At 40.7% G+C, this 72,089-nt stretch overlaps 2 protein-coding genes across 3 annotated transcripts; one reads left to right on the forward strand and one right to left on the reverse strand.

Moving 5' to 3' along the window:
* The first annotated feature begins 11,464 nt into the window (after window positions 1-11,464).
* Window positions 11,465-24,409, forward strand: LOC143888464 (calmodulin). Its single transcript, XM_077392917.1, has 2 exons — window positions 11,465-11,684; window positions 23,672-24,409. The coding sequence occupies exons 1-2, from the start codon at window positions 11,609-11,611 to the stop codon at window positions 24,043-24,045; spliced, it is 450 nt and encodes a 149-aa protein (XP_077249032.1). The 5' UTR covers window positions 11,465-11,608; the 3' UTR covers window positions 24,046-24,409.
* A 3,989-nt stretch (window positions 24,410-28,398) lies between these two features.
* LOC143888463 (ubiquitin-conjugating enzyme E2 22-like) lies at window positions 28,399-53,147 on the reverse strand. Of its 2 annotated transcripts, none has more exons than XM_077392915.1 (7): window positions 52,987-53,147; window positions 38,192-38,373; window positions 37,152-37,296; window positions 36,977-37,054; window positions 36,743-36,855; window positions 29,890-29,993; window positions 28,399-28,899 (listed from the first exon to the last, which is right to left on the reverse strand). In XM_077392915.1, the coding sequence occupies exons 2-7, from the start codon at window positions 38,192-38,194 to the stop codon at window positions 28,566-28,568; spliced, it is 777 nt and encodes a 258-aa protein (XP_077249030.1). In that variant the 5' UTR covers window positions 38,195-38,373; window positions 52,987-53,147; the 3' UTR covers window positions 28,399-28,565. The 2 variants fall into 2 exon arrangements, with proteins under 2 accessions (XP_077249030.1, XP_077249031.1); XM_077392916.1 differs by lacking the exon at window positions 52,987-53,147 and adding an exon at window positions 52,849-52,962.
* Window positions 53,148-72,089: the final 18,942 nt, after the last annotated feature.

Genomic DNA, 72,089 nt, shown 5'->3' on the forward strand with positions numbered 1-72,089 from the left:
AACTAAGACGAATGGATAAACGCTATAGCTAAGCAATCAAAGCAGTAAAGTAAAAACACTAGCATGCGAGCCTATGCAAGAGATGAGACTAAGAAAATGGCAATCGATCGCATGCTAGAAGAACAAACAAACTAGAATGCATGAGAAATCTAAGATAAGCACACAGCAAGCTAAAAGGTGTAAAAAAGAAAGAAATCGAAAAATCAACGGCATGTGAGAACCAAAAATGCCAGAGGAAAGAAGATGGAACATACGATAGGCTCAGAGGGCGATTCAAAAGGAATCAAGCCCAGCGATCCTAATCTACTGAAGATCGGACAAGTCTCGCGATCGTCATGACCTATTGTTGGGCTCAGCGAGGACAATCCCTGTAAAGGGGCCACGCTACGTCATCGCCCATCCCAAAACCCGATAAAACGTCAGAAACCGATGGAAACCGAAAAATCACAATGAAAATCGGAAATGGAATGAAAAGAGGGCTCTGAGTGACCTGGCAATCACCATCCTTGCCCATTTTTGCTTTTGTTTTGAAATGTTTGAAAACATTTATTAAAAAGGTTTGACTGAATTTGGGTGGACCCAAGCTACCTACGTACCCTGCGGAGAGAGATCAAGCCAACGTAGTTCAGACGAAAAGGTGAGAAATATTTGTAAAATGGTGTAAAAAAAAGGGTGATGACTGGACTCAGGATGCCAGCTGCACGCCTGAGCTGCCTACGTACCCCTTATCTAGGGATCAAGCCATCTGTAGTTCGGACCAAATTTCCTAACTACACTCCTAATGACTTAAGATTTTTGAGATTTTTTATTTTTCAGATGTTTTTTATGTTTTTGACTCAACAGGACAGAATCCTACCATCATAAGGGTAGGACAGGCTCCTGATATCCCGCAAAGGTTGGACAGCATCCTATACTTTGCGGGGGGAAATGAACAGAATCACGACTCTGCAAGGGTTGGACAGCACCCTATATCTTGCAGGCGCGGATAAAAATCACATGACTTGATGAGAGGATGGACAGAATCCTAACCCCTATGATGATAGGACAGACTCCTGAAAGACTGAAGGACTGACTCCTATGCTGAAGACTGACTCCGAAAGATGGAAGGATAGAATCCTAAACTCTATAAGGGTAGGACAGACTCCCAAACCCTAGGATGGTAGGACAGACTCCTAAACTCTCTATGACTGACTCTAAAGAGGAAGAAATCCCTTAACCTACGAAAACTCTAAGGCAGGAAGGGAAGGGGTTGGCTCAAGAAGCATTCCGTCATAGCCTAAACCCGAGAAAAATGACGAGGTGTTCCCAGAATCGATAGGGTCTTGAAATGAAATGAATATCCCAAGGAACGTGAAGAGAGTAGTCCCAAGAAGAAGACAAGGTGGAACCCCTGAATCCCATAAGAAATGGCGACCTCAGAAAGAAGGGAAAACTCCTATACCCTGTAAGAATCCCATGAAGGGAAAGAGGATGTGAAGGGCAAAGGGTTGGCTCAAGAATCATTCCGTCATCGCCTGGGTGTTACCCCAAATATTTTAGGCTAATCTTCACAAAAACAGTGAAACCATTCCAACTCAAATTACCAACTAGCCATTGGAATCATTTGAGGAAAAAAGTTGAGTGCTGCCTAAACCATGATTATCTGCTATGTATGACTTGTACCCTTTAATCTTAGACAAAGCAATCACAAATGTAAATGGAAAACTAAACACAAGGCCACGACTATATACTTTATGCTTTGATACATGAAACCCATAGCAAAGTGTACAGGAAATCAGGGGAGAATGGGACTTTTCTCTGGTTCCTTGTTGATCCTAAGGAACAACTAAGTGATGTAACCAATCTGACTATTCTTTTAAATAAATCTCTGTGATCCAAATACCAAGAAGAAGAAGAAAAGTAGAATAAAATGGGAATGGAATTCCGACCATTTCAAAGTAGTGAAGAAGAAAGTATACCCCAAAGCCACACAGATTACCTGATGGAAATTATTGCCGGAGCTAACGATGAAGATCGGGGCTTTGAGAGTGGTAACCGGAGATGCAATCGCAACCACTGGATTTAAGGATAAATGATCAGGTTTAGGAATCCCGGCCGAACCCTTCACTTCTTCCCTTCTTTTTATAATTTCTTCTTCAAACCTCAACTCACGTTTCTTCTTTCCTTTTTTTCTTAAAATTGTGAGATATATATATATATATATATATATATATATATATAGATCAGACCCTCTTCTTCATCTGGATTGAGTGGAGTTGCCGAGGTGTTGGTGACCGGATTCCGGCAGGATTGCCGGAATCAATGGCTGTAGAGGTGAATGCTAGAAATGGGTTTGCAGAAAAATGGGGTTTAAGAGGAGAGGAACATGGGTTTCAAGGGGATGGCTGAGAGAAGTGAAGAGGGTTTGAAGATAAAAATCAAAGTGGGTTTTGATGAAATGGGTGGAGGAAGAGGCCGGACGGTGGTGGGGTTTGGCTGGCAAAATGAAGAGGGTGGTTCGGATATGGGCTTCAACGGGGTATGGTGGCTGGTTTTTTTTTGGGTTTTTTTGAAATGGGTTTGATTTCGAAAATGGGTTTTGGGGGGTGGTAGAGGATGGTGGATGAAAGGAGAAGAAATGGGGTTGGGGATGATGGCTCGGTGGAGGAGTGGCCGGAGTTGCAGAGGTTGGGGTCGGAGAGGATGGTCGGCAGAATCCGCCGGAGAAGAAGGTGGAGGAGATGGGTTTGGTTCTTCGAAAATGGGTTTTTTGAGAGAGGGTTTAATGGTTGGTGGTGTAAAATAGAGGGGAGGAAGATGAAGTGGGAGATGGACAGAGGAAGTGGTGGTGGCTCGGATTCTGGTGGGTTGCCGGAAAAGGTGGGTTTGGTGGATTGGGTTTGCAGGATTCCGGCAAAATCTGCCGGAGGAGATGGAGATGGGTTTCAGATTTAATGGAGGTAGGTGGTTGGGGCAAAAATGAAGGGGGAGGTGGAGGTGGCCGGCCGGAGATGCTTGGGCTGGCCGGTGGGAAGGTGGTGGCCGGCGGCTGGGCTCCCTCAGCTTCTCCCTTGCTCTCTATTTTCTCCCTCTCTCTCTTGCAAAAAATGAAAAACCTCCTCCTCAGAAACCCTCGTTCGATGCACATATAAAGAAAAATCAAAATTTTTCTTCCCCCCATCTTCCATGGACAGCCACCCTCATAGTGTATTTGTGAAAAAAATTTAACCTAAGGGGGAGGGGCCAAGTAGAAAAACAGGGTGAAGATTCTCCTTTCTCTAAATGATCCTCACCCTTTGATTTGATCCAAAGGTCCCCAAGGATTGCTTACACCCTAAGTAATACCAGATTTCCAGAATCACCCCTCTAAGGATGGCAAATCACCATTTTGCCAAACAAAAATATCTTGCCTTTTTTGGTAAAAGGAGGGTGATATCCATATACAACCATGCTTTGATAACTCACCCTATCACAACCCAACTTTGATTATTGCACACACTTCGCCCGCCTTATTCTACATTTCTCGCCCGATTGCCATGAAATTTTGCAGGGGTATCCCTGAGAATACTAACAACCTCCTGGGGAATTTGTACCGAGGAATACACACAATAAGATGCTCAAAGACTCAAGCCTTCCTCTCATTTTGGACCCAGTCTTTCAGGAATTTTTGAGATTAATTTCGGGATATTTTGGAACTCGGAATTTGGGAATTTTATTGGATTTCGGCTCTTATTCGATTTTGGGGACTTTAGGGCCCAGTCAAAATGGGGTGTCTACAGGCGGCCAGAAAACTGAGGCTGTATTTTCAAGCCCATACAATAAAAGTCTTTATCGATCAACCACTCAGACAGGTTCTCCACAGGCCGAACACCTCGAGGCGACTTGTGAAGTGGGCCGTGGAACTGAGTGAGTTTGATATCCAATACTTGCCCAGGCCGGCGATAAAGGCCCAAGTGCTGGCAGACTTCGTAGCCGAATGCACTATCCCCCGGCAAAGCATCGCATCCAAAACTGTCCAAACTCCGGTTGTAGAAGAGATAACTACACTGGGGGACAAGCAGAAGTTGGGGAGACTGAACCTGTAAGAACAAAAAGCATCTCTATACCAGCAGATCGGAATCCGTCGTCTGATGAGCCGCTCTGGGAAGTATATGTGGACGGATCTTCAAACAAGACTGGTTACGGGGCCAGCCTGATCCTCACCGGACCTGAAAACTCTGTTCTAGACTACGCACTAAGGTTCGGATTCCGCACGTCCAAAATGAGGCAAAATATGAGGCTCTCATCGCTGGAATGAACTTGACAGTCCAGACCCGCGCCGAAAGGCTGAAGGCGTATTGCGACTCCCAACTGGTCGCAAACCAGATCCAAGGAGTCTACGAGGCCCGCGACGAGCGCATGATTAAATATCTTTCCAAGGTCCGCCAGCTAGCCAGCAAGTTCAAAAGTTTCGAGGTCATGAGAATCCCTAGAACAGAAAATGCAAAAGCAGATGTGCTATCCAAACTGGCAGCATCCGGTTACACCGCTCTTGGGAGTATATGTATGGAGTTTCTGACGAAGTCCAGCATCGAGAACGAGGCAGTGGGAGTAATGCAGGTCGAGCATGAGCCATGCTGGTTGGACGAAATCATCGATTACCTGCATAATGGGAAGCTTCCTGAAGGGAAGAAGGAGGCCCGCAAAGTGATACAACGAGCAGCAAGGTTTTCCCTAGATGGTGAGAGCCTGTACAAGAGGTCGTACACCCTTCCATACCTGAAATGCCTCCGGCCGAGCGACGCCGCATACAATCTACAGGAAACACACGAAGGAATTTACGGAGAACACTTGGGGGGCAAGGCCCTGGCCATCAAAGTACTGTTGAGAGGCCTATGCTGGCCAACTTTGAGGCGAGACGCCCTCGACCTAGTCAAAAAGTGCGAGGGATGCCAAAAATTCTCTCCCACCATTCATCAACCGGCTGTACTAATGGCCCCAATCATCAGTCCACTCCCTTTTGCCGTATGGGGGATGGACATTCTGGGCCCTTTCCCACCCGCATCGGGGAGATGTGAGTTCGTCGTAGTCGCTATAGACTACTTTACCAAGTGGGTGGAGGCTGAACCTCTAGCCCAAATCACGGAGCAAAATGTGCAGACCTTCTTTTGGAAGTCCGTTGTTTGCAGATTTGGGATACCCCGTGTCTTGATAACGGACAACGGCAAGCCATTTGATTGCCAGAACTTTCAAAAATTCTGCTCAGACTTGAAAATCGAACAAAGGTTCACCTCCGTGGCACACCCTCAAACGAATGGGCAGACCGAAGTTACGAACAGAATCCTGCTCCAAGGGATCAAGAAAAGGCTGGACGAGAAAGCAGGGCGATGGGCTGATGAACTCTATCACGTCCTATGGGCGTATCGTACCACCCCACGCACCACAACGGGGGAGTCGCCTTCAACCTGCCCTTTGGGACTGAGGCAGTAATCCCCGTTAATGTTGGTGTCCCATCTCCCAGAGTCACCAACTTTAATGAACCGCTCAACGGGGACAGACTCCACGCAAACCTCGACTTGCTGGAAGAAGTCCGGGAAGAATCCCGAATCAGGGTCGCAGCCTACAAGCAGAAAGTGTCCAACTATCACTACATGAGGATACGCGAAAGAGAATTCTAAGCGGGTGATTTAGTTTTAAGGAAGGCTGCCATCTCTCAACCAAAGAAGGTAGGCAAACTCTCCCTGACCTGGGAGGGGCCGTATCGAGTGAAAGAAGTCATTCGCCCGGGGAGTTACAAACTGGAGACACTTGGCGAGCACCTACTACCCCATGCCTGGAACTCGAAGAATATCATAAAATATTACCAATAGCCTGCCACTTGGTGCAAAAGCGGATGTCGTTGTAATTACGCCTGAATGTGGATAATAAAATAGGCCACTGTTTCTTTGCAAGCTCTGAGTTCTTCGTCTCAAATCATACTGATGCTTGGTTCACCCTGGTTCGTCTCCACAAAGACCGGAAGCTCACTTCTGGTCAGGAACGGGCCCGGGCAGAAAACCAAACCCTTGCAAAAACCCAAGTTCAATAAAACTTGGGTATCCGTCGCTCGGTTCACCCCGGTTCGTCGCCAAAAAAGACCGGAAGCTCACTTCTGGTCAGGAACGGACCCGGACAGAAAACCAAACCCTTGAAAAAACCCAAGTTCAATAAAACTTGGGTATCCGCCGCTCGGTTGACCCCGGTTCGTCTCCAAAAAAGACCGGAAGCGCACTTCTGGTCAGGAACGGACCCGGGCAGAAAACCAAACCCTTGCAAAAATCCAAGTTCAATAAAACTTGGGTATCCGCCGTTCGGTTCACCCCGGTTCGTCTCCACAAAGACCGAAAGTGCACTTCTGGTCAGGAACGAACCCGGGCAGAAAACCGAACCCTTACAAAAGCCCAAGTTCAATAAAACTTGGGTATCCGCTGCTCGGTTCACCTCGTTTCATGCCCAAAAAGTCCGGATGTGCACTTCTGGTCGGGGACTGACCAGGGCAGAAAGCCAAAACTTCGTAAAAACCCAAGTTCCACAAACTTGGGTACATGCTGCTTGGTTCACCCCGGTTCATCCCCAAAAGTCCGGAAGTGCACTTCCGGACGGGAACAAACCAAGGCAGAAAACCCACCATGAAAATCAAAATCCCATAACTTGGCAGCCTAAAGTGCTAAGTTAACCAGTCTTTAGTAAAAACAAAGAGGAGCGCAAGCAAAAGCGATAGAGGACAAAATATGACTTCTATTCATAAAAACCCATATGGGCAGATGTACAAAAAATGGGCCTTCAGGGGCCATTACAAAAAGAATTCAGGAGTCATGCCAAGTAGGAAAGGATGGGGAGTTCAAGACTCCTCGTGACCCAGCGCCTGCCGAGTGTCTGCCTCATGAGAATCAGCTGCTGGGAAGGCGCCCTGCTCGTCTGCATCCCCGGCCACCGGCTCAGGCAAGACAAGGCCTTCTAGAAAGACGTTTGGGTTGGACCCCTTGACTTGCTCTAGGCAATCCATGAATCCCAACTTGTAGGACTCGGTGGACAAACTAACGAGCTCGTCTTCCTTCTTCTGCACGGCCTCTCTCTGCCGCTCCCGAGCTCTCTCCCTCTGCTGGTTGAGGGCATTAATGGCCTTCTCCTTTCGGGCGGCCACCTCGCTCCTGAGCTTAATGATCTCCTGGTCCCTCTCCTGAAGGGCCCTATTGAGCTCGAGGGCATCCTTCTTCAGCTTGCCATTTTCGTCTTTCGATTTGGGGATTCCAGCGGAGAAGCCCAACTTTTCTGGCGGAGGTCATTATAGTAGCATCTGATCTGTGGGTTAAGCAAAAAAAAAAAAAAACCTGATAGATTGAGGAGAACATGGCATCATTGGCCGTATCCGGAGGCTCGTTAAGAACCTTGAGCTTGTCCTGCTTCAACAGGCCCTTAGTAACTATCTCCCTGGCCACCCGGCTGTCACCCAGGCCGGTGTCATTCCTTTGAACGACCCAGTTGGGCAGAAAAACATTGTCCACAGGCCTTGCGAGCGGGGGAGGGGGATTGGATGCCAAGGACCACGTCCGCAGGCTGCGAAGATCTGGCTCCCTGGCCGAAGGCGCCAACGATCTTTACTGATGGCCTGCACCCCTGGGCGGCACGTCCTGCACTGGTGCAGGACTAAAAGTCTCGCGGGCCTTCCTTTTCTGGCCCTGGCCCCTCCCAAAGGTACTCTGCCTTACCTTCTCTAGTGCGGACTGCTTCTGCATCTCTGAAATTCGACAAGACAAACCGGTCAGTAAGAACAAAAGAAGACTCAAGATCAAAACTAGCCTAAAACCACATACGTGCCCGGGTCGCAGTACTATTGCTGAGCTCGACCAGGATCTCTTCCTTGGAGAACTCCACACAGTAAATCAGGCCCTCTCGTTGTAGCTCCTCACAAACCTGAGAGAATGTAAGCTTATCCTCGCCCTCCAGGACCGACTTGCGACTTAGCGCAAGCGTGTCTGGGGTGTCCCATTTTAAAGGAACCTGCCAGGGCTCAGCAGTTCCACTGTCCTCGACGTAGAAGAACCTGTTCTTCCATGAATGTATGGAGGATGGAATGCCGGTGATCATCTTCACCTCAGGACGTTGGCTTATATAGATCCAACCTCTGTCCTTATGCCTTTTCAAGTGCGCGCACTTACAGAACAGCGGAATAGACAAGTTTCTTTGGAGCCGGCCCTGGACCAGGTACATAAATCCGACTAGCGTTCTCCATGAGTTCGGCGCAACTTGAGCTGGGGCTAGGCCGTAGTATCGGAGAACCTCCACGAAAAAGGGGTGCAGAGGAAACCTAAGCCCGCCTCTTAGGGATTCCTCATAGATACATACATCAGTGCTATCGTTACAAGCCCTATCTCCCTCTATTGCCGCCCTCAACCTGAACCGCTCGGGAATGCAGTACCTATTCTGAACTTCCCCTAGTTTGGACTCCTCAAGGTGATTCTCCTCGTAAAGAGCCTGAACGTTGTAGTGAGGATTAGCGTCCATCCGAGCCTCAGCTATGACCTCCGCGGCCCGGCCCGAGATGAATTTGGTGGATGCCTCGGCAGCATCACTACCTCCACTCGCCTCTGCACAGTGGAAGCTGCCCGTTTGGACCGGGGTGGTGTTTAAGTCTAAAATCACCTCGTCCCCGCTACCTACGGGCTCATCAAGGGCAACTACATCAATCCTAGGACTTGCCATATACGGGCCAGGAACCCTGGTCGGATTAGTTTGGGTCATCTCCGACGAACTAGACCCTGAACTACTAGAAGATGCGGACTCCCCTGAAGACGACCTAGAACCGGACTCAGAACTGGAAGTACTACCGGACATAAAAGACACAGAAAAAGAATCAAATAAAGACGTGCTAAAGAAAATTACCAGTCAGAAGAGAAAGGCTCCTATTTCACGAACCGCAAGCTATCAAAAGCCGAGCAGGCAGAGCAAAAAAAAAGGCAAAAGAAAAAAATGAAAAGTGAAAAGTGAAAGGTGAATACCTTTACTTATAGCCTTGGGGGCTTGAGGCGGTTCGCACCAGCAAACCAGGGGGCTCTGTGTGTCCCTCATAAATGAAGGAGGGCACACGTTGCGAGGTGAGCGTACGTAAACGTATATTGAAACGTATAATACGCACGTATATATGGTATGTACACGGCTTCCTTGGATACGTGCTTCAGGGCAAAAGGGGAAAATCTTCCAAGTGTTTGGGCGCGAAAAATCTCCCAAGTGTTTATGCTTGTCTCAAGCCGACAAAAATCTGGGCGTCCCAAGCCGGCCAGGATATGGCACATGTAGAAAATGACAAAAATTTGGTCGTCCCAAGCTTGCCAGAATATGACGTGTTTCGCAAAACAACAAAATCTGGTCGTCCCAGGCCGGCCAGAATATGACGCGTTTCGCAAAACGACAAAAATCTGGGCGTCCCAAGCCGGCTAGGATATGGTACGTGCAGAAAATGACAAAAATTTGGGTGTCCCAAGCCGGCCATGATATGACACGTGCAGAAAACGACAAAAATCTGGTCGTCTCAGGCCGGACAGATGGCTTGGCCGGACATATTTTCCACTTCTCATCTCTGCTCGTCCCAGGCCGGACAGATTTTTCACTTCTCGTCTCTGCTCGTCCCAGGCCGGACATATTTTCTACTTCTCATCTCTGCTCGTCCCAGGCTGGACAGATTTTTTCACTTCAATTTTCTGCCCGTCCCAGGCTGGACAGACGGCTTGGCCGGACAGATTTTTTCACTTCTCATCTTTGCTTGTCCCAGGCCGGACATACGGCTTGGCTGGACATATTTTTTCACTTCTCATCTCTGCTCGTCCCAGGCCGGACAGCCTGCTTGGCCGGACAGATTTTTTCACTTCTCATCTCTGCTCGTCCCAGGCTGGACAGATTTTTCACTTCTCATCTCTGCTCGTCCCAGGCCGGACAGACGGCTTGGCCGGCCAGACTTTCCACTCAATTTTCTGCTCGTCCCAGGCCGAACAGACGGCTTGGCCGGACATATTTTCCACTTCTCATCTCTGCTCGTCCTAGGCCGGACATACACGGCTTGACCGGACAGATTTTTCACTTCTCATATCTGCTCGTCCCAGGCCGGACAGATTTTCTACTTCAAACTTCTGCCCGTCCCAGGCCGGACAAAGCGCCGACTCTCTCAATCGCTCAGGAACACAGCCTTATACTTCTCCAAATCACCACAATGACTTGGAGAACTGGGGGGCAACTGATGGAGTATGAAAAGCAACGACCAATTAGCTGTCGACACGTGGCCCTTAGAGGCCCCACCACGAATTTGGCACCTGCCCAGGGGTAGTCTGGTAATCTGCCAAGAGCATGTAAAAATAAACCCACAAATGGGCCGACACCTGTCCTGGGGCAGGCAATTCAACCATCCGAGGGCCCTCTTTATAAAAAGCCTCCTAAAGCTCAAAGAAGGGGTAATAACTTCTGAACTACGACTATTAAAGTTTTGGCTCTGCACTTCTGCTCATACTGACTTGAGTGTCGAAGGGCCCGTCCGGACCAACGACTCCGGGTTGGTCTTCTGACCTCGTGCGCTCTTGTGCAGGGCTTAGTTCCTTTAGCTCAGTCCCTTAGACCCGCCAGATCAGCACTTTCGTCACTGCCGTTTCTGTTACCGATTTTAGGCATAACAACCACCATCCCAGCTTCTGACTTCATCTTGAATGACTCCATCCGAGTTTAATTTGAACTCCTGCATTCCAGGCTTTACCCAGTTGTAGAGTCTGCCGCTTTTTTTGATTGATTCGAGAGTGTAGCCAGAATTTAAAGCAACTCTTCTGTTCGTCGCGCTGTCTTCATCCCTGCATTTAGTGGCTCGCATTTTGTCTCTCACAATGTGAAGGATGTCATTAAGGATCACTGACTTATGCTTCTTTACTTTATCTCTTCGTATCAATTCGTATAAAACTTTTCAATACGCGGTCAATAGAAAGTGAAACAAGCATTTAATTAACGAAAGAGTGCCATTATCAAAACGAGGGAGCCGGGCATTATTTCCTACACTCAAATATATTATTGACACTTTATTGTTTTAGGAATGGCACTCCCCTCTTGAAGTTATACTTTCTTATCAATTCGTATAAAACTTTTCAACACACTGTCAAGTGTCAACAGCAACACCTATAAAAAAAATTAAAAAAATAAAAAAAATTAAAAAAATTAAAAAAAATGTGTCAACAGCAAATGATACAATCACTTAATAATTAAGTAAAGAGCGCTATGATCAAAAGAAGGGAGCGGAACATAACTTCCCTCACTTCAGGCTTTTCCTTTGCTGAGGGTATTATTGTCCTTTCATCCCCTATTTTCATAAAAATGATTGAAAAACCCAAGCGATGATATCCCGCCATAGAGTCGGACAACAAAGGGCATATTTGTAATATGAGATCTCAGATTTGAGAAAGCGATTCGATCTATTCTCCGAACAATATATGCTCTCTGAGCCCTCCACTGATATAAAAAGCCCTAATTGTCCGGTTTATAGAGAGAGAACAGAAAGTGCGGTTTTACCTCTTCTCTTCCCTTCCCTCTGCAATATCTAGCTCTAATCCCTTTCTTTCTCTGATCCTTTTCACCCGCACAAATGGCGGATCAGCTCACAGACGAACAGATCTCTGAGTTCAAGGAGGCTTTCAGCTTGTTCGATAAGGATGGAGACGGTCAGATTTGTTCTCCCCCTCTAAATCTATTAATCCCTCATTGTTGCTCTTTTTATTGGTTGATTTAAGTTGTTTTTGCTCAGATCTGATTGTAGATTAGTTCTTTCGTATGCGTCTTCGATCATTTTGTTTGAAATCTGTTCCTAGGATTACGTGTTCTTCTGTTTTTTTTAATGAAAAACTTGGTGATTGTTTGGGATTATGGTTTTTGTTGTTTTATTTGTAAGTGATCTTTTATGTTTTATTATTTTGCCTTTGTATTTGTGGTTTGTCTGAAGCACGTGAAATTTAAATTTTTTTATCATGTAGCTCTAAGAATCTCTAATGGATTTTGAATTATGTGTTTGCTTGTGGTTTGTAATTCATCGTGCGTAGAATCGGATGGATCATGGAACTTGAAATGAAGTTTATTATATTTATATGAAGATAATGATTTCCGACATGTGAATTTTTGGGGTACATATTGGTACTGGCGTACTGCTTCTAATTTCTCAAGAACTGATTGATATGGATGTTGTAGGGCTTTTTTTTTAATGAAGTTTCAATGTTCTGTTATATCTGGGTCCTATTAGTTTGGGTGTTGCATTCAATGTTTCCTGTTGAAGGTTTCTGGTCTGGATCTTACGTTGATCTGATACCTAACTTGTGTTAAAAAATCAAGAGGGCATGGGGGATTATTTTGAAGAAGAAATCGAGTGGAAAACTGCTTTCAAGCCATTTACTACAGTCGCTTTCCTTAATACAAGATGCAACAAAGGGCTTTTGCTAATTTACCTCCCTTTTTATTGGATGTATCCGTAGAGATAGCTAATTTGCCTCAATTACTACAGTCGCTTTCCTTAATACAAGATGCAACAAAGGGCTTTCGCTAATTTACCTCCCTTTTTATTGGATGTATCCGTAGAGATAGCTAATTTGCCTCCCTGATTAATGAATTGACGTAGGTAGGGTTTTCGCTAATTTCCTCCAAGATAGAACGAAGCCCAATTTAAGGACTATCTGTTGATGTTATGGGCTTCTAATCTTTTTTAGACCTACTGGTGGCTTTTCAAGTTGAATTATTTAATTGCACTTGATCAATTTAGGCTAACATCTGACCGTTAGGTCATGCCCGACAACAACTTAATGGTCAAGATTGCATTCAAATCACATCGTTACGCGAGTTTATAATCCAGATTGAGTAGGGGCGGTTGACCATTAGATTGCAACTGATTGTGAATTTGGGGTTCAGATTATCCCTTTGACTGTGGGTATACATTTAGTTGCTATTATGGTCCAAATCATACGCGTTTGTGCATGCCTGCAATAGAATAGTCTGACTATCGCAATGCAAATTTATTGATGTCATATCTTTAATACAAATTAGAATTTCTAACAATAAATTCCTTAGTCACTATGCTTCATTTACAACAAGAAGCTAATTTAACAAATTCTACTACCATAAGGAATCATTCATGTATGTTTGCTTCTTAGAGCCATCACTCTAGCTTCTTAGAGGCTCATAATACATCCCCTACCAAGAGTGAATATCCATCCACTCGTTGATGTATGATCATCACGCCCAATTATCCAATTGGCGTATGTGTATTTTTCAATCACTGTAATATACTATAGAATGATCCATAGTTCATATTTCTTTTCAGATATTTTAGTGCTCTATGTACAACATTCTAGTGAATTTGACTAGGATTACTAGTAAATCTACTAAGTTTACCTACTGCGAATGTAATATCTGGCCTAGTACAAGTCATATCATACGTTAAGCTACCAATACTCTAGCGTTGTTCTAGCAGTATTATGAACAATATCAAATTTGAATCAAACGGTGTGGAAACAAGTCTATAATAGAGTGATTAAACTTTTTAAGCAATTTTTCTATGTGATGTGATTGGGTTAGAATTATGTCACTGAATATTCTTATAATTCAAATACCAAAAATTATATTTGCAACACGTCTTTCGTATTTGTTGAGAGAAAGAGTTAGAGAGATGAATAAGTTGGAGAGATCTCCCTCTTACTCATGTATTTATACTAAATCATAAAAGAGTTCAAAGTCCATTATGCCTTTAGGCATGTTACATATTCCAACACTCCCCCTCAAGCAGGAATGTATATATCATACATTCCTAGCTTGTTACATATATCACTCAATTTAGCCCTGTTCAAAGACATTATAAACATATCGGCTAACTGATCCACTGACCGAGTAAACACAATGCATATCTCTCCCTTTTGGATTCTCTGACGAATAAAATGACAATTCACTTCTATGTGTTTGGTGCGCTCATGAAAGACTGGATTGGTAGCAATGTGTATTGCAGCTTTGTTATCACCGTACAACTGCGATGGAGAAGATGAAACAAAACCAATCTCAGATAGAAGTGAGCGCAACCAAATGAGTTCGGTGCTTGTGTGTGCCATTGCTCTATATTCCGCTTTTGCACTGGACTTATCTATGACATCTTGCTTCTTGCTTCTCCATGAACTAGGTTACGTCCTACAAATGTACAATACCCATTAGTGGATCTCCTATCTGCTGGAGATCCAGCCCAATCTGCATAAGAGAAACCTTTAATCTTCATGATCATGCCTTTGAACAACAAGCCCTTTCCTGGAGCCCCTTTCAAGTACTTGAGGATTTGGACTACTACAGCCGAGGTACGTGGAGAGTTCATATACTGATTGACTACTCCTATGGCATATGATATGTCTGGACGAGTTACTGTAAGATATATGAGCTTATCGACTAGCCTTCGGCATCTGCCATGGTCTTCCAACAAAGCACCTTCTTTTGGAACAAGCTTTACATTAGGGTCTATGGGTGCAAAAGCTGGTTTGACCCCAATATTGCTTGTCTCTTCTAATAAATCCAAAACATACTTCTTTGTGATAGTGACAAGCCTTTGAAAGTACAGGCTACCTCTATCCCAAGAAAGTACATGAGATGACCCAAATCCTTGGTGGAGAATTCCTTTTGCAAGAAGACTTTTAATTGCTGTATACCTCGTGAATCACTGCCTGTGATGATGATGTCATCAACGTACACTATCAACAAAATGCACCCAGCTGAGGAGTGATGATTGAAGACCGAGTGGTCTATTGCACATTTTTTCATTCCAAATCACATGACTGTCTCACTAAACCTCCCAAACCACGCTCGTAGAGATTGCTTGAGGCCATAAAGTGATTTGCGCAAGCGACACACATAGGAGGACGTCTTCCCCTGAGCAACATACCCTGGTGGTTGCTCCATATATATACCTCTTCAGTGACCATGAAGAAATGTATTATTCACGTCCAACTGATGCAGAGGCCACCCATGATTCACGGCCAGAGAAAGAAGCACCCAAACAGATATAATATTCCTATCCCCTTTTTAAAAAATGACCACTCTCTAGTTCCTTAATATGTCCCTTATGCTACAGGAGGATGAAATTTTACCTTGCCTTGTCAAAGATACAAGATCAACTTTGATTTCCTTAACAACCCTCCTCCTGCCTTATTTTCTCTAAAAAATATTGGCATTCCTTTCTTTTCAAATGTGCCATATAATAGCAAAAGGTGCTAAACCCCAAAGAGATCGCCCTACTTTTTCATAAGTACACTACTCCAGTGCAAGATGGTCTTCTTTATAGATGCATGGAATACTCAAGCTAGCCTGAAGTTTTTTATAATGGCCCGCCAAAACCAAGTAGCAAATGGACAATGCAATAAAATATGGTCTAAGTAATCCTTATGTTTGCAGAAGATGCATTAGTTGGCTCTGTTCTAAAAGGCGGCCGCCTAGGCGCTGGGCGTAGAAAAAACGCACCGCCCAGGTCTTGGGCATTTAAAAAAACGGTCTCACCGCCTGGGCGTTATTAGGCGGCTGCCCAGGCGATAAAGCGGCGCCTGGGCGCTGAGCGTGGGCCTAGGCAGGGCGGGTTTGAAGACTTAAATGAAGATAAAGTCTTGGTCTTGGAGGAAGAGGACAATGATTGGTGAAGACTGAAGAAGTGCTTGGATTTTAATCTTTTTTTGGTCATGGATTTGTGTTTGTTAAATACTTAAATTATTAAGTACTTTATTCTTAATTTCTTATTATGTTTTTGACTTTTTGTTATTATTTAATGTTAAGTGCTTATGCATAAAATGGTTTGGATTGTTATGTATTCAAGTATTTATATTTTATATAAAAAAATGCAAGATATTATGAAAATATATTAATATCTAAAAAAAAAATGAAAAATGCATGGGCGTTGGGAGGTCAGTCAGCCGCCCAGCTCCGCCCAGCGCTTTTTAGAACACTGCTAGTTGGCGAGATTTTTTTTTTGAATAATGATATTTTATTAATTAAAAGGGACGGTGGCTGACCAAGGAAGTCGACGGGAAAACAACAAAAAAAGATATAAAAAGAAAAGGGAAGATACAGAAGGGATGTCGGAATGCCGGATCAAGGAGGAAGGAAATCAAAGATATTTATCGGAGTCCGAATAATCCCAGCTTTGGCCATGTGATCCGCCTCACTATTGTCTGATCGTCACACATGGATGAATCTCATTGGGCGATCGGCAAGATGATCTTGAATCTCGTTAACAAGCTTCGCAAAATGCCATGGAGGAGAGTGCGATCCATCCATCCATCTAATAACATTGAGATAGTCTCCCTCAAAGTAGAAATGGTCCAAGTCCTCCCTATCAATGATCCAAACTCCTTGAAGAAGAGCCCTGACTTTTGCCTCGTTTGAATCCTTGATATCAACGGCGCCTGAGAATGTCTATCTAGTGCCGATAGTCTCATCTCTAAGAACAACTCCAGAACCTGCCAGATTTGGGTTGCCAATGCTGCAGCCATCAAAGTTGAGCTTGCACTAGCCTGGGTCAAGAGGAGACCATCTAAGAGTAATGCGATTCTCCATTTCCATAGTGAGACATTTCCTTCTAGCAACGCCTTACATCTGAATTGGAGTACAAGTTGAAGCATGACATGATCCTCACCCAAGATATAATAAGTGAGACGATCTTCATATAAATGAAGTGGACGCTGTTGGTTGCATTCTTGAATAACCAGGTATCCTCTCCTTCCAAAGAGACCATATAGTAGCTAATAATGCAAGCTTCCACAGGAATCTCCCCTTGCACCACAGAACCAAATACCAAGAGGCAAGGAGATCCCTCAAATGATGCAGAAACACCCAAGAAATACCAAATTTATCTAGAATCTTGCACCACGCTCTCTAGCAAACCTGCAATGCATAAGGAGATGATCAGCTGACTCCCCAACTATCACGCATAACAGGCAATGATCAGCAAATCCCTTTTTTGGAAAGATGCCAAAAAAGGGAATGATGTAGATGTACATTGCCATATAAGAGTGAAGTTGGGGTCAATCTGACCATCTCTTGTCAACTTCAAAAAGAAAGAACGAATAGAAAAGGATCTAGTAGAGTCAAGGGTCCGCACTCTATGATCAGGGCTAGAGGGTGAACAATAATGGGATACTAGGACACCAAGAAGGGAGGAAATACTACATATCTCACTATCCTTGAGGTTTCCTGTACGTCTAACAACCCAATTCACCTCACCATCCCCCTTTTCGTGTAGTCCCAAACTCCCACCCCCTCTATCGGCCACTAAAAGTTACAGGTTCAGGAAAGCATGGCTCTATAAGATCCCACCTAACCAGAGATCTACCCAAAATCAAATCCTCTCTCTCATTCTCACACCAAATTTGTCTAAAGGCTCATACAAGGGTCTAAACTAGGGGTGTGCATTCGGTTTAAACCGAACCGAAATAACCGAAATCAAGAAACCGAACGTGTTTTGGTTACCCAAAGTTTTGAACCAAAACCGAAAACCGATTTCGGTTTTAACCGAAAACTGAATTCTGAGAAGGAAAAAAAAAACAGAAACAAAAACCCTAATCTACAAACTCTAATATGTAAAATCCATTAAATTTGTAAAAAAAAAAGAGAACTGGAGAAGGAGATCCTGTGAGAGAGAGAGAGAGAGAGAGAGAGAGAGAGAGTGTGTCGGAGTCCTACCAGGAGCCATCGAGCCGTGGAGAAGATTCCCGCCGGAGGAGGAGGAGGAGATCCCGTGAGGAGAGTCGGACGGAAGGCGCGCAACTGTTTCTCTTCTCAAATCTAAAAGTCAAAAATAAAACCCTAGAAGAACAGTAGTAGAAGACTAGAAGTGGGGGAAAGCCAAAGCCCAAAGAGGGGTTTTCGTTTAATAATTTATAATTTTAAACCAAGAAAACTCTATTTTACATTTTTACTTTAACATTTTAACTTTAGTGTGTGGGGGTTGTACGAAAGGAAAAAAGGCCCTTTCCATACGTGTGTCGGTCGTGCATGACGGGCCTAACGAGGATATGGATGCCAACTCTCAAGCACCCTCGCCCGTTGCCTAACAGCTGTAGGAGGGACACACAGGCGCATGTCGTTTCACGTCATAAGCTAGTATTCACCACGCCTTATTCTGTTATTCACCACCCTTTAGAGTTTAGGCTTTAATCGGTTTTTGGTTTAACCAAAATTTTTAAACAGGAAAACCGCAACCGAAACCGATAACCGAAATTCTGAATTTTTTTTAAACCGAAACCGAACCGCAATCCCCAATAACCGAACCGAAATGACCAACTGACTTCGGTTCGGTCGGTTATAACCGATTTATGCGCACCCCTAGTCTAAACACAAAAATATACTTCCACGCTCCCGACTCTTTTCCTCTTGATGGGTTCCTACTCTCCCAATCCACTCAACTCTGCGCATACTTGTCCATGATTCTGTGCCATACTTGTCCGTGATTCGACACCATTATTTTTACAACTGAAAGTGTAGCAGGTTTGAAACTAGTATTCTTGCAGTTGATGCTTACCAATGATCCCATCTATGGATTGGATCATGGAACACAGGAGTGCAGAAAACACTGCAACTGCCACATCTTTGATTCAGAAACTTATGAACTGTAAAATACACCTGCAACTTACGATTTCTACAAGAACTTGCAGGTTTCTGCATGCAAGGTTTGTCCAAATAAAAAAGAATCATCAATGCTCTCACAATTCCCCTCCAAAAAGTAATAGCTGAAATGGTCAGCAGTTCATGGTTCTGTCCAGAACCAAACTGCATTCAAATGGCAGCAAAACTCTCCTCTAATTGCAGCTCAGTTCGAACTGTATAAGGTGAAACCTTGCAAATGTGAACCGATGTTGAAGGAGCTGTAATTTCTTGTCGGCACACAACTTTACTTCAGAAAACTCTGAACTAAAGACTAATTGTTTAGGTTTTCAGTTTAATTTTTTTTTTTTGAACTATTCACGGTTTTCAGTTGATTCAAAATTAACTGAACGGAATCAGTTTTAGGGCAAATGACTCAAAATCGAAGGAAATTTCAGCTTCAGGTCGCAACAGATCTGAAATATCTGCAAGTGACTGTTAAATTGTATTGGGACAAGGAGAGCAGAGCAGAACACAACTGTGAACTTTAACTTCAGTTCAACTGTACTCAACTAAGTTACTGGAATCTTACAATATGAATGGGATAGAGAGCCAGGATTTACAAAGCATGGTGACATCCAGGTCAAAGATCTCAGCAGGTTCAGTTCATAGAACAGAATTGCTGCAGAAATGTAATTTTCGGTTTGAGGAATTGGGAACAGTAGGATGCAAGCGAGCAGTTTATGATGGACTTCAGTCACCTCTAGCATCACAAAAGTAGAATGTATCTAAGGATATGTTTGGTTGCACGGGGGTGGCTCCGAGCAATAGAATAAGAAGTCAAAAAGGAGGAGACAAGCATTTGATTTGTCTATAAGAATAGTGGTAAGTAGTGTTCGGTTGCGCTGCAGTTCTCTCGGAGAGTAGTGGAAAAGGTAGGGGTGTCGTTACCAAAAAAAGAGTGAAGAGAGAGAGATATGGAAGAGAGAGAAAGATAGAAAAGACAAAACCTTTTCCACTATTCTTCTACCAAAATTTAACATTTTGGTAGAATTTGGGTGGAAGATGAGTAGAGTGGACATTAGTGCCGCATGGGCGTGGCATGTGCAAACAAAGCAATAATGATCTCTGGAACATGTTGGGGAGTCAAATGGAACTTCAATGCAATATTAGCTACAAAACAAGGAATCGGTATTCATTGGAATTTGAAATTCCAATGAATGCCGAGTGTTGGTGCAACCAAACATATCCAGTTTGACTGAATTATTGCAGAGGTAGTTTCGGCTCAAACAGAGGATCTGTCCTGTTGAGTTAACAGAATCTGCAGAATATTAATCGTAAATTCCAGATCTATGAGAGTATTCAGAACAGATCTGAAGCTTTAAATGTATGTTTATTGTTAAAACCAAGTCTGAGAAGAAACAATACACATGTAGATCACTGTTTCTAACTGTTCCACAGTTCCAGCTACAAAACTTCCTGGTCTGAGTTGGACAACTACAGAATACGCAGAAAGAACCAGATCCATACGAAGAGGAATCTATAAAGTACAGAATTGGATTTAAGAAAATAGAAGAAAGAAACGATGCTTATTCAAATGGATTTTGAATTATTGCATTCAACAAGATAAGAAAGATACAAAGGAGGTGATTGAGGATCTTACATCTATGAATCCTTCAAAACACGTCCATGGAGGGTAACTTCCTCTTCTAGAGTTCAAAGCTCTCTCCAAAACTCCACAACTTCTACATTTTTCCAAAACTCAAGACTGCCTTAGGTGTGCTTCTTGGCCTTCAGCGAGTGTCAACTTATAGCCAACTGTCATTGACAGCTCATGGAGTGATAGGGACAGCCAATGGTCAGCTAATACATGTGATGATGGGCAAGAATGTCCAGCTAATATCCAGCTCATCACATGATACTTGGAAATGCGTGTCATACCACATCTTGCGGCTGTTGCATGGCTGCCACATGATACCCAAACTTTCACTTCTTCCCTTTGAAGCCTCTTGTAAGTTTTGGAGTGCTTAAGGCACTTGTTATTCTTTTCCCTCAGTTATTTAATATCTACTCTCTAACCTTCGCCCTTAAACTCCTCGACCGAATTCTATGTCTACATCATTTATGTGCACCTATTCTGTAATTAGTTATGCGCTAAAATGCACCAACTAAAGAGGGGGAGTGAGCCATCTTTGTGTATTAGAGAGACGTCTAACTTAAGTGAGTTGCTAAAAGTGACATATGTTAGCAAATAAAGAAGAACAAGGACGAACTTGTGGGTTCATGGATTTGAAAGAGTATTTATATGGGTCATCTTCCAGCATAAAGCGTTCGACGTTTTATCGTTTTTATTTAAGAGATTTTAGGAATCTTTTGGCCACTATTACTCAAAGAGTGGCTTCAGTGAGGCATTTAAGTTACCAAAATATCAAATCTAATTTTCTCTTTAACATAAATTGTGGTTCTTTTTTTCTTCAGAATTCCCATGCAAAACCTACATGGTGAATTACCATTCAAATACAAATTACATGGTGAATAAATTAGGTACAGATGGTTGATTGGATCTGACATTCTCATGCTTTACTGCACATTACCTATCGTTTCTATAATGAACACCTACAACGAAAATAAATAATAAAACATAATAGATATTATGATTATATTAGTGTAAAATCCGCACAATTTTCTCAATATTAGAGAAAAATAAAGAATAAATAATATTTAAAAACTAAGTGTTTGCTCCCTTTTAAGGTGCTTTCAGAATGTCTGGCTGGAGGCTATGTCACAAATATCTCCAATATTTTCAAAATATAGCGTTTTTATTGCGAGATTTTGATAACATGACAAAATCCCGAGAGAAGATTAAAGTGTTTAATTTTGATGGAAGCTCGATAGGCAACCCTGGGATGGCAGGTATAGGAGGGCTGATAAGGGACGATAAAGCAGCTATAATTATGTCGTTCTCAGGACTGGTGGGGATATGTGATGCCAACGAAGCTGAAGTGAAATCTCTGCTTTTTGGTCTAGAGTGGGCATATGAGAACAATCAGCGGCCGCTAATAGTGGATGGCGACTCGACCAATGCAGTCGCATGGGCATCTGAGTATTCGAATGGCCTGTGGATACTCTAAGATCTATTAGCGGAAATCCTGGACTTAATCCGAGTTCTGGATCCTGAGATTGAGCACCGGAGGCGATCAGCTAATGAGGCAGCGCACATCTTGGAAAAGGCTGGAGCCCTCAGAGATGAAATGATGATTGTATCTTCTTTGTAACTTACATGTTTTGAGTTATTACGATGAAATGATGATTGTATCTTCTTTGGAACTTACATGTTTTGAGTTATTCTTGGAACTTTGATCCACTCTCTGTCATTGGAAGGGACAACTTGTCCCGTCCTATTTTACCTAAATTTAATAAATTGTCAATTTTCAAAAAAAAAAAATCAGGTGAAAAAGGTTTTTTTTTTTTTGATGACATAGGGTATCCCCACCCCATTTTTGGGGTGGGTCTAATCCCTATGGATGCACACAATCATCCGTAAACCACATGCATTGGGAAACTCCGAGGGGACTCGTACTCGCATCTATGGGGAGCAAACCCACGAGGCTAGCCGACGTGCCAAACCACAGATTTTCAGCTGGTTCATTTTTCAGTAACATTAAATAGTTGTTTTCTAACCAGGCCATCCAGGGGCAATCAAAGGCCATAATACAGGTTTAAGAAGCCCTAATATCCTGGGCCAGATGGCAGGTGAAAATCACAAGATTGAACCATCAAATGGCTTTAATGGTGCTGGAAAGCTCATTCTTATTTTTGGGGAAGGAACTGAAGCCCTTCAAGCCCAGATTTTCAGCTGGTTCATTTCTCCGTTCCGTTAAATAGTTATTTTCTAACCAGGCCATCCACACCGAACATGCTTTTCATCCACTCTCTCTCTCTCTCTCTCTCTCTCTCTCTCCCCCCAACAGAATGCAGTTTTCCTTTTTTTTTAATTTCATTTTGCTTTCTTTTTTGCGACGTCAGTTCCTCGGGTTTTCCAAGCCAAGGAACGTAATGGAACTGAGCCTTAGAGTTTCCTTCCATGTCTGGCTATAGAAGGCCAGGCTCTATTCAGTGTCACCTGGTTTGAATTGGATATACTTCGTGGCATGTTCGACCTCTACCGTGTGGAAATTGCTGAATCTTTTTGGATGGAATACCTACTCCCTTTACCATCAAGTAATGAAGAGTGTGTGATGGTCATTCCTGGTGAACATTTTGATTTAAGTACCATAGAAAACCTAGAAATTCTTGGTGTAGCAGAGGTGGGGAAACGGTTTTGGTAACTGGATGAGTTGTGTTGCTTCAAAAGTCTCTGAAGTGTACTCTGGCCCGCATGCAGGGTTGCGCAGACAGAGGCCTTCCTTTCCTGAGTTCCCCTCCGGCATCTTTAATTCATTTTCCTTTTCTAGTATTCTCTGATATCCTACTGACAGAAATATCACACATATCATCTGTTCACCGGACAAATAGACCGTAAGAGTATCCAAGATGTCACATTCCCAAATCTTACACCAATGGTTGGGAGTTGGGACTGATGGCAGCAGTCTGGATGTTCCCAAACTTATCCATGATGCATAAAGCTAACATTTTATGTGAATATGCTATCTACTCTAATGAGTTTTCTGTTGGAGGACCACCTAAAGCAATATTAATTTACCTCAAGACATTGTCTCACGACAAAGATTTTAGAAGTAGCTCAAAACCATTTGGCAGCTACTTGATGAAATATAATTACCATCATTGCATATTTCTCGAAACACTAACATAGTAAGTGGAAAGAAATTCTTCTCTTGATTTCTTTACTTCGTTCTTAGAATGTAGCTTATTGATAAACGAAAACAACTGCATATTTTTTTTGTGATCTAATCCATCAGATTGTTTTTGAAGATTCCACATTTGTTGCTAATGGTTATTATAAACAAGAATTGAAGCATCATGTGAATCTCTCAATATTCAGCAATGGCACAAAGGTTCTATTGTTATATAATGTCATGTTTAATAATCTTCCAAAACACTGCAGGCTGCATCACGACCAAGGAGCTGGGCACAGTAATGCGATCCCTCGGACAGAACCCGACAGAGGCAGAGCTCCAGGACATGATCAACGAGGTTGATGCAGATGGCAATGGAACGATCGACTTCCCAGAGTTCCTTAACCTCATGGCTCGGAAAATGAAAGACACCGACTCCGAGGAGGAGCTCAAAGAGGCATTCCGGGTGTTTGACAAGGACCAGAATGGCTTCATCTCTGCAGCTGAACTGCGTCACGTCATGACCAACCTCGGAGAGAAGCTTACCGATGAGGAGGTTGATGAGATGATCCGCGAGGCTGATGTTGATGGAGACGGTCAGATAAACTATGATGAGTTCGTCAAAGTCATGATGGCAAAGTGAGGACTCATCCTAAATGAAAAAGAACGAAAAAAGAACAGGGCAGATAAGTATAATGAGATTTTCAATTCCTTTAGGAATTATTTGGTAGATCTAAAAAGAAAGGTGGTAGTAGTAGTAGTAATAGTGTCCGTCTTGTTGTGGTTGCCAGCGTTCCTTATCCATGTGTGTTGTGTTGTGTAATTGTGTTTTCTGTTCTTCCTTTCCTGGCTTTTGTTTGTCATTTTGTTGGGATTTCAGTCTCTTCTTTTTCATCTGAATTGCAAACTTTGAACAGTGCATTGTCACGTCCTTTTTTTTTTTTCTGGGTGACTCAAATTTGGTTGAAATCTTAATTTTAAATTTAAATCTTAATTTTTTTGGCCTATTAGGGTTGACGTTTCTGTTGCTCTTTTTTTTTTGTACTTGGAATATTTCTGTCTTGTTTGTAGTCATAGGGTGTATTAGTAAGTACTTGGATAAGAGATGGGTGAGTATATTTATTTAAGATTATCCACTAATTCTGTGACTGTTGGGAGATCCTCTAGGGAAAAGGAATGATTGGTGGATGATTTACCATTGATCTACTATTTATCAGTCCTCTATTCTCTAATTGAAGTCATGATTTGTCATTTATAGTTAGTAGAACAGGATGTCTGATTTATATTTGGTCAATCAGAAGCCCTGTAATTATCTACAGCTCTGTTTGGGGTGCAATGTGGTTTTATATTGCAACACCCAATGTGCTCTTTGTATTTTCAGATAATTAGGCAATTTCGTGGAAAGCCATTTCGCGGCTGGCTTTTGCATGTGAGAACAGCCACCTTAGATGAATTAAATGAATGAGACAAAATCTGCCAAAAGGTCAACCTGTGGCTGTTCTCACATGCAAAAGCCAGCCGCGAAATGGCTTTAGGCGAAATTGCCTATCAAATCCCGAATTAGTGTGTTTGAAAACTGTGATACGTTTAGGAAACAAAAAACAATGGCTGAAAATGATCAATATACCCTTTATACAAGTTAAATTTTCAAAAGTATTCCACTGTTAAGTAGCCATCAGTTGTGGCAGCTGTGTTAAACAAAAGGCGACCAGATCCTCTCCGCCCGGCCAGTATGATGTAGAATAGCCGGCAAAAGGTGGCTCACCGAACCAAATCCAAAGCTTATGTTGTATTGGAAAATACTTCGAAAATGAGATTAAGTTTAGCTCTGTTTGGTTGCTTGAATATGGCTGGGAGATTAGTAGAAGAAGTCGAAGGGAAGAAGACAAGCATGGAAGATGGGGAGAAGAATAGCGGAAGATTGGTAAGTATTGTTCGGTTACGCGACAATTACGAGATGATTAGCGGAAGATGTGGGGGTGTCATTACCAAAATAGAGAGTGAAAGAGAGTGAAAGAGAGAGAAAGAGAGAATAAGATAAGAATCTTTTCCTAATCTTCTCCCTAAATTTCACCAAAATGGTAAAAGATGGGGAGAAGACTAGAGGAGGGAACATTGCCATCATGTAGGCGCCACGTAGGAAAAAGGGTAATAATGTTGTATGGAGGTTGTCTGGTGAGTTTGGGCAACCAAACATGCTTTGGCCTGAAATGCCGACGACATTTGAGCAACCAAACATTTGAAAAATAAAAAGGGGACTGAAATGGCCGTTGATTTGACCCTTTTCAATGTGTATTTATTGCTGTTACGGGGATTTGAGCTCCCTCTATTTGTCTTTTAGTGGAGGTGGCTCCACTGGTTGATGCCCGTTTTTTATCCCAAAACAGAATCCCGTATTCCTAGCACTGATCTTTTGTATTTTTGATCAGTTTTTTTTTTGTTGGCCGCATAGATCCGCAGATTTTTCTAGGAAAATTTACCTTCAGTAGTGGGGAAAGTATGATGAAAGCTATATTTGACTACTACTGCCATTGCAATTTTTTGCTGTCTTCTTGTGCACATTTCATGCCTTATTTCCTAAGAAAATGAGTTTTTGTCTTCCTTGCTGCTCTTATTATTACTATTCTTAGGTTCAGTTTCGTTGTCTTAAACTGTTTTCTCGTACAGTAGTAAATGATTGTGAAATTGTCTTTAGATAGTTTTTAATTACTCTTTTTTTCCAAAGTGTTGTTTGGTTGTCAGTTTGAAGGCTAGTAGAATAATTGAAAGGTAAGAAGATGGTACATTTGTTTGTGGCACCACAAGTCTTTTTCAGGTATTTTGCGAGTTATGGAGGTTAAGATGCAGGGCAGTTGGCGCCCTAAAATTGAGAATAATATATAGTATAGCCAAGATTTTAGGAAACTAAACAGAGCCTTGGGTCTGTTTGGATGCACCACTTGTCCTTAGTGCGTAAGTAATCAATGATAGAGAATGGGTCTGGTGGAGGTAGCGCTGTGGTGTGTTTGGTTGTATAGGGTGGGTTAGTGCTCTCTTAGTACTCTCCGGATCCCACAATTCTACTACCAAAAGACTATCATTTGAGAGAGAGAGAGAGAGAGAGATGTTATTTGGAAAATTTACCACACTTGTCACCTCTTTAGGAAAATTTACCCACACTTGTCACCTCTTTAGGTTCTGTTTCTTTCAAGGTAAAATGGGCATAAAACAAATCTTATGCTTATTTTTTCACTTAAAATGGGCATAAAAATTTGTTTTACACCCATTTTACGTTGAGCCAGTTTCTTTCGATGTAAAAATGGACTTAAAATTTGTTTTATGTTGAAAAATGAATATAAAACAAATTTTACGTCCATTTTTACGTCGAAAGAAATAGAGCCCGAAAGAAACATACCCTTACCATCAAATTAGGATTCGACCGGGCGACGAATAGAAGACGTCTTTTAAGAATCGGGTAGGTCTCTTAATGGATGGTAATGCCATTCGGACTTTCAAACACCCCTAGTACTTTCATGAGGGTTATGAACCAAGTCTTGCCATTTTTCATATGGGTATAGGTTTTCTATTTTGGTAGCTGCTCTCTTATTAATGGGATTTGCTAGTGTCCATCGGAGGAGGCATTTTGCGGAAGGGCTTGCATGTGAGAGCAGCCAACTCGCAAATGAAGACAAAATCTACTGAAAAGTGAGCGTTTGGCTGCTCTCATATGCAACAGCCCATCCACGAAATACCTTTCGCGATGGACGCTAGCAAATCCCCTTATTTATATTATCCTTAGGAAAGTAGTATTTTTACTCCCTTCAATCTCTGTCTTACTTCGTAGCAGGTCTCTTATTATTATTCTTAGGAAAGTGATATTTACCCCCTTTTGTTCGTCATTTTCTCCCTGTTTTGAAAAAACACAATTTGTTACATTTTCGATCAGTTTTTCCGGCGGCAAGAGAGCTACCTTTCGGCTTTCGCCCCGCACTTCAAGCCAAGAAAACGGTCCCAGTTTCCTAGCATCTCTTAATATTCTTATTAGAGGTATGCTTTCTCTGGGGTGCCCTTTCAAAAATGGGCCGAAAGGGCACCCTCATTGGATGCTCGTCACCATCTGCACTTAATATTCTTTGACTTGAGGTCATTATAAATGCACAAAGGTGACATGCAGCACAAATGGGGGCACCCTTTCAGCCCAATCTTGCAAGGGCGCCCTTGACTTTAGCATTTCCTCCAGAGGGAAGTGGAAATCTCATTTCTCTTATTGCTATAATTCATGATTCATTCTCAGGAAACATTGAATAAAATAGTTACTGCTGTGACTAGTATGGAAAGTCTGATAAACTGTATGTGGTTTTTCTGCTTCCTTCGTGCAGAAAGAGGCGGAAGAGGATAGAAGACAGGAAAAGAGGAGTGGGGGATTCAGCATCATCACCTCCAAAGGCAAGAAAGAAGGGATACATATATGCAGCCCGCATGCGTAGAAACTGTGTACTGCTCTAGGACAATACCACTAATACCTTTTCCTTAGTTTACTACTCTCTTTTGTACAATAATATTGTTGTATAATGGGACTACTAAGATCATTATGACTGCTACCTCTACCTTTAAAGACAACATCTACTATCAAATTGCTTTTGGGGAGATTCAGATGTCTTAAAATGGCTTGGATCATTGAATAAGTGGCTTTCACTTCTTCCCCAGGTCATACTTTTTCCATTTAAAAACTTTAATTTGCTGGCAGTTAAATGGTACGGTCCACCCAGATTGATGGTCAAGATTGCAGAGAAGCCATGGGTGAAATCTTCAACACTTCTCATTCTCCTATCCAAGGAATGGGTGAAACAGAGAAAATAACAGCTTTGAGTGGCTCTGTTTCACTCTGAGAAATCAGTGCAAATCCAAGGCATTCTACTGCTTCAAAGTTGAATGTCTGAGAAATGGGGGGAATGGGTGAGATTTGCCTAAGATCCCCTATTAGCACTAGTAATAGGATTGATATAAGAGAATGATGAATAAAGAAAAAACAAAAAGATGGAAAAGATAATTTATCCTTATCTTCTTGTTCAGTCCCCAGGACCCCTCTTTGTCATGTTATTTTTGCCCCCACTGTCCCTTCGCAGATTCCAAGTAAATAGTTTGTTAGATTGACATTCCTGACATATTCCACCCCTATTGTCTTTATAATCTCTTCAAGCTCTTCTTTCTTGCATCCATCTTCTTCTTGTCTACCTGGGCTGCTTTAGCAGCTGAAGCTGGTAATCCTTCTTTCCTTTGGAGTGTTGATGCCCCAACTGCTCCTGTCTCAGCTGGTGGAGGGGCAGCAGTGCCCACAAGCGGGTCTGGGTTCATGATTCCTCCTTTGCTGGAGGACAATGGAACAGGCAATGACATAGAGGTCATCTTGCCAGAAACCGTGTTCGTCTGGTCCACGTTCAGGGCAGTGGTAGACTCACAGATAGCCCCCGTTTTCGACTTGGATTTCGGTTTAAGGGCGTGGATTCCAGTGTACAGCCTGTATTCAACACCAGAAAAATCTTAGCAGAGCATCCATCATCACTTGTTATAGTCTACATATAGTTTAAGTCCGAAATGTGAAAATGCCAAAATGCAATTGAGAACACCTTGATAGGATGATCTTAGGCTGTTGAAGAAACCATCAATCAAGCCTTGTTAAGGGTTCCACTGAGTAAAGTAGAACTGTCACGCATATGATTTTCATTTGGTATGATCGGTCAAGTGATGCCATAAAGCCACATAATGTTCTATAGTTCAAGTCTCGAATGATACCCAAAAATTGATCATTGGCATTGATCCCAATGAGGGCGATTGTCGTTCTCTGGAAAATTATGTATAACAAAGTCCCACTACTGGTGGTGAATCTCATATGGTGGAAATGGAGCTCATTACTAATCCCAAATCAAATGAGGCCGATTTAGAGACAACATTGGTTTCCAACACACTACACAAAAAGGCTCTCGAAATGCATTTAGCAATGGGGATAAAAGACACAAAGGTCAATGCTAGACCTCGGTTTTGCTGATATGAAGTTATACCGTGAATGCCATACATGCATTGTGCACACTTGAATGCATACATTGTATCTGGCATGTTTGTCCTGGTGAGCATTAATGCATGTGTCAATGTGTCCTGATGAGTGCAAACGATGAGTGCAAACGCAAGTTACTCCATGAATGCCATACATGCATTGTAGACACTTGAATGCATACATTGTATATGCCACGCATGCCCTGGTGAGCATGAATGCATATCTGTTATATGCGGATGTCAATGTTTCCTGGTGAGTATGAATGCACATCTATCACATGTGGGCGTCAATGTGTCCTGGTGAGTATGAATGCATCTGTCAGATGTGGGCGTCAATGTGTCCTGGCGAGTGCGAATGCATACATGTAATGGATGATGCCATATGTGGGCATCAATATTTTATCTCAAATAAATCATCAGTAAGTGGTTCTACCAGATGTGAGATGAGATGGATCACCTCGCATGCCTTGCATACTCCTCGTAATCTTCCAGCAACATCTTGCCAGCTTGTTCATTCAGGGCGGATTCTGGGAAAGGCTCTATCAACAAACACCTGACCACCTGTCATCCACAGAAATACTGGCTTAATCTTCTGTATTGTCATACTTAGCATGCTGCAACCAAACCAAACATGACATGTGATAACCATGGTTTTAAATTTCAGCCGAAACCCGAAATTTCGGATTTTCAGTTGAGACCAAAACCGAAATTTCAGGTTTTACCAAATTTTGGCCGAAATTGAGGGCGAGCCTTAGCCTTGGCACAACGGTAAGGTTGCTACATTGTGACCGGGTGGTCACGGAAACAGCCTCTCTACAAAGCAGGGGTAAGGCTGCGTACATCTAGCCCTCCCCAAACCCTGCAATGCGGGAGCCTCGTGCATTGGGACCAAATTTTGGCCGAAATTTCCGAAATTTAGGAATTTCGGACATCTCAGCCTCAATTTCGACGAATTGATATTTTTTTTTAAATATAGAAATATTCCGAAATTTCGGCCTAAATAATGTTTTTTTTATTATTTTACCGGTTTTCGGCCAAAATTTCGGTTTCAGCCAACACCGTCCGAAACCGAACTTAAAACCATGGTCAAATGACATGATATTGGAATGGATCGGTTCAAACTTAGAAGATTTGGATCGGTTCAAGAATACTACAGGAACTGTCAATATGTTACATTCAAGTCTATCGGGCATCTAATAATCCCAATACGTGCATTACTATGGAAAGCCGCTAATATGTTACATTTGAGTCTATTGGCATCAACACGCGTGGGAAGCATACTCTTAAGTGCAGACAGTGAAAGCCTCTAATGAAAATGCAGACAGTGAAAAGCTCTAATGAAAATAAAGGGAAAACGCGTGGGAAGCATCACTGTAAGTCAACAAGAAGCATGTAATAACCTTCGTTGGAAGCTGCTAACAAGAAGTGTATAGAAAGAATGGGACTATGATAGGTTTGGGTTAATGTAGGTAAGGATTACAAATAGTAAAGAGGGAATTCACGACTTATTAGAGTTATGAGCTGCCAATATTTTATATTCGAGTCTATTGGCATCACCTATGAAGCACGGGTACGGGTGGCGGGGTGCGGGTACGACACGACACAGGTACGTGATTTTCCAAAAAAAAAAACGGCTGCGGGTACGTTCGGGTACGCCGAATATAATAATATATTTTATTATAAATTTATAAAAATTAAAAAATAAAAATTGGAGAGCAATCAAATAACAGTAACACCACCAAAATGGAAAATTCTAATATTACTCTTAATTTCATAAGTGATTAAGTTCCATATTTCATAACATGAGGCATCAATACATCATTCATTAGTAAAAAAGTCTGTCGCCAGTGTGTTGACCAGTGCCTGACAAGATGAATAATTTTTAGAGACCAAATTATGAGATTTTTTATACAGGACTTTTGGGATTTAATAATGTTTGGATATGATAGATTTTATAAATTTTTAAAATTTGAAAAATACCCAATCGTTTGGAAGTTAAGAAAGTTAAAATTTTGACCTTAAATTATTACATCAATAGACAACAAAAACATTGATGGTGGACTTTTAGTCCGACTTTGGGACAGAAAGAAATAATACAGTACAGAGAAAGGGGCAACCTTCAGCCAAATTTCGTAACAGAAAGAGATGGATAGGAAGTTAACTATTTATTCCATGGGATAATTACTTTTACACCCCTTCAACTATGGACAAATTCAACTTCTAACCCCGTGGTATCGACTTCAAGGGTACGGGAACCTCGGGAGAGTATCCGTGCTTCCTAGGGCATCACGTAAGCCCCCGTATATTCTCAGCTAATCTTATATTTTATTTCATTCAATCAAAACAAGTGCATGAAGAAGAATAACTACAAAGAAAATTGATTTACACAATACCTAAGATGTCCATGAACTTAAATTACTACATCAATAGACAAGAAAAACATTGATGGACTTTTAGTCCAATCTTGGGAAAGACAGAAATAATACAGTACAGAGAGAGATGGATAGGAAGTTAGCTATTTATTCTTTGGGATAATTACATTTACACCCCCTCAGCTATGGACAAATTCCACTTCTGACCCCGTAGTATCGACTTCACTAAAGACACCCCCTCATCTTTCCGTGGGTTTTTTTAACGTGACAGAGTGGACGGAGAGGAGGAAATGACTATAATGCCCTCGTCTTCTCCAACTCAAAATTAGGGTTTTCATACTTGAAAACTGAAAATTGGGATTTGATTCAAACCCTCGTTTATTGGGAGCAGTAGGATCATTGAGTTAAGATGAATGACAAAAACCTTAAACCATTTTTAGGGTTTGGGGGCAAGGGAGAAGGAGAAAAACCCTAAACCATTTTTAGGGTTTGGAGCAAGGGAGAAGAAGGAGAAGAAGGAGCTGCAAAGGGAACCGTAGCATTTCGATTCCCGTGCTTCCTAGGGCATCACGTAAGCCCCCGTATATTCTCAGCTAATTTTATATTTTATTTCATTCAATCAAAGCAAGTACATGAAAAGAAGAATAACTACAAAGAGAATTGATTTACACAATACCTGAGATGTCCATGAACTTAAATGGCTACATCAATAGACAAGAAAAACATTGATGGTGGACTTTTAGTCCAATTTTGAGACAGAGAGAAATAATACAGTACAGAGAAGGGGGCGACCTTCAGTCAAATTTTGAAACAGAAAGAGATGGATAGGAAGTTAACTATTTATTCTTTGGGATAATTCCATTTACACCCGCTCAACTATGGACAAATTCCACTTCTGACCACGTCGTATCGACTTCACCAAAGACACCCCCTCATCTTTCCGTAGGTTTTTTTAACGTGACGGAGTGGACGGAGAGGAGGAAATGACTATAATGCCCTCGTCTTCTCCAACTGAAAATTAGGGTTTTCACACTTGAAAACAGAAAATTGGGGTTTAATTCAAACCCTCGTTTATTGGGAGCAGTAGGATCATAGAGTTAAGATGAATGACTAAAACCCTAAACCATTTTTAGGGTTTGGGGCAAGGGAGAAGGAGAAAAACCCTAAACCATTTTTACAGTTTGGAGCAAGGGAGAAGAAGGAGAAGAAGGAGCTGCAAAGGGAGCCCTAGCATTTCGATTGCCTCCCGTACCCGTGTCGGGTACGGGAGCCTCGGGAGAGTACCCGTGCTTCCTAGGGCATCACGTAAGCCCCCGTAAATTCTCAGCTAACTTTATATTTTATTTTATTCAATCAAAGCAAGTACATGAAAAGAAAAATAACTACAAAGAGAATTGATTTACACAATACCTGAGATGTCCATGAACTTAAATGGCTACATCAATAGACAAGAAAAACATTGATGGTGGACTTTTAGTCCAATTTTGGGACAGAGAGAAATAATACAGTACAGAGAAGGGGGCGACCTTCAGTCAAATTTTGAAACAGAAAGAGATGGATATGAAGTTAACTATTTATGCTTTGGGATAATTACATTTACACCCCCTCAACTATGGACAAATTCCACTTCTGACCCCGTGGTATCGACTTCACCAAAGACACCCCCCCATCTTTCCGTGGGTTTTTTTAACGTGACGGAGTGGACGGAGAGGAGGAAATGACTATAATGCCCTCGTCTTCTCCAACTGAAAATTAGGGTTTTCATACTTGAAAACTGAAAATAGGGGTTTGATTCAAACCCTCGTTTATTGGGAGCAGTAGGATCATAGAGTTAAGATGAATGACTAAAACACTAAACCATTTTTAGGGTTTGGGGCAAGGGCGAGGGAAATAAACCCTAAACCATTTTTAGGGTTTGGAGCAAGGGAGAAGAAGGAGCTGCAAAGGGAGCCGTAGCATTTCGATTCCCTTCCGTACCCGTGTCGGGTACGGGTACGGGAGCCTCGGGAGAGTACCCGTGCTTCCTAGGGCATCATGTAAGCCCCCGTATATTCTCAGCTAATCTTATATTTTATTTTATTCAATCAAAACAAGTACATGAAAAGAAGAATAACTACAAAGAGAATTGATTTACACAATACCTGAGATGTCCATGAACTTAAATTACTACATCAATAGACAAGAAAAACATTGATGGTGGACTTTTAGTTCAATTTTGGGACAGAGAGAAATAATACAGTACAGGGAAGGGGGCGACCTTCAGTCAAATTTTGAAATAGACAGAGATGGATAGGAAGTAACTATTTACTCTTTGGGATAATTACATTTACACCCCCTCAACTATGGAGAAATTCCACTTCTAACCCCATGGTTTCGACTTCACCAAAGACACCCCCTCATCTTTCCGTGGGCTTTTTTAACGTGATGGAGTGGACGGAGAGGAGGAAATGACTATAATGCCCTCGTCTTCTCCAACTGAAAATTAGGGTTTTCATACTTGAAAACTGAAAATTGGGGTTTGATTCAAACCCTCGTTTATTGGGAGCAGTAAGATCATAGAATTAAGATGAATGACTAAAACCCTAAACCATTTTTAGGGTTTGGGGCAAGGGAGAAGGAGAAAAATCCTAAACCATTTTTAGGATTTGGAGCAGGGGAGAAGAAGGAGAAGAAGGAGTTGCAAAGGGAGCCGTAGCATTTCGATTCCCTCCCGTACCCGTGTCGGGTACGGGAGCCTCGGGAGAGTACCCGTGCTTCCTAGGGCATCACGTAAGCCCCCGTATATTGTCAGCTAATTTTATATTTTATTTCATTCAATCAAAGCAAGTACATGAAAAGAAGAATAACTACAAAGAGAATTGATTTACACAATACCTGAGATGTCCATGAACTTAAATGGCTACATCAATAGACAAGAAAACATTGATGGTGGACTTTTAGTCCAATTTTGGGACAGAGAGAAATAATACAGTACAGAGAAGGGGGCGACCTTCAGTCAAATTTTGAAATAGAAAGAGATGGATAGGAAGTTAACTATTTATTCTTTGGGATAATTACATTTACACCCCCTCAACTATGGACAAATTCCACTTCTGACCCCGTGGTATCGACTTCACCAAAGACACCCCCGTGGTATCTTTCCGTGGGTTTTTTTAACGTGACGGAGTGGACGGAGAGGAGGAAATGACTATAATGCCCGCGTCTTCTCCAACTGAAAATTAGGGTTTTCATACTTGAAAACTAAAAATTGGGGTTTGATTCAAACCCTCGTTTATTGGGAGCAGTAGGATCATAGAGTTAAGATGAATGACTAAAACCCTAAACCATTTTTAGGGTTCGGGGCAAGGGAGAAGGAGAAAAACCCTAAACCATTTTTAGGGTTTGGAGCAAGGGAAGAAGGAGCTGCAAAGGGCGCCGTAGCATTTCGATTCCCTCCCGTACCCGTGTCGGGTACGGGTACGTGAGCCTCGGGAGAGTACCCATGCTTCCTTGGGCATCACACGGGTACGGGTACGTGAGCCTCGGGAGAGTACCCATGCTTCCTTGGGCATCACATAAGCCCCCGTATATTCTCAACTAATCTTATATTTTATTTCATTCAATCAAAACAAGGACATGAAAAGAAGAATAACTACAAAGAGAATTGATTTACACAATACCTGAGATGTCCAGGAACTTAAATTACTACATCAATAGACAAGAAAAACATTAATGGTGGACTTTTAGTCCAATTTTGGGACAGAGAGAAATAATACAGTACAGAGAAGGGGGCGACCTTCAGTCAAATTTTGAAACAGAAAGAAATGGATAGGAAGTTAACTATTTATTCTTTGGGATACATTTACACCCCCTCAACTATGGACAACTTCCACTTCTGACCCCGTGGTATCGACTTCACCAAAGACACCTCCCTCATCTTTCCGTGGGTTTTTTTAACGTGACGGAGTGGACGGAGAGGAGGAAATGACTATAATGCCCTCATCTTCTCCAACTGAAAATTAGGGTTTTCATACTTGCAAACTGATAATTGGGGTTTGATTCAAACCCTCGTTTATTGGGAGCAGTAGGATCATAGAGTTAAGATGAATGACTAAAACCCTAAACCATTTTTAGGGTTTGGGGCAAGGGAGAAGGAGAAAAACCCTAAACCATTTTTAGGGTTTGGGGCAAGGGAGAAGGAGAAAAACCCTAAACCATTTTTAGGGTTTGGAGCAAGGGTTTGGAGCTGCAAAGGGAGCCCTAGCATTTCGATTCCCTCGTATCCCCCCCCCCCCCCCCCCCCGCCTTTCCACCATTTTTAGGACCCTAAACCTACGGCGGCGTCCCTACTCTGGCCATCTCCATCCTCAACCCACAACCAATAAGGAGGGTATTACTGTCCTCAAAATATTAACCATGGTTAGTTTAAGTCATTCCGTCAGGTTAAACTAACGGACCGTCAACGGAGGGGGTCTACTTAAAAATGTCAGAAAGATGAAGGCGCGTCTTTTGGAGAAGTCGATAGCACGGGTCAGAAGTGGAATTTGGCCATAGTTGAGGGCGTGTAAATGTAATTATCCCTTATTCTTTTCTTTTCATTGGTTTGACAATATATTATGTGATGGTGCTAAAAATGTCAATGTATTAGAACCACACTTTTTTGCATTGACATCCCTAAAAAGTCTAAGGCAAGCATGGCAGATTGGAAGCAAATTTATTATTCAGACAAATATAATATTACTATCAAAGAAAAAGGGTTGATAATTTTTACAATATCCCAATACAAAACGAGACCAGCTGTTATTATAAAATTTCCAGCCTAAGAGCACTTGGATGAGTTACCAAATGTCAAAGGAAAAATCAGAAGTTTTAAGTAACAATCTGAGCTCGAAATTACAGAAAACATAATAAAATCTTCTCACGTGGTCTATACCAACCATCTTGAGAGATTGAACTTACAAGGAGAACATGCCGCAACCCAAGATTTGGATTCCAATCCTTTTTTAGTGTATTGACACAGATCTCACCATTGGTGGCAATATTTGGATGGAAGATTTTCGTCAGAAAATAACCTACAAAGATTGAAGAGTAGATGATAATCAGACAGACACTCCATGCCTTGGAAAAACACACCTTACAACTTTGAATAAATATTTGAAAGCAAATATGTAGAAAGCATATATATTAGAAAACCTCTAGGAGGCGATTGCGGGAAGTCGTGAGATAATAATAACTTCATGCGGAAAATACCATTTTCGTATGGTGTTCCAGCTGCAAAAATGCAAGTGCAAACTCTCAAGCAATCAATAAAGAATCTCATAGCAGAAAGCATTTAATAGAAGAAAATAACTCCAAAGGAATCACATACCTGGACCTTCAATATCAGCGAATATGGTGGAAAAATCATCATCATTTATGGCCACTTTGATGCCTTCAGGTGGCGTTTCATCAAGATTCTTCAATTCCTTTGCAAGTTGTTTTATCACATTAGGTGGAAGATTTTCATTTGTCGCCTGCCATAGCGAAAGAGAAAGGGACCATTATGCCATTGAATCCAACACACTAGTAAATATCAGAGAAAAATGCTAAAAAGACCATGGATCTTACGCTCTTTCCTAACAGCCACTTTTTGGGTCCCACATGTGTGACATGGATGTAATTGGATCCATTGATCTGACTAGCAACCTCAAATACGACCCGTAATCATTGAACCTCGACCGGATGATCCTAACCCTTGATCTTAACTATTGATCCCACCCTTGACCGGATGATCCTAACCCTTGATCTCCATTCCCCGCCAAGAAAAAGCTATACTGTTGAATTTTTTGTAGTCCTTTACCTTACAGATTGTGTCTGCTTGGCAGGGGACCAGAACCATGTGGAGTGTCCCATGATGGCAAAGGTCTCAATTTAACATACATATGTTGGGACCCAAAAAATGGTCGTTTCTATGACATAATTAAATGGTCGTAGAAATAGCCTCTCTGCAAAGCAGAGGTAAGGCCGCCTACATCTAGCCCTCCCCAGACACCGCAATAGAGAGCGAGCCTTGGTGCAACGGTAGGGTTGCTCCATTGTGACCTGGTGGTCACGGATTCGAGTCACGGAAACAGCCTCTCTGCAAAGCAGGGGTAAGGCTGCGTATATCTAGACCTCCCAGACCCCGGAATGGCTGGAGCCTCGTGCACTGGGCCGCCCTTTTTTTTTTAGGTTGGGACCCAAAAAATCCCGAAGTCGACTGTCTGTCTCCAGTCAGATTCCCTATATGGGAAGCTCAACTCAAAGACATAGCTTAGATGATGATAAATCACCAAAAGATGAATGAAAATGTTATTCTAGTAAAGGATCAGCTTAAATATGCTTGATGCCAGCACAGGAAAGAGTTGGGGGAATGAAATAAAAAAATACCATAGGTGTGCTGAGAAGGAGGCCCTTAACACAAAGTCAAAGCGCTCTTCTGAAACTTTTGTTTTGTTAGATATCAGAATTTCAGCAAATGATGCACTGTCTTCTGAAATTCTGACACACACATTCAGTTTGCTACAAATTTGTGCTCAATAATTTGCACTGCTGCAATGCTAACTGAGCTTCTGCACGGAAGACCATAAAAGAAATGAACAGTAATGCTATATACAGAACTGTATAAACTTTGGACATAAGCTTAGATTTAAATCTGATGTGTCTACCCAAAACAAATTACTACTACTACTACACACATGATGTGACACATGAGAAATAATACAATAGTACCAATGTCATCAAAGGCGCAACCTCTTCCCCTCGGACGAAATTTTTTGCCATTGAAAATGGATAAGCTTTAATATTTCTAAGAGTTCAGCAACTCCATTCATCTCCCATATATGCAAATAGGAGCCTTGAGGCCCTTGACCCTCCAAAAGGGAAGGATTCATTGAATCAATGTCCTAGGTTTTCAATTTACAAGGTCTTCACGTGAAAATACAATAGAAAAGATTACTAGCTTGAAAAACACAATCCCGAGAAGTGAGTTAAAATAAAAAAGCAGTTACAAACGAGAATGATGAACATTTGATTCTTAGCCAGTTATAAAGGATTGCAAAATACAACCCTTGCTACCTTTTAAAGGTATATATATACATGTGTGCATCAAGTTAACTAGGTTAATAATTTCGTACTAATAATATGACAATGTCTTCCAACATGCCAAAGCTAAATTATCCTTCCAACATTTTTAATATATCATTTTCTTCAATTACTTTCTTTTTTTTGAATTGATAAACCATTGAAGTCTCTGCTGTAAAACTTCAGACTCCTTAGAAATGGAAGCAAGTGACTTGCTAAGGGTTTGATTTTCCAATATTTGCTTTTTATAATATTTTATATACTTTATATTCATCTTGAAGTTCATCAAAAGAAACTTCACTTTGTTCATTTGAAAATTCGTTTCTTTTTCTTGTAATGCCAATAAACAAAGGTCTTTGATGAACATTTGATTCTTAGCCAGTTATTAGAAATGGAAGCAAGTGACTTGCTAAGGGTTTGATTTTCCAATATTTGCTTTTTATAATATTTTATATACTTTATATTCATCTTGAAGTTCATCAAAAGAAACTTCACTTTGTTCATTTGAAAATTCGTTTCTTTTTCTTGTAATGCCAATAAACAAAGGTCTTTGATGAACATTTGATTCTTAGCCAGTTATTACATACGACAGATGTTGCACAATCCATAGTTGTAAGTGTGGGCAGCAAAATGAGAAAAGCAGCAAGGTGACGTGTCATGTGTCTGCAACGTCTACCCTTAAGCCCATGCAGCACTTGTGCAACACCCCAAGTTTATTCCAAGCCAGCATAATGCAAGTGACCTAGCCTCACGCAACTAACGACACTCGAACTATCTCAAGAAAACGATTGTTAGGCTTGAAATGCAAAGGTTCTGAGGTGATCCACAAATGAGGAGCAGCTCTCTTATTTATAGACTTTCTACTTTATAGTATACCAATGGTTTACATTGCTCCATATGGCAATCATCCAACAGTCCAATACCAAACTAGAATATTCTCAATTCTTTAGAATTCTCTAGACTACTCTCTAAAAAGAATCCTCGAGAATATTTTAGAAACTCTACAACTCTACAACTCTACAAATATCTCTACTATTCCAAGTCCCTCTAGAGTCTTCTACACATCGTGAGATTTTGGGTTGTTCACTTCACTTCAAAGCTCGTGTTGATCCTCTTTTCTGTCCAAGAAAAGAACTTCTCTCATGAAATATGAGACCACGTTCAAACCAACTTTGATGCAAATGCGATGCGCAGATTCAAAAAAAATCTTGAAACCCACACAAAATTACATACGACAGATGTTGCACAATCACCAATATAATCCATAGTTATAAGTGTGGGTAGCAAAATGAGAAAAGCAGCAAGGTGAGGTGCCATGTGTCTGCAACGTCTATCCTTAAGCCCATGCAGCACTTGTGCAACACCCTAAGTTTATTCTGAGCCAGCATAATGCAAGTGACCTAGCCTCACGCAACTAAGGACACTCGAACTATCTCAAGAAAACGATCAAGAATGAATGGGAAAACTCATCTTATACAGTGGGAAAGCTTGTTAGGCTTGCAAGGCTTGAAATGCAAAGGTTCTGAGGTGATCCACAAATGAGGAACAGCTCTCTTATTTATAGACTTTCTACGTTGTACCAATGGTTTACATTGCTCCATATGGTCATCATCCAACAGTCCAATAACAAACTAGAATATTCTCAATTCTTTAGAATTCTCTAGACTCTTAAAAGAATCCTCAAGAATAAATTAGAAACTCTACAACTCTACAAGAATCTCCACTTTTCCAAGTCCCTCCTAGAGTCTTCTACACATCAGGAGATTTTTGGGTTGTTCACTTCACTTCAATGCTCGTTCCGATCCTCTTTTCCGTCCATAAGGGAAAATAAGGAAGAGAAAGGAGCCCCCTCCCTCTCCCAAAACTTGATTTTGCCAACGTCCTCGTTCCACCGTCATTGTACCGTCTCATTCTTTGACTTTTGTCGAGGCCTTCGATTCTCTTACCCAACCTTGTAAAACCTAGACACTCCAAACATCCTTTTTTTTTGCTAGACTTGCTCCTTCCTTTGTTGGGACTTTACCCTCATCCATGATGCTCACCACTCCAAGATGAGGATATTGGAATTACCTTCACAACACACAGGAAAAACACGCATAAAATCACAACTTCATTTAAGGAATTGTTGCAAGTCGATGGTAATCGTCCATCCGTCGATCTTCATTCTTCATGTCTTTGGGCATTGGTAGGTTGGCCTTTGAATCATTTACAAGTTGTAGACCTAGCTGTTTGGCCTCCATTAACATGAAGTTGTGACTCACGTATATGTGCACTCATGGTCCATTGATTTGTACGTCCACATAAATCTGTTATCTTCAAGAGTTTAGCAACATACTCTCTTCGACCTTCATAGAATTGGGGGAGTTTCAAGCCACCAACTTGAGGTTTATCTTTGCTTGTGCTAGGTGCACTCTCGTTTTTGTCAACCCCGATCACCTTAAGGGGAGTTTCAAGCCACCAACTTGAGGTTCCTCTTTGCTTGTGCTAGGTGTGTGTCAACCCTGATCACCTTAAGGGCCCCCCTTAGGGAAGTCCCCTTGCCCGATGCTCTCTGTCAAGTCCTCTCAAAGGACTTAAACTACTCTTATCATTTGGCCACCTCCTTGTTCCTCCTTATGGCTTGATCAAGCAACTTAATGTTATTTCATAACACTTACGCTAAATGTTTGGCTTCCTCGGTTATTCTTTATGGCTTGATCTCTTGTTTCCCCCACCTTTGTCGTTGTGGGTCTTTGGTTTCCCAAAAGGCTCCTCTCTTTCGTTGGTACTCAAACTATCCTCGTGGATGCTGCCAAGGTCGAAGTGGAGGTGTCAAACGGGCTGGGCTAGACCAGCATGACCCAAAAGGCAGCAGCCCACGCAGGCTGCGGGCCAGGCTAGCACGACCCACGATTTTTTTTTTTTTTTTTTTTTTGAAGGGGGTGCACAACACAACGCATGCCCCCCCCCCCCCCTCCCCCCCTCCTTGGGGTCATGTCGTGCCAGACGCTTTTTTTTAATAAAATTTTTGGTAAATAGTTAAATTGATTCCAAAAAAAATAAAATAATTAAAGATTTCAAAAACCCAAATAATTAACGAGAAAATTATCCAAAAAAATGGGTCAAATTTCTGAAATTGTTGGTGGATGGTGGTTGAAATTTTCGTTCCCTAACTTATGGAGTCGTACAATCAAAAAGAAATATTTGCCCTCAAGTGCATAAAAAGCATAGAAAAATGTCATCTTCTTCTTCTATAATTTTTTCTAGTTTTCCCTCCTCACCACCACTGACTTGTAAGTCAGAAGAGGCGGGAAAGGAGGGAGGAGAAGAAGAGGAAGAAGAAGAAAAGGAAGAGGAAGAAGAGGAAGAAAAAGGAAAAATGATGGAAGGCACCAGAAAAATGGAAAAGAAGAGGAATAAGAAGGGAAAAAAAAGGAAGATCGATGTCAGAAAAAATGGAAGACTTCAGGAAATGGAAAGGAAGAGGAAGAAGGAGGAAAAGTTGGGGTTGTGTACCAAGTAGTAGAATCCACATTGGGGCGGTGTTTGGGCAGACTTTATACTTACTCGGGTTGGCTTGGGCCTATTTTTCAAAATCGATGTTATAAATGGTTTTTATTTGGGCACGGCTTATTACCATCCAAGAAACCTGACCCACGATACAAAAAAAGTCATAAATTTATCATTCTTATGTATACAATTACATAATAATATATGTATTAATGGTTTAGTAAGTAACCCTCTCTTTCTCTTTGTTGGAATATGTAACTTGCCTAAGGGCATTTAGGACTTTGTACATTCCTTTATGTTTTAGTATAAAGATATGAGTCAGGGGGAGATAACCCTAACTCATTTCTTTTCTCTGTCTAAACTTTCGTCTAACATGGTATCAGAGCCTTAGGGTTTTCTGATCCCTAGGGTTCTCTAGCAGCCTCCATCTTCTCCGCCACCCCCCTCGCCGCGAAACCCAACTCCTGTCCGAGCCGAAGGCGAACTCATTTCTTTTCTCTGTCTAAACTTTCGTCTAACATGGTATCAGAGCCTTAGGGTTTTCTGATCCCTAGGGTTCTCTAGCAGCCTCCATCTTCTCCGCCACCCCCCTCGCCGCGAAACCCAACTCCTGTCCGAGCCGAAGGCCCTCCCTCCCTCCTTCCCGCCACGTCTCTCTTCCCCTGCGCAAAGCTCCTGGTCCTGTTCCCCCGCACAGCAACCCCCCCTCCACATTTTCTACCCAGGGCGGAAATTATCATTTATTTTCTCTGTCTAAACTTTCGTCTAACATGGTATCAGAGCCTTAGGGTTTTCAGATCCCTAGGGTTCTCTAGCAGCCTCCATCTTCTCCGCCACCCCCCTCCTGTCCGAGCCGAAGGCCCTCCCTCCCTCCTTCCCGCCACGTCTCTCTTCCCCTGCGCAAAGCTCCTGGTCCTGTTCCCCCGCACAGCAACCCCCCCTCCACATTTTCTACCCAGGGCGGAAATTATTTTCCAAGAAGGAGGATCTGCACCCCCCCAAAATTTTCTGACCCCCCCCGCCCCCAACAAAATCACTTTCCTGGAAATAAGTTTCCAGGGCTGTGTTTCGCCTTGCATCAGAATTTATTTTTTTTCCAGCCCCCAATTCCTAGGTTTGCTGGTAAGCCTCACACCCCAAGTTTTTCAACCCACATCATTTTTTCGCCTCTTCCTTTCATCCCTTGGTAAACCCTACCACTCTTTTCTCCCTGTTATTATGTGTTAGATCTTCATCTCTTACCCTACTTTGATTCTTGTTTATCTTTGCGGCTCCCCTCTGTGTCTCATGGCTTCCCTCTTGTCAAGCTTCGTCGATGCCCGTCATTCTTGGAGCCGCGTCTAGCTTTCTTGGCCTATCCTAGTTTGCCCACCTATTCTGTTATCTCCTGTTATTCGTCTTGGTTTGGATTGTCTGTTTCTTTCTTGCTTGTTGTTATGGAGGAGGTGCTTGACAATCCTTCCACAGGAGTGGCTCCTGGTGTTTGTCTGACACCCTCTTTGGCGTCTTCTTCATAATCATCTCTCTCTGTGGATGGATCGTTCCCACATATCACTACTGTTAAGTTGGATGGGGCAAACTATGTTACTTGGAAAGCAGCCGTCGAGAAGTATCTTATTGCCCGTGGGAAAGCCCACGTCATTCGTCGTGATCCTCCTCCTAGGCGTCTTCTTCGTAATCATCTCTCTTTGTGGATGGATCATTCCCACATATCACTACTGTTAAGTTGGATGGGGCAAACTATGTTACTTGGAAAGCAGCCGTCAAGAAGTATCTCATTGCCCGTGGGAAAGCCCACATCATTCGTCGTGATCCTCCTCCTACGACGGATCCCACCTTTGATCAATGGGAACAGGAGGATGCTCTTGTTTGCACCCTTTCTGTGAGGAGTGGCTCCTGGTGTTTGTCTGACACCCTCTTTGGCGTCTTCTTCATAATCATCTCTCTCTGTGGATGGATCGTTCCCACATATCACTACTGTTAAGTTGGATGGGGCAAACTATGTTACTTGGAAAGCAGCCGTCGAGAAGTATCTTATTGCCCGTGGGAAAGCCCACGTCATTCGTCGTGATCCTCCTCCTAGGCGTCTTCTTCGTAATCATCTCTCTTTGTGGATGGATCATTCCCACATATCACTACTGTTAAGTTGGATGGGGCAAACTATGTTACTTGGAAAGCAGCCGTCAAGAAGTATCTCATTGCCCGTGGGAAAGCCCACGTCATTCGTCGTGATCCTCCTCCTACGACGGATCCCACCTTTGATCAATGGGAACAGGAGGATGCTCTTGTTTGCACCCTTTCTGTGGCAGAGTATGGCCCCTCACGTCTCTGGGCCCTTGATGCTTCTGCCTACTGCGAAACGGATATGGGATCAGGTTACTCTTCTTTACTCTGGCGTGGCAAACATTAGTCGGATCTGCTCTACCTATTCTGAGTGGGTGCGTTTCCGCCGTGCTGATCTTCCTCTTGCCACCCATTACAGCCAATTCGTTGGCCTCTGTCAGCAGCTTGATGTTTACATGCTACTTACCACGGATCTCACAGAGGCTGCCCGTGAGAGGGATCAGATCCGTGTTGTGCAGTACCTTGAGAGTTTGGGTCCAGAGTACATGCATCTTCGTCAGCAGATTATCGGTTCTGGCGCTATTCCTTCCCTTACTGTGAGGTTTACTCCCGCGTCCAGCAGTGCTCTCCTGGTGATCCAATGATATCTGTTCCTATTGATGGTTCTGCTCTCGCGACCTATAATGGCAGTACACGCCCGCCTCGTGGTGGAGCCTCCTCTGGTCGTGGCCGTGGTCGTACCGGCCGTGGTGGTGGTCGTTCTGGTGGTGGTCGTGGCCGTTCTTTTTGCACTCACTGTCAGCGCGAGGGACATTATATTGACCATTGCTATACCCTGCATCCCGAGCTTCGTCAGGCACGCTCGGCTCACATGGGTGCTACTACTGCTTCGGTTTCAGATTGCGCTCCCTCTGCTTCTGTTCCTGCACCAGCTGATTCCACTTATACATTATCCCGTGCCGATTATGAGGAGTTCTAGCGTCTGCGGCTCAGTTCTCGTCCTCCCTCTGCAGGTTTCGCCCAGCCAGGTAGTTCACCCACTACCCTTCTGTCTAGCTCAGGGTCATGGATCATTGACCAGGCATCCAATCACCTGACTGGTAACTCTTCTCAGCTTCATTCTTTTCGCTCTTTCTCATCTCCCTTTCAGTCTATCACCCTTGCTGATGAGTCCACTACACCTATCACTGGTGTTGGTCATATCTCCCCTCATCCTGCTCTTACCTTATCTTCTGTTTTATCTGTCCCAAAATCACCATTTAGTTTACTTTCAGTTAGCCAAATTACTAAATCTCTTCATTGTTCTGTCTCATTTTTTCCATCTTACTGTTTGTTTCAGGATCTCTCGACTGGGAAGACGATTGGAACGGGTTGTGAGGTAGATGGACTCTATCGTCTTGACTGCCGGCCGCCTACTGTCTTACATAACTCTGTGGATACATTTCAGTGGCATTGTCGCCTTGGGCATCCTTCACTTCAGCGGCTGTAGCAGACTTCTCTGGTTCCCGGACCTTTTTCTAGTTTTCAGTGCGAGTCCTGTGAACTCGGGAAGCACCGTCGTGTATCGTTTCCGTCCTGGATCATTAGTCGAGTGTCTAGTCCATTTGAATTAGTCTATTCAGACTTCTCTGGTTCCCGGACCTTTTTCTAGTTTTCAGTGCGAGTCCTGTGAACTCGGGAAGCACCGTCGTGTATCGTTTCCGTCCTGGATCATTAGTCGAGTGTCTAGTCCATTTGAATTAGTCTATTCTGATGTATGGGGACCCTCTAGGGTCGCGTCTAGTACTGGCTTTCGGTATTTTATTGTGTTTATTGATGACTTCTCACGCATGAGTCGATCCGACGTGTTCTTTGCTTTTCGCACATTTCATTCTGAAATTAAGAATCAATATAATTGCAATATTAAATGTCTTCGTACTGACAATGCTAGAGAATATTTTTCTGATACTAATGGCTTTCAATCCTATCTCTCCCAACATGGGATTTTACATCAGTCTTCATGTGCGTACACCTCTCAACAGAATGGTGTTGCTGAGAGGAAACTTCGTTATTTGCTTGAAGTAGGTCGCACTCTTCTTTTTCAGATGAGTGTTCCTAAGGCATACAGGAGTGATGCCCTTCTCACGGCGTGTTTCTTAGCAAATCGCCTTCCTTCCTCTGTCTTAGAGGGTGCCTCTTCTTTTGAGATTTTATCTCCTAGTAAGGAACAGTTTCCTCTGACACCTCGTGTATTTGGATGCGTTTGTTTTGTTCATCACCTTGGACCTGGCTGTGACAAACTCGATCCTCGATCTGAGCGTTGTGTCTTTCTGGGGTATTCCCGTACGCAGAAAGGCTATTGTTGCTATAGCCCTCGTCTACGTCGCTGGTTTGTCTCAGCCGATGTTACCTTCTTTGAGTCCGAGGCATTCTTCCAACATGGCGCGGCATCTTTCACCCCTTCTCTCGAGTCTGAGGTCTCGCTTCCCTTACCAGATCTACCTGCTTCTCTTCCGTCATCTCCTATTTCCGTGCGGCCAGCTTCTGCAGCTTCTACTTCTTCTGCCACGTTGGAGAAGCCAGCTCCACCTAAAATTACACAGCAGTATCAGCGTCGCCAAGTTACAGATAGGTCTCTTCTACCTCCTCTCGCACAATCATCTTCTGAGCCGATGATCCCTCTCTCCCGCTCTCAGGTATCTTCTCTTCCGCCTTCCTCTGTTGTTTCTGATTCTCCTATTGCATCTCGTACGAGATCCCGTTCCACTGCACATCCTATTTCAAATTTTGTTTCAAATTTTGTTTCTTACGAGATCCCGTTCCACTGCATCTCTTCCGCCTTCCAGAGCTTTGTTTCCTCCTTGTCTTCTATCTTTTTACCACAGTCAGTGGCTGAGGCTCTTGACCATCCTGGCTAGCGTGATGCTATGAACCTAGAAATGGGCGCTCTTCATAGTAATGATACATGGGATCTGGTTTCCCTACCCACTGGTGCCCGTCCTGTTGGTTGTCGGTGGGTTTTCTCCATCAAATACCTCCCTGATGGTACTGTCGAGCGCTTAAAAGCACGGTTAGTCGCGAAAGGATACACTCAAACTTTTGGTGTTGACTACACTGAGACATTCAGTCCCATTGCGAAAATTCCCTCTGTCCGTGTGTTCCTGTCTCTTGCTGTTAATCATAGCTGGCCCCTTCATCAGCTGGATGTGAAGAATGCCTTCCTCCATGGCGACCTAACTGAGGAGGTGTATATGGAGCAACCACCAAGGTTTGTTGCTTAGGGGGAGACTTCCTCCTACGTGTGTCGCCTACGCAAGTCACTATAACAATCTCCGCGTGCGTGGTTTGGGAGATTCAGTGAGGCAGTCATGCGCTTTGGCATAAACAATGCGCAGTGGATCACTCAGTCTTCAATTTTCACTCTTCAGCTGGGTGTATTTTGTTGATAGTTTATGTGGATGACATAATCATCACAGGGAGCAATTCACAAGGTATACAACATTTGAAAACCTTCTTGCAAAAGGAATTCTCTACTAAGGATTTGGGTCAGGTCAGGTATTTCTTGGGGATAGAGGTTGCTCGTTCCTCTAGAGGCTTGTTCCTATCACAGAGAAAGTATGTCTTGGAGTTGCTAAAAGAAACAGGCAATCTTGGAGTTAAACCAGCTTCTGCACCCATGGATCCTAATGTGAAACTCGTTCCAGAAGAAGGAGAGTTGTTGGAGGATCCTGGCAGGTATCGCAGGCTTGTCGGTAAACTTATATATCTCACGGTTACTCGGCCAGATATTTCATATGCTGTTGGAGTTGTCAGTCAGTATATGAGCTCTCCACGTACTTCTCACTGGGCTGCGGTGACACAGATTCTTAAGTATTTGAAAGGGGCTCCAGGGAAGGGATTGATGTTCAAAAGACATGGCCATATGAAAGTTGAAGGCTTCTCTGATTCAGATTGGGCTGAATCCCTAGCAAATAGACAGTCCACAACTGGGTATTGTACATTTGTAGGTGGCAATCTTGTTTCATGGAAGAGTAAGAAGCAGGATGTTATAGCTAAGTCCAGTGCAGAGGCTGAATACAAGGCAATGGCACAGACAAGCACAGAACTTATTTGGCTTCATTTCATCTTCTCCTTCTCAGCTTTATTGCGACAACAAAGCTGCAATATACATTGCCAACAATCCAGTCTTCCATGAGCGCACCAAGCATATTAAAGTGGATTGTCATTTTATTCGTCAAAGAATCCAGAAAAGAGAGATTTGCACTGTGTTTACTCGGTCAGGGGACCAATTAGCTTATATGTTTACAAAGTCCTTAAATAAGTCAAGATTGAATGATATATGTAACAAGTTAGGAATGTATGATATCTACATTCCAGCTTGAGGGGGAGTGTTGGAATATGTAACTTGCCTAAGGGCATTTAGGACTTTGTACATTCCTTTATGTTTTAGTATAAAGATACGAGTCAGGGGGAGATAACCCTAACTCATTTATTTTCTCTGTCTAAACTTTCGTCTAACACTCTTAATATGTATTAGATCCTAGCAAGTTGGAACATATTAATATTTGCAAATAACTGTTTCGAGTATGCTAAATTGGTTACAAATAGCTGTAGTACAAAATCCTGACACTAGGATCACAACCAACATAACATTAACTGAAGCAACCAAACCAGGGTTGATTCTCATGTTTGCATTGGCAATCAACATACAAATGAAGACACAGCAACAATCTCTGATTCTAATCACAAGCCCCATACCCTACCCCCTCCCTCCGCTACCAAAAAAGAGTATGGTAGAATTTACTGAAAATTCTCAATGGAGGCTTCAAAATGTATCATATAATCATCAATGACCTGATTCAATTATATGCTCTTTCCTAAAACACATCTAGAACATGAAATACTTATGTTTCTGCATTGCTACAAAAACACGCTTTTTTCCTGAGAAGAAAGAACGTCTATTAATATTTGCAAATAACTGTTTCGAGTATGCTAAATTGGTTACAAATAGCTGTAGTACAAAATCCTGACACTAGGATCACAACCAACATAACATTAACTGAAGCAACCAAACCAGGGTTGATTCTCATGTTTGCATTGGCAATCAACATACAAATGAAGACACAGCAACAATCTCTGATTCTAATCACAAGCCCCATACCCTACCCCCTCCCCCTCCGCTACCAAAAAAGAGTATGGTAGAATTTACTGAAAATTCTCAATGGAGGCTTCAAAATGTATCATATAATCATCAATGACCTGATTCAATTATATGCTCTTTCCTAAAACACATCTAGAACATGAAATACTTATGTTTCTGCATTGCTACAAAAACACGCTTTTTTCCTGAGAAGAAAGAACGTCTATTAAAATAGCACCATCAATCCAACAACATGAATGATGGGAGTAACAAATACACTAGCACAAAATCACAACACTAAGATCGCAACCAACATAACATTAACCTGATGCAAGCTAACTTGGGTTGATTCTCATGTTTACACTGGCAATCAAGAAACAAATGAAGACACGACAATATCTGATTCTAATGACAATCCAATTACACACCCCCCACCCCCCCTCCCAAATTATGGTAGAATTTATAAAATTCTCAATGGAGGCTTCAAAATGCATCATATAATCATCAATGATCAGATTCGACTTTGTGTTCTTTCCCAAAACACACATACAACCTGAAATAGTTCTGCTCCTTCATTGCTACAAAAACATGCTTTTATGAAAAGAGAGGATGCCTCCTAAAAATAGCACCATTGATCCAACAACATCAATGATGGAATAACCTACCTATACCTATCTAGACACAAAATCATGGCACTACCAAGGTTTCAGATTTTAGTTTCGGTCGGGATGGAAATGCAAACAAGTAGGTTTCAGATGAAAATTTTGGTGGAAATCCTATAAAATAATCTAAACATATGGTAGGCAAATGATAAGACATTTAAGATGAAACTTAACGAAGTGCTAGAATAAGTATAAATACACATTTAAAGACACCAATATGTACTAAAGAACTATCACATAAGCGAAAAAAACCCAAAATGGTTTTAAAATATGGAACGCTTAGTTACATGCATTATTACGCATGTCTGGTAATTTAGTACATAATACATTCCACATGTAATTTATATATCGCATGCAATTGATATAAATAATGTAACACATATTGGTATAGTATGCCACTAATACACATTTCAGTATGTATAGAAACAAAAACATTTTGACTGTTTTGAGTTGCTTTCGGTGGCAATTTAAAACATTGGGTACTAAGATGGTGTAACTTATATTTAGACACAAAATCATGGCACTAGAACCACAAACTACATAACATCAACCTGATGCAACCTAACTTGGGTTGGCGCACATTGTTAGATTGGAACTCAACAAAATGTATTATATAAGTCAATGACAGCTATTTTAAAAAAAATTGTCATTGATCAGATTCGACTCTGTGTTCTTTCCCAAAGCCCACATACAGCATGAAATACTTATGCTCCTTCATTGATAAAAAAGCATGCTTTTATGAAAAGAAATGAGGTCTATAAAAATAGCACCATCAGTCCAATAATATGAATGATGGTGTAACTTACTCTAGACACAAAATCATGGCACTAGAACCACAAACCACATATCATCAGCCTGATGCAACTCGAGTTGATGCTCATTTTTACATTGGCAATCAAAAGACGAATGAAGATGCGACATTCTCTGTTTCTAAGCACATGCCAGGTTGTGGCATCCATAATCCCCGCTCTCCCTCTTTCCCAATATTCTCATGAAACAGTATGGGTCCCTTCACATCTGCATCTGCCCTTTGCACCAGGCATACCACATCTAACTTGTCCAATAAACACAACGCAGAAACTCTTCAAACCTAACAAGTGCTTACAACTATTCAGATTTCAAACTCAGGGCGCATGCTGTATTTTTTTTTTCTTTTTTTGCTTCTTTTTATCTAAATCAAACTAAAATTGACAATGCATACCAACAATAAAAATGGAAATAAAAACAATCCAAGCACCCATATTATCATTAACTTCAGTTATATTCCATCCTCATGTCATTAACTTCTACTTAACATGATAAGCACATGCCAGGTTGTGGCATCCATAATCCCCGCTCTCCCTCTTTCCCAATATTCTCATGAAACAGTATGGGTCCCTTCACATCTGCATCTGCCCTTTGCACCAGGCATACCACATCTAACTTGTCCAATAAACACAACGCAGAAACTCTTCAAACCTAACAAGTGCTTACAACTATTCAGATTTCAAACTCAGGGCGCATGCTGTATTTTTTTTTTCTTTTTTTGCTTCTTTTTATCTAAATCAAACTAAAATTGACAATGCATACCAACAATAAAAATGGAAATAAAAACAATCCAAGCACCCATATTATCATTAACTTCAGTTATATTCCATCCTCATGTCATTAACTTCTACTTAACATGATAAGTCATAAACAAAAATGATTTTTTGTTTATGATTTTCATTAAAACTGAAGACTATTTTTAAAATACAGATACCATTCTACTATAAGCAGAGACGATAACAACAAAGCATTCACATATTAAAAAACAAAACAAAACCCGAAGATGAAAGTGATCAACCATACAAACACAAAATTAATCAGACCTCTGCATTTGAATAGAAAAGAAAGTAACAGACACTAAAAAACAACATTAAAAGAGAAAGAAATAGACCCTTAAAAAACAAAAGACAACAAATTTCTACAAGCATTTACCATAAAAAAAAAAACTGGAGAATATTCCTCAAATACACAAACCAATCTACTAAAAGCAGAGAGAATAACAACAAAGCATTCACATATTAAATTAAAATAAAACTAGTCCATCAAAAATGAAACCCACATCTCTCATCAATGACAAGAATCCAAAGGGAACAAAATTAATCGCGCAAAAATGCAATCATTGAGGTAAGAACGTTAAAAAAATACAACAGGAACGAAGCAAAAGATTCTACTCTAATCAACTATAAAGAAAGCAAGAAAAATCCAAAGAAACCAAAGATTTCAGAATTACAAAGATGCAAAATGACATGACGAAACACATATCTCAACTTTAGAAAGCAAAACCCTAAATTTCTCATCACTAAACAACTATCCAAAGGAAGACATACATAAAAAAACAGAAACAAAGAGGAAAAGGCAAATCCAATATAAATAGAAACCCTAATCCATCGTATGAAAACCAAAAACACCGATGTTTTACCACAAGAATGAACAAAACTAGAAATCGATATAGTAAAGATCAAAAGAAAACAGTAATAATAACGCATTTAGAGAAAAATGCCGTGGATTTGAAACAATCACAGATAAAGAAAGCATCAGAACACATAAAATAAAAAAGGACAAAAGGAAACATTGTACGAAAATAGAAACCCTAAACCTCTCACCAACGGAATAAAACATGAAGAAAATGGAAACCAGGTGATGGCAGATTCAAAATCACATGGAGATCAGATTTTTCTGCAGAAAATGGAAAATGATAAAAAAAAAAAGGATTAGGAACAAAGAAAGAAAAAATCGCTAACCTGGAAAATCTGATAAGAAAATGATGAGGGATTTCGAAATTTCTCCGTTAATCCAAAAAGGGAATTGTATGATTGAGAGAGAGAGAGAGAGAGAGAGAGAGAGAGAGATCTGACGTGTCTCTCTTTCAGATGGAAGTTTATACTAATTTTTTTTTAACCGCGGATGTCAAACGGAAACTTATGGTTTTGTGACAGTGTAAAATAACGAAATTACCCCTAAGACATGGACTCAAATGCCCTTATAAAAACCTACGCTAATCAAATGATACTAAGTATCCGATTAGATCAATGGACTTTCAACATTTGAATCTGGACTGTTACAAATTTAGATTATCCGTGGGCCATAGCTTCTACTAATCAATAGCCAAATTCAGACGTTCACGATGTTCCAATTGTTGTTTTAAATTTTGGCCGAAATCTGAAATTTTGTTCCGAAATTTCAGACTTCGGTTTGGATTTCAGCCGAAATTTGGCCACTTTGATCGAAATTGTAAAAATATCAGCCGAAATGACTGAAATTTGAAAAAAAATCGGTTTGGTAGGGTCCGAAACCAAAAGCCAAACCAAAATTTAAATCCATGGTTCCAATTAATGAGATATCCAACACATTACACAATTATAGTGGGGTGCACTAGATGACCGATCTGGATTATTTGAACTATTATGTTCAGCGTTTGTTGTGGGGCTTATTTTTTTATGTGACAAAAATACCCTGATACTGCACTGGAAGTGGGATGGGTAGTTTGGTAATTTAAGCAGGCACTGGAAAATATCAAAATAATTCATCTGGTGGGTCCCACCAAAAGTTTCATTCAAGACAGCAGGAACGTGAAGGTGTAGTAGGGCGGTCGGGCGGAGCGCACTACTGAATTTAAATAGTAGGTATTTTGGATATGTTCAGGGCGAATTCGGTAATTTGAGGCAGCGAACGCGGACTCCAAAATTTTCCTTTAAATATAGAGAGTAGGGACCGTTGAGATCCGGTCTTGATACGGTGTTGTCGGACTGTGGGGCCACATGTATTCTTTAACTCAACCTAAACTACCGTAGTTAGTTTAAGAGAGAGAGAGAGAGAGGGGGCAGGTGACCGTTAAGGCTCTTTATTCCTAAATGCATGTTCGGACATAGCCGTTAGCCCCGCCAGCTGGCATAAAAATGGACGGACGGATGCGATGAAATGGAGAGTTAGAGATCGGTAGATGAGGAGTTATTCGAAATTTAAAAATCCAAGAAAGAGAGAGAGACTTTTGTAAGTACGCCTCTCACACCCCGGTTGTTTGGAACATTATCCGAGAAAACTATGTTAAAGAAAAGGGGTTCAACTGGGGACTGGTTGGATCAAGTTGAGGCCAATAGTAAGCCACCCCGAGATAGCATTTACCTCAACCCCAACCCAACCCAAACCGAGCCTTGGGTTGATGATGGTCAACCCTAACCCAACTTGCCTCCAAATCTATCATCCCTAACCCAACCCATCTAACTTGAAATCAGGTCTGGTTGAGTCGGGTTGGCTTCAGGTTCACTTAGGGTCAAAAGATAAATACCACAGAAGAGGGAAGTATATATCCCACAGATATCTGATAGATCAAGATGGATCGTCATCCTCTCTTTTCGGACACTAAAATAAACTCTACTACCCACAACCCACCCCTTTTCATTACTTGGGACACCCAACTGCAGTGTACTTGGCAATCAAATCCGTTGAATTCTTCCCATATGAAGTACAACAGCCCCTTTGCAGTCATATATACACTGCAGATGGGTGTCCCAAGTAATGACAAGGGGTGGATATATCACTTCCCTAACGCAAAGAAAATGAAGATAAAATTAAAACACGGAGGTCAGGTTCGGGTCAAGTCGCTAAGGTCTCATCCCTAACCCAACCCAAAATTAAATCGGGTTTGCTTTTACCAACCTAAGCCAAAATCGGGTTGAACCCGACCCAAGTCGCACCCCTATTAAAGAACCTGTTTGGATTGTAGGATTTTTTTTGGAATAGTTTGGAAAGGAAACATATTTCCAAAATTACCTACTTATTTACACATGAAAAGTGATAACTTGAACCAATCCTCTTCAATTTTTATTTAGAGGGAGCTTTAATTTATGATGATATCCCTATAAATTAATCATAATCATATTATTTTCCTCCAAATTTTAAAAAGAAAAAAATTAACTGAGAATGCAATCAAAACGGACTACGGTCGGGGATAGGATTTGAGGTGGTGTTCTGGTAATTTGCATACATGGTCTCTCGCTTGCCGTCAATCTGAAAAGTTCATTTGGTGGGTCCCACCTGGATTCCTTTGTCCTAAAATACAATCTAATCAAGCTATCCTAATCGTTTGATCGAGCCTGCAAATGAATGAAAATAATAACCAGTGAGATGCATTAGGGTCTTCAACGATCTTTAAATACTTTTATTCGAAGGAGGTTGAGCAACGCTGCACTAGTTTCTTGTCATGCAGAAAGGGTGGAGAAGGAGAAGATGGGGGATTTTGAAGTAAAGATGGAATTTTAATGTCCCTTTATTTTCATCTTCATCCTCCATGTCTGACCCCAAACGAACAACCCTCTTGGAAATTAGTCCACCATTCTCTCTCTTCCATGGCTCTTTATCTCCTCTTATCACATATGCTTTGTCCCCTTTTAGCAATTAGCAGCATAGGAATGTCCTAACTATTGACTTATGCTATGTAGTAAGAAAAAGTCTCAATATAATTCTTTTGTGGTTAACATGTGCACTTTAAAACTTATGTGGTTTTTTCAAACCCCAAATTTAAATTTCCCTCTTTCTTCTTTAGCTTTGTGGACATATTCCTAGATAGGGTTGGCTAAAGGTGTAGTTATAGATTCACTTAATTTTATTAATTTCGACGTTTGTATGAAATGCATTAAATGAGAACATACAAAAACTAAGAAATTAGGTGCCACCATGAGGACCGGTCAACCGAAGGTCATTCATACTAAAATATGTGGATCATTTCTGACGTAGGAAATTATTCCCGTTTGATCCGCTGTGTTAATTTCTGACTCTAAAGATTGGTGGTGGGAAGTATTACTTTTACGAATGACTTTTCTAGATATAGATATATACATCTCTTCAATGTGATTTCTGTGGACCCCGATCATGAGGAGGCGGCGAGGAACGAGTCCCCCGTCGGTCCTTTGGGATCTCCACATGAAGGAGAGCTCTACCAAGGAACTTTCAAAACGGTGCCACCCTCATAGCATAGCACGAGTGGCGATATAAATGAGATATCTTTTTATTCGGAGACAAAAACCTCAAAACTAAGACGTATCTAAATAACTCAGAGTCACCATTATGGATAGGCCATGGAACCAAAAAAAAAAAAAATCCTCTGTACAATGGATAACCAGAAATATATATGGGCCCGTGCCTGATTACAAATAAGGAAGGTCCGAAGAGCACCCCATCCGTCCAAGTGCAAGCACTCGGTCTCTTATGCCATTTATTATTAACTTTGAAGAGTTTTGGGCGAAAATTATGTGAAATTGGAACAAATATCCCCGAGAAAACGTCTACCTAAACATGCATTACTCGGGGATGGGCAAAGAAAGATAAACGTCCAAATCTTAAGAAAATTGATTTCAATGTCACCAAATATTGAATTAAACACTAGAATCCACCGTCTTTAAAAGAGGCAGAGAAAACTAGAGTTTATCCAATACCAAATAACCCTGCTATCAATCTCCACACATCACATCTAACATCCATGCTTAAAGAGAGCTAGAACCAGTATCATCTGTCATTAGAATGATCACTAGAATCTACCGTCTCTTAAAGAGGTGAAGAAAACTATAGTCAATCCAATAACAGATAACCCTGTTTCCGGTCTCTATACATCCCATCTAGTCCTAACTCATCACATCTAATAAAGCAGTAAACAAACACATGCACATCTATTGCTAATGAGATAAACCTGCACAGTGAACAAACGTCAGTAGATAATAACAAGAATAATAATCAGCAAAGATAAAGAGCAACAACTAAGCATATAAGAGCTACAACTAAGCAATATAATCAAAAGGCAATAAACTAGTAAACAACAAAGAGCTACATCTAAGCATGTGAGTGATCAAGTAAAGAAATATTCACAGTTTGAAAGAAAACACACAAGAAACAATAATAACCACAAACACTAACAACAAACCCTAAGACTCTAAATGTTGTCGCCCAAATCTTTAAATGGTCTTGTGTTCATCCAAGGCCGCCTACGTATCCCTGCCTCACAGGTAGTTCTTGCATTCATATTCTAAACTATGATGCCTAAGACATCTAGACCACTAAACTAAACTCGACCTAAAAGACCGGACTACAACTTGTTATTAGAACTTTTTAGCGATTATTTAAGTTCAAGTGAATTGTAGATTTTAGGACTCCCTATATGTCCTAACTAGATGCAAGTTTTAAAACCTTAAACTAATGCAGGTGGATCCTATATCCTATGTGCAACTAGGCATACACCTAAGAAAATCCATAGGCTGACTAACGCATCATACTCTAGTCATCAGTCGGCGAAGAGTATCGCCAACTGATCGGACAAAGGCGTAACAAACTCTTAACTAGGACAGACTCCTAACTCTAAAGCAAACACAAACCAAACACATAACAATCAAATAACATATCAAGGACAAACTCCTGACTCTAAAACTCTCTATCTAGGACAAACTCCTAACTCTAGAGGAAGAGATTTTTGAAAGCACGTTTTATGAAAGATTTTTATATGTTTAAAAGGGTTAAAATGATTTATTTACAAAATTTAACTAGACTTGGGATAAAAATTCCAAGCTGCCTACGTACCTCGTGGAAGAGGATCAAGCCAACGTAGTTCGGAAACAAACTTTCCTAGTACGCTCCTAAAATCTTTAAACTTTTTCAGCTTTCAATATGTTTGCGTTTCAAGTTTCTAATGTTTTTAGACTTTAAAGTTTTCCAATATTTTTGGACTTTTAAATGTTTTAAACCTTTAAGGGAACATGCAAACACAACAACAAAATAGGGCAAAGCTCTAAAGCTAATGGAGAAACCCCGAACAAGCAACGAGTATCAGAATGAAATGATTCACAACAAGTAAACTAATGTCCCAAAACAAGTAAATGATCCAAGATCTCAAGCAAGCAAACTAGTGTCCCAACTAAAATAAACATGGTAAGATCCCAAGTAGGTAAGGCTCTAATAAGACTAAACAAGTCTCTAATGAAGGAAACTAAGGGAAAGGAATATTTATGACCAAGGATAAATTCCTAAACAAGCGACACTAAAGAGGGGATGCAAATAAGCTAAAGCATATCTCACAACTCCATAAAAGAAGGGGCAAATAAGTCAAAGGCTCGCTAACAACACTACCCAAATACAGAGGGCAAATGAGTCAAAGACTGCCTAAACAAGAAAAATGAGACAAATTATGTCTCCAATTGGGTACAACTAACTCTAATGAGACAGTGTATGTCTTCTATGAGGCTCCAAATAACCTTATCATTGCCCTTGCAATGAATAAGAAGGGTACATGTGACTAACAGACCAAGTTGGTCTCCAACTAATAGGGAGGTGCAACTACATATGAGACTCAAGTAGTCTCCTAATATGACTCTCTAATGAGACCACAATGGTCTCCTAAATGAGGGCTCTAGATAACTCTTTCATTGTCCTAGTAATGAAGGGCTACTAATACCTAAAGGTGTCTAAAAGACTGAGCTAGTCTACTAAATAAAGAGAGGGATGCTACTAGGACCGAGCAAGTCCCCTAAGGATGGGCTTGGGCTAACGCCTTCATCGCCCTTGTAATGAAATGACTAACCTAATATCTATGGTATATGTCTAATAGACTAAAGAAGTCTTCTAAAAAAGAGAAAAGGAAGGGACGACTACTAGGACCGGGCATGTCCCTAAGGATTGGCTTGGGCTAATGCCTTCATTCTAAATGGTGGACTAATCTAATGTCGAGGTGTAAGCAAAGGGGAAAATTCCTCACCTCAACACAACCTGGAAGCTAAACATTGTGGGATCTACACTATCTACGGGTATAAATAATAATGGTAGCCTCATTCCATCACAGCCCTTTTGTAAACAGGCAAACTATGTGCATTTCATAGAACATGATACATTATTGTAGACACCCCATTTTGACCGTACTTTGAGCCTCCCATGTTTGAGCAAAACCCCATCAAATGAATGAATTAAGGTCCCAAATTTCATCCTAGTATAGGTTAGGGTCCCAGCTAGCTCCCTGCAAAATTTCGTCAAAATCCGAGCGCGTTTGCCTAGCGAACGAGCCGAGAAAGGACCGTTGTGTAAACCAGAAAAGGGGGTGAATATATCCGAGAGGGGGGCAAATTTATTTTGGAAAAAGACAAAACTGGGCCGAAAAGGACGCGCAATTTCGCGCGCCCATCAAAAATCCGCGCGCCTTATCAACTTGAGGTGCGAATATCAATTTTTAATTTACTTATAAATATCACGTTTTCTCTCGTTTTAAGAAAAAGAAAAAAAAAAGGAAATTCGCGGAGAGAGATTTCCCCAAATTTTCCGAACCCTAATCCCCTTTGCTTATCTTCTCCGACAGGATTCCGGTCGGAATCCGGCCAAGCTCCAGCTATTTTCTGATTCCTTCTTCTTCCTTTCACCCAAAGCTCCATCAAGAACCTTATTTTTCACTTTCTCTACTCTATAAACCCATCTCATCCACCATCTCTCAAGTTCCGGCCAAAATTCCTGCCAGCCTCTGATCTGCTATCTTCTACCTTGATAATCACTAGATCCGATCAACAAATCATCGGCGGACTCCATTTTCCAGCATATCTGAACTTCGGCCAAGAGTCATCTTCTCCGGCCAGATTCCGGTCATTCTTGTCAACGGCGAGCTTTTCTTCGCTGAGTTTTTTCTCTTGTGGCTTCATTAGCTCCTTTTCTTCTTCTTCATTTCTTGTTTTGAAACCCTAATTCATTGCTCTTTACTCTTCGATCCATTTTTTCGGCCATTTCTGATCGAAATTCCATTCCAAATCTCGATCGATCTGCAGAGAGAGAGAGAGAGAGAGAGGAAGAAAAAAATTTCCGTCTGTTTAGAGAGAGAGAGTGAGAAAAGAGAGAAACCTAGTGAGAGAAACTAGATCTCGTTCTCCGATCGTCTTCTCCGGTGAAAATTGTCGGAATTTTTGCTGAAATCTTTGTCGGAGGCTCCTATTCGAAGCTATCAGCAGTTGTTTCTCTTCTTGAAAAGTTCTATCCTCGTTTTCTTAGATCTAAACCCTAATCTTTGCCATTTTTTTTATCATGTCTTCATTAGATTCTTTTTCTGTGAAATTCTCTTCTTAGGAAGTCTTGATTTCTTTTAAAACCTAGATCTTCCATCCTAAGGCCTAAAAATTAGTTAAATCCTCAGATCTGTAAAAAATAGATCTCTGTGTTTTCCGATCATCTTCTCCGGTAGATCCGGCAAGGTTCCGGTCATTTTCCGATCGGAATTCCATTTTCTCCGGCCTAGCTCCGATCTGCTCATCCAGAAGCTCAGATTTATAAAGGAGGAAGACAATTTTCACTTTAGATCCAAGCTTTTAGCCTCAACGAAGATCAAGGCATTTGTAGATCATATGTCGTTGCCTTTCAGCAGATAAGAAAAAAATCGTTCTACTTTTACAGGTATTTTATTCTTTTTATAATTAATTTGCTCTAATTCAATTTGATCTGTTGAGTTCAAATACAAATATCGGCGTATAAGTCTATAAGTCTGTAGTTTTCTCTTATAGAAATTTTTTTAAGTTTATTATACAGATATTATATGTAATTATTTTCGAGAGAATCTTATTTAGTTATAATGAGTTGTGGCTTGAGCTGTTCCTTCATAACTTATTCGTTCTTCTAGTTTCTATTGAAATCTATTCTCATGCTCTGGTTTTATGTCAATTTTCTTTCCTTGTGTGGGATAATACTGGCTTTGAAAACCTGATAAGAAAGTGTTACCCCTATCTGATTATTTGTGCTAAAAAAAAATATTTTCTTTGAATTATAAATATGATAGTTGAGATTCTTTTTACCATAGTTTCACTTGTAAAATATGATAGTTTTGATTTTTTAAGTTCCTTGAATGTGTAATGTCTCATGTGTGGTAAGGTTAGGATGATTATCATGAATTGGAAGGATAATTCTGGATGCTTGGATTATTTTGGCATATAAAAAAAAACAGAGAAGAGGGAATTTTATAAGACTTTTGTTTTGAAAATTGTATTATGTTGTAGCTGTTAACGCTCGTTTAGAAGATAAGAAGTAAAGTTTATAATTGCTGTTCAATTTTGTTTTGAGCTCGCGTTAATCAACACCACATAAATCATTTGATTATTATACAGTAAGGTGTTCTGTTACTTTAAGAATGCTTATTATTCATAAATGTAAAATCTAAACTTTAAGTATAAAGTCTTCTAAAAAGAGGGATTTTTGAGCTTGTAGGGGACTCTGGGAGGATTTCACATTTTATTCCTTTATATAGAAGTAAATATTAACCTTAAGCTGTGTAGTCAAGGTCATTTCATTGGAAATTTTTTTTTTTTTAGTTTTCAGAACTTGCGTCAAGAAATTCTAAATGAATGACTAGCTGGGATCACTAAATGAAATGGTTTTGTTTGGATTATTTAATAGTGAAGATCTGCAATGCTTTGATCATTAAATAATGTAGGCTTACCTGGTTAGCATTCCTATAGGGTATGACTTGGTCTTATAAAATCTATCCTTGAAGTGGTCAGACAACCTTTCATTAACCAAACGAAATCACTCTACAAAAATGGTGTTTAGCTCTTTGCTATTAATTTTGTAGATTTAAATGGTACTCTTCTAATTCCATTTATAGAACTGCTCGTGCTCAACTTACTTCTTTTATTTCAATTTCTTGGCTTCTAGAATTGTTTTGTTTAAGTAAAAAGACAAGGTGAGTTTGTCCCATGGGATAAATATGATTGAGATAATATTGTTCCTTAAGCAGTTGATACTTGCACTGTCGTCCTTTGATAATGGTACTATTTTTACTCTCACCCCTTTTGTGCTATCACCCCATACCCTTGATATTAACAGCCCTTATGCTCTTGATAATGGTTTCCATGCCTTTGTTATAATTAACAGCCCTCACATTCCTCATTTTTAATGTTAGCAACCCCTTCATCTTTGATAATGGAAGCCCTTACTTTGCTTTGGCATGTGCAGTCTTCATTTGGTTTTGATGTATATAAACCCTTTTTATAGCATCCATTGATTAAATTTTTTTTTTTTTTTTTTTTAGATCCGATCCCCATTCTGCTTATCTCTTCATCGTTACTTTTGAAAAATTTTGTAGAAATAGATGGCTGAGTAATGAGAAAAATATATTTTAGACTGAAAAGAGCAAAAGGAAAGAATAGAAAGATACTCTTTTGCTTATTAAAATTTTTGTATAGTTTTTTTTATAATTAACTTGATCATTTTTATCATTATTTATTAATTTTCTTGCTCAGCTGCTGCTCATTATATCTATCTAAAATGTTGCTCATTAATTCTGTTCCGTAAGTATAGTTGCTGCTCATTATATCTATCTAAAATGTTGCTCATTAATTCTGTTCCATAAGGCATAGCTGCTGCTCATTATATCTATTTAAAATGTTGCTCATTAATTCTGTTCCATAAGGCATAGCTGCTGCTCATTTTTCTGTCTAAAATACTGCCCATTGATTCTATTCACAAGTATATAACTGCTGTCCACTAATGGATTTGCTGTTTGTTGTTCAAAATGCTGCCCTTTGATTCTTTTCACAAACACATAGCTGATGTTCACTATTTGTTCACTTGCTTGTTGTCCTTTAGAATAAGGGAAGAGGGCGATGAAGGCGATAGCCCAAGCCCATCTTTTAGGGAGACTTACTTAGTCTCAGTAGTGTTCCCTTATTTCTTCTTATCTCTACAGAGATTTTTTCTAATCTTTTAGACATCCCTTAGTCATCATATCCTTTCTCTGCAAAAAAGGGCGATGAAGGCGATAGCCCAAGCCCATTATTAGAGGACTTAAATAGTCTGAATAGCACTCCCCTTTTCATTTTTAGGCTTATTCAGCCTTTAGTGAGTCTTAGAATTTTCCCTCTCACACCTTAATAGTGGTAGCCATTTTCTTTTTGATATTAACAGCCTTATTTCACCCTGACAATAGCAAATTTTTTTTTTTTTTTTTTAGATTTAGTTATACTTCGCTGCTTACATATATTAAATAAATGCCTCTTTTAATTTATACTTTGTATAGATTAGAAATATCATTGGAAAAATTTGTATAAAATATTGAGAATTTATTACTTCTCTTTCATACTAAGTTTTGAGTTAGATTTTGAAGATAAATGGATTGTTCAGGTGAGATTATCTCAAAGCTTATTATACTCATTCCTTTTTATTTAAATAAATTGTTTAATAGGAAGAAGGAAATCAGATGACTACTCTATTCGATATTATCGACATGAGTACTGTCTGATTTCAAGGCGGGATATAGAAATATTATCATGTGTATTTGATATCAGATGATTACTTTAGCATCATCTGATTTCATCCCCATATTGGGGTGGTGTTTGTGGTTGGGCATAGAAGTGTTTGATATTGCTTTCTTTTACTTTATTAGGCTATCCAGCGGCTGGTCTGGACTAATTAATGCTATTTATCATTTTATGATTGCTATAGATTGTATATTCTTTTTTTTTATTGAAAATTCTTCTTTGCATAGCACTTGATTTATTTTTATAAAAATAGAATAGAATTTGCGATTATCTGGTAGCCTTTTCTTCTCTCTTTGATAGACTAACACAGTCTTATAGATTTTTGTTAAATTTCTTTAAATATTAGAATCCCCTTTTCTTGTAAGGCGATGAAGGTGATAGCCCAAGCCCATCCTAGGAGACTTGCCCAGTCTTGCTAGCATTTTTCTCTATCTCATCTCTGTGCCTAGAAGCTTGCCTAGTCTCGTTAGCAATTTTCTCTATCCTACCTCTGTGTCTAAGAGACTTACCCCGTCTCATTCTCTTGCTAAACCTCCTCTTTGTGCGTCGTTTGGTTTTGGGAGAACACCTTACTCGGCTTGGCAACATACCCCTACCCTTATGGGTATTGGGTTGCACATTTGTTGCACCCTAGGGCTAGGTAGCTGTCCGGCCCGGCTGGGTGTTTTACCTTTGCCAAATATGCACAAGGTCTCTTTTTCCTTGTTAGCATTTTTCTCTATCCTACCTCTGTGTCTAAGAGACTTACCCAGTCTCATTTTCTTGCTAAACCTCCTCTTTGTGCGTCTTTTGGTTTTGGGAGAACACCCTACTCGGCTTGGCATCATACCCCTACCCTTATGGGTATTGGGTTGCACATTTGTTGCACCCTAGGGCTAGGTAGCTGTCCGGCCCGGCTGGTTGTTTTACCTTTACCAAATATGCACAAGGTCTCTTTTTCCTTATTACTTGTGAGCTTTATCTTAGTTTGATAGTCCACTAGCATAGGAATCCGTCCTTAGTCTAGAGAGTCAGTCCTCTTGTTCAGGAATCAAATTCTATCATCATAGGGGTTAGGATTTTATCCAACCTTTCATCAGATCATGTTCTTCTATCCACTCTTGTAAGGTATAGGATGCTGTCCAACCCTTGCAGAGTCGTGTTTCTGTCTTTTTCCCCCGCAAAGCATAGGATGCTGTCCGACCTTTGCAGGATTCCAGAAGTCTACCTTACCCTTATGATGATAGGATTCTATTCTCTGGTGTCAAAAACATTCAAAAATTTCAAAAACACTTGAAAATTCAAAAACATCTAAAAACCAAAAATCTCAAAAAATCTTGAGTCCTTAGGAGAGTAGTTAGGAATCCTGTTCCGAACTACGTTGGCTTGATCCCTTTCCAATGGATACGTAGTGCAGCTTGGGATGCACATCCCAGGTCCAGCCAAACCTTTAAAAATAAATATTTCAAAATTTCCAAAAATACAAAAATTCTTCAAAACCTTTTTCAAAAATATCTTCCCCTAGAGTTAGGAGTCTGTTCTAGCTGTTTAGGGTGTTTAAAGTTAGGAGGCTGTCCTGATTTGTTTTGATATGGTGTGTCCTGTCGTGTGAGTGTCCCTAGAGTTATGAGGCCTCAAGTTGATCGGTTAGACATCTAGTCGGACCGATGGCTAGACTAGGAAGCATATAGTCAGCCCATAGTTTTCCTTAGGTTGCACAGCCTAGTTACACATAGGATGTAGGGCCCACCTGCATTTAGCTTAAGGCTAATCAACTTGCATTAGTTAGGGCATATAGAGAGTCCTAAAAATTACAATTCACATGAACTTAAGTGATCGTACAAAAAAGCTTTAAAAATCAGTCGAGTCTAGTGGATCGAGTCTAGGATAGCAGTTTTAGATGGTTAAGCATAGTAGTTTAGAATAGGTCATCGAACTACGTTGACTCCGATTCTTCCCGACGCCGGGATACGTAGAGCAGCTGGGATGGACGGCCATCTTGGTCCGAGTCAGGTCGCATTAGAGTTAGGACTCATTTTGTCCAGTCATGTATAGAATTGAATTGTGTTGTGTGTTTTGCTGTATTTTCTTACTTTCATGTACAGATCCTATACCTTTAGCTGTAGCTTGCATGTGTATGTCCACCAGAACTTAGACACCAGTTAGGTATGACACTCATAACCTAGCTATTATTAGGCGACACTTCTTTCATTTCTTTTATGCGTGCTTATTATTCATCTCCGAGACATGCATGATTAGATATTCGTTCCCATTTCATATGGCTTTCGCCCAAAACTCTTCAAAATTATTAAGTAAATGGCATAAGAGACCAGGTGTTTGCACTTGGGCGAATGAGGTGCTCTTTAGACCTTCCGAATTCGTAACCAGGCACGAACCTTATTTTATATCTCTGGTTATCCGTTGCAACAGAGCATAGTATGGGATCCTTGGCCCACTTCCTTGGATGGCGACTCTTCTTTGTTTAAGGTACGCCTCGAATCTGGGCTAGTCCCCGAATCGAGAGGTATCTCACTTTTGTATCGCCGCTCATGCTGTGAGAGGCACATTCTTTCGAGAGTTCCCTGGTAGAGCTCTCCATTCACGTGGATGATCCACTGAGACTTAGCGCGTGGGGCCCGTCCCCCGCCTCTCTCTCGGATCGGGGTCCACAATTATACATGTAATTCATTTTAGCTTAACTTACACCCTTTTGTCAATATTTTTAAATTAATTCATACGCTAAAGAAGCTAAATGTCCTTATACATTCATCTAAACCCTATTTGAACCCAACAACCATTTAAATAATTTGTAAAAAGAAATGAGACCATTCGTTTCTAGTTAAACACTTTTGAATGTGGGAAAATTTAAAAAAAAATAAAGAAATCTTCACTAAAATGAAGAAATACAGACATCATTATGCAATATCTGACTGCATAATAGAATTTTTGAGCAGGTCCTTTGTTGAAATGACCTTACACTACATTCTATAATTACTCATTATTTAAGTAAAGAATACAAGAATAGTCAACACAATGCAAGTGTGGATACATCGGTGCAGGTACATTTTTCTTGTAGGCCTATAATACAATAAACTTATTGAAGCATTCTCAACCATTGCATCACCAAATAATGAACAGGTTTCACAAATAAGATCTAAAACAGGACAATGAACTCCATCTCATAGTAATGTCATGTTCATGTACTTATTAAGATAACACTATGCCACGAAAAATCAAAATACAAAAAAAAAAGAAAAAATTGCCATTGAACAAAAGCCGTTTATGGAAGCAATGACACCCAACTAGGACACTGAATGCAAGAATATAAGCAGCAACAAATAACTGAGGGATACAAGCATTCAAAAGAAAACCAATCTTCATTCTACGACAAAGGTCTATATGTATCCTATACTATCAATTGTTGAGTGCACGCACCGAGGTAGAGAAATTAAAACTGAACTAAAGGACTTCAAAATAGAAAAAAAATGATTCAAAGCCTTAAAGACTTTTACACATAGCAGCATTGCGAAAATATGCACCTTACAAATGAACTATTGGTTAACAAGCTGACCTTGTATCACACAAAACATGGATTGAATTGTAAGCTGAACTGTGCAAAACAGGGACTGAATTGTGGGCTTGTATTATGCAAAACAGAGACTGAATTGTGGGTTGGTATTATGCAAGACAAGGACTAAATTGTGGGCTGGTATTATGCAAAACAAGGACTGAATTGTGGGCTGGTATTACGCAAAACATGGACGGAATTGTGGGCTGGTATTATGCAAAACAGGGACTAAATTGTAGGCTGAATGGCTGACTTTGTAACACAAAAAACATGGCTGAACTGCAAGCGAATGAACTGATTTCTTATCATATACTAACTATTTTCAGGTTACTTGCTAGCTCGCTTCAAGTTATACTAATTGGTTCAGGTTATACTAACTGATTTTCAATTATGCTAGATAGCTTCAGGAACAATATAAACTTTTCAAATAAGCTGATTATCTATATTAAAATCATTGAATCATACTAAATAAATTTTTATCCCAACCACTCAAAATTACACCACTATGATCTCTGAACATTATTTCAATTATCCAAAACAAAACTGAACAGGTATCTTACAAATCAAACTTCGATAAAAGTATTCCCGAAAGGGTAAATTAATCATGATTTTTAGACACAATGGCGCAAGGACAACCTATTCTGTATTTTCTACCTATCCATAACTTGGGGACTAACACATAACAAAAGCTTAAAAAGACCTAACCATCTGGATCCCTATAAAAAGATAATAAATAAAAGAATATTAATACCTCTATGATATACATCAATAACCCAAGGTAAATAAAAGAATATTAATACCTCTATGATATACATCAATAACCCAAGGTCATCCTGCAAATATCTTATGCACATCGAACTCTTAGACAATAAATAATAGAAATTCCTAATCAATTTGCAGACAATGTAGTTTCCAAAAGGCTTACAAATCTAATAGGCATCTTTAGCATACTATTTTATCAAGACAAGATTGCACAGGCTAGAAAAAGATAGCACTAACTCCACTATGGTTCACTATTTGTATCTACACTCCTGGTTATAAGTAATTGGAAATATCAACACAATATTCAAAGCTTATATTGGTTTAAAGCTAAATGGCCACCACAAGCAAACTAAAAAAAATCCAGCTGAAAGCATATAAATGATAGAATGTGGATGTGTCCTAGGGATAAAAGTCAGCTGGTAGGCTCACCTACTAAACTTAATCCCTCCCGATCAAGTGATGGTGAACCCCACATATGCCACGTGCCCTGTTCATGTGTCTTGGCCCAATCATCCAAAGGTGAAATATATGGATCTTAAGATATTGGGGAGCATGGGAATCGACCAGAAGTGATATGCCTTTCTTCATCAACTCGTAATCTAGACATATGGGACTCAATTGGTGAAGGCCTGTTGAATTCTATTGATGCAGGCACATTCTTAAGAACATGAGGTCTTTCCAATCCAGTATTTGTCATAAACCCTGAACCTAGGTCCAAAGGAAAATTGACAAGTGACTCCAAAAATGGCTCGAGCAAGATTACTGGATCAAGAACATAACAAAGGTCTTCAAAAAGATCTGAATCTTCAGATTTAATATCATATGGAAGTTCCCCAACAGGAGGAAATATGGTTTCAGCAGCAAGAAAAACTTACTTACTAACCATTGAACCAATAGATAGGGGGGAACATTGAAAGTCAAGGATAACCCAAAAGGGTTCTGGTTGTCTAAATGATAGGTCAGTGATACTTGGTTAGGAATCTATGGGACAACAATTATATGTTTCTAAGAAGACATAAATCATAATTGTAGTGTGTAAGAACCTATAGGGGTAGCAACTACAACCACAAATTCGTTAATAAACGACAAACCAATAGCCTCATGCTTATAAGTAAAACATGAACAGCACCATAAACTGAGCTATAAGAAACATGGCAAAGAAAATCAAAACTTGTAACTAATATAAACCTGAAAGTATTTTTCTGAAATTTGCCATGTACAAAACTACTAATTCACACATCTTACATGCATGTACCACTAAAAATGAAGAAGATTTGTGAATAAGCCAGCTTAATACATGCATAACTATGATATATAACCCCTACTTAAATGACTTTCCACACAATAATGTTGACACAGGTATACAACACCTTTCCTAATTTGCATCATCTAATCACCCTCAAATGAAACACCACACTACATTACGTATTAGACAAAAGCCAAGGGAATTCTGAAACATCAAAATTTCAAACCTATGAAATATATTACTCATTTCAAAACAATAAAGCCTTTTACTTTGTTGAGCAGGTGTGGACCCCGATCTCGAGGACGGTTGGCGAGGATATGAGATCCTCGTCAATCCTCTGAGATTTCCACAATGTGAAGGAGAGCTCTACCAAGGAACTCTCGAAATAATGCCCATCACAACATGAGTGGCGATATGCAGGATACCTCTTGATCCGGAGACAAGAGCCTCGAAACCAAGACGTACCTAAAGTAAGTCAGAGTCGCCATCTAGGGGAGTCGGCCCTAGAACCCCATAAAATACTCTGTTGCAACGGATAACCAGAGATGCAAAGGTCCGTGCCTGGTGAAGAAGATCCGAAGAACACCCCCAATTCGCCCAAGTGCAAGCACTTGGTCTCTTATGCCATTTTTAATTAACTTTGAAGAGTTTTGGGCGAAAATCATGTGAAATGGGAACAAGTATCCCCGAGAAAACATCTATCTAAGCATGCATAACCCGAGGATGGGCAAAAGAAAATAAACATCCAAATCCTAACTCATCACATCTAATCCTAACTCATCACATCTAGGAAAGCAGTAACATCCGCATGCACAGCTACAGCTAAGCAAGTAATATAGCAGATATGATAAGCAGGAAAGCAGTAAATAGCTATAGCTAAGTATATGATCATGATAAGTAAGCAGATAAATGCTACAACTAAGCATGTAAATAAGCATGTGAAACTGTACAAGAGACGAGCTAAAAGATGCCGAGAAAGAAAGGAATAAAAAAATCGACGGTATGCGAGAACCAAAAATGCCACGAAAAATAAAATGGAGCATACGATAGACTCAGGGGGTGATTCAAAATGAATCAAGCCCAGCGATCCTAATCTGCTGAAGATCGAACAAGTCCCTTTGATTGAAAGGGAGTTTTGGCTCAGGAGGTTTCCATCCGTCGTCGTCGTAACCCAAGGAGTGTTCCCAAAATCGATGCAATCCCGAAAATGAAAGAGTATCCCAAAGAACATGTAAAGTATAATCCCGAATATATGGAATAGAACACGAACGGAGAAGACGATCTTGAAAAATCTTTAAGGAATTAAGAACCTGAGAAGATCGCTTGACACTATAAAAATCTTGAATGCTGAGCTAATGCCTGAAGAAGATCAAAGAAGAGATAGAAGGGCTTGTTGCTTGGATCAACTTGTTCCATAAGAAACGAAGCCAATCAGACCACAAATGAAAGGTCAGACACTTCGATCGATTTGTTCCATGAGAAACGAAGCCAATCAGGTCCCAAGTAAAAGACCGGTCATATCAATCGAGTTGTTCCATAAGAAACAAAGCCAATCAAGCTTCACATGAAAACTCAGACTAACTTGTTTTATAAGGAATGAAGCCTATTCTGGTAAAGAAATGTCATCAATATCAATCACAAAGGGACAAGAGAAAGCTATCCGTAAAATCATTATCACAAATGGGACAAGTAAATGCTAACTCGAGCCCTCATGCTTATACATTATTTGATCAAAAACTAGATGAACCAAATAATAGTGAAATTGCAAAAATGACTCTTATGGTTCCAAACCGAATATCAAAATGTGCAGTAATTTGTCTTGTATTTCAAAAATGGGGACAAAGGAAATAATATAAGCATAGATTGCTCCTATGTTGAATTCCATGTTAGCTAGAGCATGGCTTTATCAATGACAAGAAAATCCAAACGAATTTTAAACAAGGGTGATCAAAATCAGACAAAGGGGGCTAACTTTGTTTCACCATGTAACATATATTGTATCGAGGCCAAAACCAGGAGACTATGAAAACTGATATGAGCACCACCATTTTCACTCAACACACGAGCTCAAATTGACCCATGTCCTCTGTTAATCGTCATCATTCTTATAACAACAGACCCCAGTTAGGATTCTAATTCCTCCCCTTGATGAAAGATATTTTAATATGTGTAGAGGAAGAAACAGTGCATGCAACTATATTATTTAGATTTTAGAAAACATGTTGACATTAAAACCAAGTTGGAGAACAGGGTTTTTGACCCAAGTTCATTAAATTTTTGAAATCAAATTTTCCAAACTGAACTTTTTAAACAGTGTGGGGCATTCGATTAGTACCTATTGGATCTTCAAAATGTAAAAAGTAAAACCAAGAAATAAAACTCCGTATTTCCTAAAAATGACACATAGAAGGAAAAAATGAAGATAAAGCCACCTAAACAACAAAAATCCAATCAACTAAGGGATGAGCAGGTGTTCAAAAAGCAAGATCAAATCAATCAAAGAGCAGCCAAGTGTTCAGACGAGTAGCAAAACAAAAATTATAGAACATATTCGCGGACGCATTGGGGAGAGAATAAAATAAGATCAAAGAAGAACAACAAGATGAGCTTACCTTTTTTTCACTTGGGTAGAATAATCAAATTCCGTTGAATACTATCGGAATAAAAGGCGCTGATGTTGGTGAATAAACAAGATGGCGGTGGAGACGATTGAAACTGGCCAACGTTTCAATGAAGGAGGAGTGGCTGAGACCAATTGCAACCGGAAACTGCCAGATTCCGGTAAAGTTGCCGGAGGACAAACACTATTTCTATCTCTTTCTCCAAGTATTTCCTCTGAGCCAATAGAACTCTGAAATGGTTGGCGGAATAGTATTTCATGCGAGAATTGGTGTCGGTAATGACAAAATTTGTGAAGCTAGAAATGGAAACGATGAAGTTGCAGAAAGGATTAGGTGATGAGAGGGGTTTGGTTTGAATTTTTAGGGAAATAGGATTGAATAAGGGGTGAAAAATAAGCCTTGAAGCTACTGT

The sequence above is a fragment of the Tasmannia lanceolata genome, unplaced genomic scaffold (genome assembly GCF_043159265.1).
Source record: "Tasmannia lanceolata isolate RefF3 unplaced genomic scaffold, GAP_Taslan_0.1 ptg000012l, whole genome shotgun sequence".
Classification (NCBI taxonomy): Eukaryota; Viridiplantae; Streptophyta; class Magnoliopsida; order Canellales; family Winteraceae; genus Tasmannia; species Tasmannia lanceolata.

Coding starts and splice junctions, on each gene's coding strand:
- LOC143888463 (XM_077392915.1), bottom strand. Junction 37,055..37,151: donor CGCTGATATTGAAGGTCCAG/GTATGTGATTCC, acceptor GCATTTTTGCAG/CTGGAACACCATACGAAAAT. Junction 36,856..36,976: donor CCCGCAATCGCCTCCTAGAG/GTTTTCTAATAT, acceptor CAATCTTTGTAG/GTTATTTTCTGACGAAAATC.
- LOC143888464 (XM_077392917.1), top strand. CDS start 11,609: ATGGCGGATCAGCTCACAGACGAACAGATCTCTGAGTTCAAGGAGGCT. Junction 11,685..23,671: donor GTTCGATAAGGATGGAGACG/GTCAGATTTGTT, acceptor AAAACACTGCAG/GCTGCATCACGACCAAGGAG.